The sequence below is a fragment of the Megalobrama amblycephala genome, unplaced genomic scaffold, assembly GCF_018812025.1.
Source record: "Megalobrama amblycephala isolate DHTTF-2021 unplaced genomic scaffold, ASM1881202v1 scaffold448, whole genome shotgun sequence".
NCBI classification, from domain to species: Eukaryota; Metazoa; Chordata; class Actinopteri; order Cypriniformes; family Xenocyprididae; genus Megalobrama; species Megalobrama amblycephala.
This window is the reverse complement of record NW_025953383.1, coordinates 49,604-111,993: the sequence shown is the minus strand read 5'-3', so window position 1 is coordinate 111,993 and position 62,390 is coordinate 49,604. Positions and strand designations below refer to the sequence as shown.

The 62,390-nt window shown below is 38.5% G+C and overlaps 4 protein-coding genes and 3 long non-coding RNA genes across 10 annotated transcripts; 4 read left to right on the top strand and 3 right to left on the bottom strand.

The window, feature by feature from the left end:
- Positions 1-13,749: 13,749 nt before the first annotated feature.
- Positions 13,750-16,102, top strand: LOC125261635 (FAS-associated factor 2-like). Its single transcript, XM_048180190.1, has 7 exons — positions 13,750-13,969; positions 14,047-14,193; positions 14,308-14,385; positions 14,828-14,875; positions 15,444-15,569; positions 15,730-15,897; positions 15,974-16,102. Exons 2-7 carry the CDS (start codon positions 14,167-14,169, stop codon positions 16,058-16,060), a joined length of 534 nt encoding a protein of 177 aa, XP_048036147.1. The 5' UTR covers positions 13,750-13,969; positions 14,047-14,166; the 3' UTR covers positions 16,061-16,102.
- Positions 16,103-16,205: 103 nt separating this feature from the next.
- Positions 16,206-41,766, top strand: LOC125261634 (G2/M phase-specific E3 ubiquitin-protein ligase). Its single transcript, XM_048180189.1, has 6 exons — positions 16,206-16,333; positions 16,420-16,730; positions 16,841-17,019; positions 17,114-17,286; positions 17,393-17,607; positions 40,275-41,766. The coding sequence occupies exons 2-6, from the start codon at positions 16,433-16,435 to the stop codon at positions 40,526-40,528; spliced, it is 1,119 nt and encodes a 372-aa protein (XP_048036146.1). The 5' UTR covers positions 16,206-16,333; positions 16,420-16,432; the 3' UTR covers positions 40,529-41,766.
- Positions 28,729-32,861, top strand: LOC125261633 (ERV-BabFcenv provirus ancestral Env polyprotein-like). 3 transcript variants are annotated; one of them, XM_048180187.1, is made up of 3 exons: positions 28,729-28,883; positions 29,027-29,143; positions 30,577-32,861. In XM_048180187.1, the coding sequence occupies exon 3, from the start codon at positions 30,889-30,891 to the stop codon at positions 32,368-32,370; it is 1,482 nt and encodes a 493-aa protein (XP_048036144.1). In that variant the 5' UTR covers positions 28,729-28,883; positions 29,027-29,143; positions 30,577-30,888; the 3' UTR covers positions 32,371-32,861. The 3 variants fall into 2 exon arrangements, with proteins under 3 accessions (XP_048036144.1, XP_048036142.1, XP_048036145.1); XM_048180185.1 differs by having other exon boundaries at positions 28,729-29,143.
- A 2,534-nt stretch (positions 41,767-44,300) lies between the features above and the next one.
- Positions 44,301-47,359, top strand: LOC125261630 (translation initiation factor IF-2-like). 2 transcript variants are annotated; one of them, XM_048180184.1, is made up of 4 exons: positions 44,301-45,045; positions 45,438-46,011; positions 46,120-46,402; positions 46,654-47,359. In XM_048180184.1, the coding sequence occupies exons 1-4, from the start codon at positions 44,976-44,978 to the stop codon at positions 46,753-46,755; spliced, it is 1,029 nt and encodes a 342-aa protein (XP_048036141.1). In that variant the 5' UTR covers positions 44,301-44,975; the 3' UTR covers positions 46,756-47,359. The 2 variants fall into 2 exon arrangements, with proteins under 2 accessions (XP_048036141.1, XP_048036140.1); XM_048180183.1 differs by having other exon boundaries at positions 46,120-47,359.
- Positions 47,360-47,564: 205 nt separating this feature from the next.
- LOC125261636 lies at positions 47,565-50,575 on the bottom strand. The gene is made up of 3 exons (XR_007183391.1): positions 50,403-50,575; positions 49,316-49,530; positions 47,565-49,234 (listed from the first exon to the last, which is right to left on the bottom strand). It is a non-coding gene; the product is annotated as an uncharacterized LOC125261636 (long non-coding RNA).
- A 1,893-nt stretch (positions 50,576-52,468) lies between these two features.
- Positions 52,469-56,131, bottom strand: LOC125261637. Its single transcript, XR_007183392.1, has 3 exons — positions 56,014-56,131; positions 53,059-53,133; positions 52,469-52,980 (listed from the first exon to the last, which is right to left on the bottom strand). It is a non-coding gene; the product is annotated as an uncharacterized LOC125261637 (long non-coding RNA).
- Positions 56,132-60,321: 4,190 nt separating this feature from the next.
- On the bottom strand, positions 60,322-61,845 carry LOC125261639. Its single transcript, XR_007183394.1, has 3 exons — positions 61,597-61,845; positions 60,965-61,023; positions 60,322-60,828 (listed from the first exon to the last, which is right to left on the bottom strand). It is a non-coding gene; the product is annotated as an uncharacterized LOC125261639 (long non-coding RNA).
- Between the last annotated feature and the right edge of the window lie 545 nt (positions 61,846-62,390).

Below are 62,390 nucleotides of genomic sequence, written 5' to 3'. Positions count from 1 at the left end.
TCAAGAACTGACATTTCAACTAGTGACAACTGAATTCTTGATATCAAAAATTCGCATTTTTACTAGTAACAATGTAATTATTGATATCAACAAAGACAGTTGATATCTGAAATTGCTCTTGCAACTAGTGAAAATTCAAGAAACTAGAAACACAATTTTTACAGGTAAGAATAGCTATGGTAATGAGCTAATGAATATTAATGAGATGTGGTTTTCGCATAATCCTCTGTAAGCCAAAGATGGAGGAAGAACATCCGTCCAGAGAAATGGCTCCTTAATTTTTTCGTTTAGTTAATAAAACATAAAAATTATATTATGGCTTGATTTTTTTTTTTTTTTTAATTGTTAAAAAAAAGTAGTTTCATCCTGTTTGTTTTTATTGGCCACCGGGTCCTTCGGAGAATTAAGGGAAAAAAATGAACAAGGCATTCATGTATCATTTATTTTACCATTGACATGAACATAAGAAAAATAACCTCAGGTCATTTTTCATTTTTATTTTTGTTTTCATTACACTTTCTAATGCATCAATGGACTTTTTTTTTATTGTTCCATCAATGATATTTACATATGGCTCTAATACAGAATGTGTCGTCATCGTGCCCAAATTCGTGTTTCTCTTTGATTAAAGCCCTGTGCATTGTAAAACAGTGTAATGAAACGTTATTGGCTACTGAACATTTTTACTGTACATTTTGATGTATTATGTACACCGACACCTTCTCATATGGAATAGCCTAATAATTAGCCGAAATATTTGCACTCTCTGTCCAATGGATGCGTAAATATGGCATGATAGCTACACTGTAATGTGCTAATAACTTGTATTATTTTTATTTACAGTAATATGTTGTTCATTAACTTGAAGTATATGGCCACATTGGACAAGATGAATGATAAAGTCTTTTTGAACCTCTTTCCTATTCCCGTCGGCCATATTAAATATGACACTGGATAACTTGTCTGATAGTCCAGTTGCATAATATATTTGAATGAAATATGCATCTGGAATGTCTCTCAATTGTAGTGGGTTCGGAGAGGAAGAGACAATGATTTAATAAGAATGTAATATTGCCCATCGGGTTGTCAGCCTGTTATTATTATTGTTGTTGTCGTTGTTATTGTTGTTTTACTATAATGTTTACTTAAAACCTAACAACAGTATATCATAAAATAACTAATGAATGCTTTATTCGTAAACTTTTTTTTCTGTTTTGGTAAAGTGCCTCTACTGTTCCATTACATTGTTATCATGAAGTGTTGTTTTGGTGATTGTAGTTTACTGAGCTTTTGCCTGCAAAATGATACGGAATAGAACGGAATCGTGTATGTTATGTTAAAAGAGATTAATAAAATGGTCTCTTCATTTTAAATGTAGGCCTACAGCAATCATGTCTGGAAACTTGACAAATAATATTTTATTGGGGCATGTAAAAGTGAAAAAAACAAAGAAAAAAAAAAGATTAAGGTTAAAAGATTCCTTATCGTATGGCCCCCTCTAGTGGCCAACATTAATATCACAGCCTTAATCTTCCAGGTGAAATGGCTGTTTTGAATTTGATTTTACACTCACCACCAGCATCATAAATTCATAAAACTCAGCATGTGTGGTAATTTATTGTTCTCCATGTTTACAAAGTTTTTATAAGTTTGATATACATGTGTTGGTAATGGGCTGTTCGTGCTCATACAGTAATGAAATGACCAAATATTAATTTAGCGCATTCCCAGTGTCCGTAGCTGTCCGTAGCGCCCTTCTTGACCTTACTCTAAAATCGGTGTCTTCTGAGTTAGAAAAAAAGTGCTTCAGAGAATTATTTTAAGCATGCAGTTAAGACAATTTGATGCATTCCACATAGGCCAACACAAAAAGTAATTGGCCTAAGATTCATTCTATTTGCCTTATATAAAAATATAATTATTTTCTTTGCGATAACCCGGAAGCCTGTTCTCTTCTTGGACGAGTACAGTTTAAATCCGTGGGAACAGACTGCGAAATGTGAAAATAGCTCTAAGTGAAAATAGCAACAGAATCTATTTACACTAAGTGAAAATAGCACCATTTCTTATATGCTACTTACACTAAGTGAAAAAAGCTAAATATTCTATTTGCCCTATAAAAAAGTATTCTCTTTGCAATAAGTGCACATAGTAGTTAGATGCTATATTTACAGGCTACTTATAAATGGTGTCAGATAATATTTGTACATTAGTGTTGTTGTACATTAAACGGTGCAATAATAACAGACAGGGACATGCAGAGAGTTCCTCAGGGGCAGGGGCTCAAATGTAAAAAAGAGGCAATGTAAAATATATATAGGTTATGTTTTTGCAAGAAGGCTGCATTTATTTGATCAAAAATACAGAAAAAACAGTAATATTGTGAAATATTTTTACAGTTAAAATAATGGTTTTCTGTTTTAATATACTTCAAAATATATTGATTTATGTGAAGCAAAACTGAATTTTTTAGCATCATTACTCCAGTCTTCAGTGTCACATGGTCCTTCAGAAATCATTCTAATATGATGATTTATTATCAATGTTAGAAACAGTTGTGCTGCTTAATATTTTTTATAACCTGTGATACTTTTTTTCCAAGATTCTTTGTTGAATAAAATGTTAGAAAAGAACAGCATAAATTATAGGAATAAATTATTTTTAAAAGTATATTAAAATAGAAAACCATCACTGTAAATTGTAATCATCTTTCACTATATTGCTGTTTTTGATCAAATAAATGCAGGAGGAGTTTATTAAGAGACTTTTTTCATAATGCTGCATAATTATCAAAAATGGTTTTTAATAATAATAATAACTCCGATCCTGCACACGTGATATTGCGTTGTTTCCTTGTCACATCTCGCGTGTGTTTGGTTAGTTTGCGTGCCAGACAGAGTTGTCGGCGATTCTTCCTATTGTAAAGTCATGCAGTGTGAAACCTTCTATCGCCGATCCATCGTGCAGTTTGAACACAGCAGCGACTGAATGCTGGCCAAGATAGTCATGCAGTGTGAAAAGAACAGTGACCCGACTACTTTGAAAATCATGCAGTCTGAACTCGGCTTTACCTACACTTCGACAAGCCGTTTTGACTTTTATTCATTCCAAGGATATCAATTGTTGATATCAAGAACTTAATTGTTGATATCAGGAATTACATTTCCTCTAGTAAAAACTTCATTCTTACTAGTAAGAATGAAGTTTTTACTAGTAAGAATGAAGTTGTTACTAGTAAGAATGAAGTTTTAACTAGTAAAAACTTCATTCTTACTAGTAAGAATTGTATTTCTGATATGTGAAATTGGAATTTCAACTAGTAAGAACTCAATTCTTGATATCAACAATTGAATTTGAATGGCAGCCTATGGTGACATTTCACAAGTAAAAATACAATTACAGATATCAAGAATTCTAGTTTTTACTACTGGAAATTCAAATGTTGATATCAAAAATTACCATTGTCGCCAGTATAAATCTAATTTCTGATATCAAGAATTAGCATTTTAACTATTAAAAAATGAATTGTTGCTGAGTCTAAAAGTTTTCCCATCAGTCTTTGCTCTCACTTTTGGCGCCTGCCCTGCAACGTTAGGTACCAGTCTGTACATGTAAGATGGAAGAAGAAGTTCATCAGAGCAGGTAACGCTGGATGCGGCAGTTTCTGCCTTTTGATAGAATTTTTAATGTTACAAACAGAGCAAGAATGGAACTTTTACAGAGTTCAGCGAACGAGAACTTGCTTGCTTCCACAAGGAGGTTGTTTTGACAGTCTCGAAATCGACATTCAGGTAGGCCCATATCTTTTGTGAAACATGGTTCTGAGTTATTGCATTTAGCTTACTACCATACTCATTGGGATGCTTGCATTTCAACAATTTGATGTTGGTTTTTATGTTACTGAAGAAATTTGAACTCGAAGTTATTCTATTAAATAAATGTATTAAGAATTTAGTAATTGATGTGAAAAAAAGAAGGAAAAAAATAAGAATCCAAAAACAAAATTGTCCAACAATTGTCTGAAAATGGTTTTCAAAAATCGTCATTTTGTGAATTTTGAATGATTGCCATCCTGAACTTGACCATGGGTGTGTTTCCACAGAATCAACTATGCTCGCAAGTTGTAGGGCTACACACCCCAGTGGTGAAAACATTTAACGTTGTGTCTCATTTCTTAGGCTGGTGCTACTGTAACCAGTGGTGGAATGAATCAGCACAGGATACAAAAAAATAATACTTTTTGTGGTTTATTTCTGACTGCTGTCTCTGGGATGGACAGCGATCGGAGGGAGCAAAGATTGAGAGGAAAATTAATATAAAATAAAGTCAGTCAGCTTCCTTTGTTGAGCTGATTTGGTATCAAAACAAATGGATTACAATAATCAAATATGGTACTGAAATACGGTAGAGGCTAATAGCCAAATGAAAACAAAACAGTACATTAGTGTAGCACTAAATTTCACAGTTATTTACATACACATTAAAAAAAAAAAAAATCAACACAGGATTCAAAATGTTCAACAGTTCCAACCAAAAATGATATGTTTTAAGAAACACTTGAGAACTACTGTTTCCTTTTTAACATGCACATTCAATTTTAAACATCCCCACATTTTAATTGGGAAACGCACTGGGCCTTGCATAAAGAAAACAAAATCAAATTACTATCCATTTCACATACCCCGTCTTTGCACGTGTCCCAAGCGTGATCAAACCCGATTCGGCTCACACATACAATCACAGACGTCCTTAAAAGACGATCTCACAAACTCTTTAAACAGGTATTTATGCCCAAACCACTTAGCTCTCTAGCAGAGTATTGCTGCTCCCTCTCTTCCATGAAATCAGCGCATGCCCATTACACAAAGTAATGCCGCAAAGCAGCGTCGCAACATAACCTCTTAAAGGACCCGCAACCAATTTATGCCTCGCATCATATTTTGTTATAGTCATCCCACTTGGCTACATTCTCCCCTGCTAAATGTCATTGTCCTCGATGACTAATACATATTTCTTACTTCCTTTACAGCTTCCCAGAAGAACACACTGCCCAAACTTGTTAACACCTGAGAAAAGACTTCAGGACTAAGCGACACTGCATCACATACTGATCTCGGCTCATTAAAAGGGTTTGAGTGCAGACCAGCATTGGCCCTTTTTGTTCTCCTAGGCGTTGGTACAGGCCTTCTCAGTACTGGTTCTTCCACTTCTAGAGCAGGACGAGTGTCAGGGTCAATCTGCTCAAGCACAGAATCCTTCTGTTCAGTGCTAGCTGGAATCAAGTTAGATTGATCTACCAGTGCTTCATCGTCTGCCACATGATTTACGATTTGTGTTGTCTCCTGCAAGCTAGGGTAAGTAACTTCCTCAAGAACAACAAAATCAGGATCAGGATGTACTTCAACAGGCTCAGGTTCAGAAACTTCCTCTGGCTGTAATGTCTCAGGAGAATGGGTCTTCATCAATTCTGGCTCTGAAGCATAAGTAACGCAGGGCCGCAAGTCAGCTCTATGCAGTCTCCTTATAGGGCCACCTTCAAGGGGCTCAACGGTATGTGTGGTGCCTTGCACATCTATGACCCTGTATATGGTGGGACCCCATGAATCCTGTATTTTGTTCCTTCCCAAAGGTCGGTGACGCAGATACACCTGCTGACCAACATTAATCACTGGACAGTACACTTTGTCATTCAAGGGGGCCAACCTCTCTGCGGCCTTGTGTTCAGCATACTCTCTTGCCTTTCTGTGAGCTTCTTTCAGTCTCTCCTGATGAATCACTAACCAGTCTTGTTTTCTGTCTACAGATTGCTCGTGACCTAGCAGGGCATCAATAGGAAGGTGTGGATTGACTCCAAAAAGTAAGTAGTATGGGGAGTATCCGGTGGTCGCATGTGGCGTGACATTGTACGCATAAACCAACTCAGCAAGGTGTTCTGGTCAGCGCTTTTTCTTTTCAGGGGGAAGTGTGCGTAGCAAATCATGGAGCGTTCGGTTAAAACACTCGCACTGAGCGTTACCCTGAGGCCGGTAGGGTGTCGTGCGGGTTTTCTTCACACCATACATCTTACACAGCTCAGCAATCACTTCGCTCTCAAAATTTCTTCCCTGATCCGAGTGCAACCTTTCAGGTACACCATATTTCAGGAACCATTCTCTCAACAAGAGTTTAGCGCTGGTATCAGCTTTTTGGTCTCGAGTTGGGAAGGCTTGGGTGAATTTCGTGAAGACGTCGGTCACAATTAACACATTTTCACGACCATCAGAAGAAGGTTCAAGCACAGTAAAATCAACTGCGACTACTTCAAAGGGTCTAGATGCTAGAAAAGGCTTAATTGGAGCATGTATCCTGGGCTGTGGCATCTTTGTTAAGATGCACCTCTGACACTTTTTGATCCATTGCTCCACATCATTGTACATACCCACCCAGAAGCATCGCGGTCTCAACAGGCTGAGGGAGCGCTCAATCCCCTGGTGTCCCATGTTTTCATGCACACTTTCAAGCACAGGTTCCTTTAAACACTCAGGTAAGAGCAACTGTTTACATTCACCTTGATGTTGATCATTCACAATGCAATAAAGCAATCCATCTTGTTCATGGATCCTTTTCCACTGCTTTATCAGTGATAAGGTGGACTTTGAAAGATTAAATCTTTCAGAGCGAGAGGGCTGTCTCCTGGATTCCCAGTAGGTTCTGAAAGAACTGATGGTAGGATCATTCTTCTGGAAATCTACCAACTCTACTACTTTGTAGCCCGGCAGGGTCTGTATACTCCCAAGATGGTTATTGCCTTTCTCTTCTCCGGATTCCAAGGCACGAATTTGTCTGACTCTGTAACAGCTTTCACCAGCAATGACCAAGTCAGGCTCCAGAACTGTCCCTTTGTTGACTACGTTACAGATAGCAACACAGTTGTCGTACTCGTCAGGAATGGTATGCTCCCCTGCTGAAGGGTGTCTAGACAGAGCATCAGCAGCTGTATTGTGTCGGCCTGGGCGATATTTCACCTCGAAGTCAAAAACAGCTAGTTGGGCGACCCACCTTTGCTCAACTGCACCGAGCTTCGCTGTTTTAAGGTGGCACAGAGGGTTGTTATCGGTGATGACCACAAACTTGGAGCCCAGCAGATAACCACGAAACTTTTCAGAGACAGCCCATTTAAGAGCCAGCAGCTCCAGTTTCATGCTGCTGTAGTTTCGGTCATTCCTTTCTGCTTTCCGAAGTCTCCTACTAGCAAATGCAATGACTCTCTTACACCCGTCCTGCTGCTGGTATAGTATTTCTCCCAGGCCTTCATGGCTCGCATCCGTCTCCAAGACGAACGGGAGAGTGAAATCTGCATAGCCTAGCACAGGAGCAGAGGTAAGTTTTTCTTTTAGGAGCTCGAATGCTGACTGGCACTCAGGTGACCACAATGCACTAAAATCCTTCCTAACACTGCCAAAATGTGAAATACACTGATTCACTAAATCATGAAGGGGCCCTGCAATCCTAGAAAAACCCTCTATAAACTTTCTGTAGTAGCTACAGAATCCTAAGAATGAACGCAGTTCCTTCGCTGTGTTAGGGACCTTCCATTGCTTTACTGCCTTCATTTTCCCTGGATCAGTAGCAATACCTTGAGCTGAGATTCAATGACCTAAAAAGGTTACTTCTTGCTGCAGCAAGTTGCATTTTTCAGGCTTGACTTTAAGACCTGTCTCCTTTAGCCTCTTAAATACCATTTCCAATCTCTCCAGGTGTTCTGGAAAAGTGGCAGAGTACACTAGTATATCATCCAAATACACTAGCATGATATGAAATATTAGGTCACCCATTGTAGTCTGCATCAGGCGTTGGAACGTTGGCGGCCCATTACACACCCCAAAGGGCATACGGGAGTACTCAAAGATCCCAAAGGGAGTTATAAATGCAGTTTTATGCCTGTCACGCTCATGAACAGCAACCTGATGGTATCCACTCGCAAGGTCGATCGAAGAGAAGAATTTAGCCCCTTGAAGAGCATCAAAACTCTCATCAATCCTAGGTAAAGGGAATGCATCGCGCTGGGTCTTAGCATTGAGCTGTCTGTAATCGACACATAGCCTGAGGCTGCCATCAGTCTTCCTCACTAGTACAATAGGTGAAGCATAAGCACTGGTGCTTTCTTGGATCACCCCCTTCTTGAGAAGCTTACTGATATGTTCTCGAACTTCTCTGTACTGTGTGGGTGGGATTCGCCTATAACGCTGTGTCACTGGGACATTGTCAGTCACATGGATTTCATGTTTCACCTTATCGGTAAAACCAAGGTCTTCATCTTCGAGCACGAACACATCGGAATACTGCATTAACAAATCACTTAATGCTGCCTGCTGCTCAATGGTGCCACCGATATGAAGCTTACTGAGGAACTCTTTCATGTTGTTCTCCAATACCGGATTACTTTTGGCATTAACAGTGATCTCCTCCATATCAGCTGAAACACGCTGGAATTTCACCTCATAGGTCTCATTTAAGTTCATGCTCTCAACATGAGTTAAAGTCCCGAGCCTGGTTCGAGCCCGTAACCAGATGTCTTCTGGAGAAAGGTTCACCAACTGCACAGGGAACAACGGTGTCCCTGATGACACCAAGGAAGGAACACCAATGAGTCCACCCGGTAATGGTGTGTTCATGGGCTCAAACAGAAAATCAGATGACCCATCATGTAGCACATCTTTCACACATTTGGCCATCACCGTGGCAATTGAAGAAGCAGGTATGTGGACCAGGTCCTTTCCAGCTATTCGTACTGATGTTCTCTTCTCTTGGATATGGGCACTGTGCAACTGTTGAAATGCTTCTCTCCAATCTGATTGCAATTTCCCACCAAGCGTAGTATCAAACTCTGCATGAACCAGTTGTCTGCATCTGCTGATAACATTCATGCCAATTAACGCTGGTACAAGAGAGGAGCTCTGTGTGTCCCTGACTACAAGGAAGCCACATTCTGGAAGGACAATACCCAGGCTTCTGACCTCCAACTCCAGGTAACCAAGATAAGGTATGTCCAAACCATTGGCTGCAGTCAGTTTCAACCAGCCAGATGTTGAAAGTATATCCTCATCTTCACCGAACAGGTGTTCTCTGAAGAAACTCTCAGAAATAGTGCTGACTTGGCTCCCTGTATCCAGTAGACAAGCAACACTCACTCCATTAATACTGAGGTTAGCAACAGGACATTTTCCCACAGCACGCTCAAATAGCCTGTCACGGCTAGTATTCATGTTAGATGAGCCAATGGACTGCCCTCGAACCGCCTGGCTCACAGCAACCGAGGGTGGGCGTTTCCTGGTGGTGCAGTGGTAGTTGTATTCTCTGCAACAGTCTGTCTGTATTTCCTCACGCACCTCTTAGCGATGTGTCCTACACCATTGCACCGGAAACATACTGGTTGGCCATCTTCTGTAAACCTTGGTTGTGCCTTGGGTCTGTTTTGGGTTATAGGTTCTGACTTAATGCACTGTGCGGTGAGTTTCTCAACGGCTCTTGTAAGCTCCCCTATAGCCTTTCCTTGTTCTGATACAATTTTCAAAACTTCTTCCAGATTAACCGCTTTTGTTTCAGGTGCACCAACAGCAGCACACTGAGCTTTGGCTGTCTCAGAAACGATATTCCGACTGCTGACCACTTTTGCGACACGAGGCTTAGGATCTTCTAAAGACCACATGAGGGCTTCATCACGCACTTCTATAAGTGTGGACTCTGGCTTGTCCCTAACAAGCTTACGAAGTTCCCTCCTGAGGCTGGCATCCCTAATGCCCTCACTGAATTGGTCCCGAATGGCCACACTCACATTTACCATTGCATTTGGTGACTGTTTCAGGATGGAGTTCAGAATCTGAGACAACGCATGTGAGTATGCACGAATATCCTCGCCTTCCAGTTGTTTACGACTATAGAAGGTCTGCAATAGCTGAGGTATGCTGCGCTTTTCTCGGAAAGCTGCTCTCTGATACTCAAAAAGGTCACTTAGTCGGTTTGATTCATTGTCCATTCGTAACCTGACCTCCTCTAAAGCTGCCCCTCTAAGGAGTGAAAGAACAAAGTCTAACTGATCCTCTGTGCTTTGATTTCTGACCAGTAACACCCTCCCAACTTCATCAATAAACTCGTCAACATTCCTCTCATCTTTGATAAAATTACCACTAAAGGGTTGTATATGGCGTTCTCTTGGTACATAAATATAAGATCTGGATGGCTCTCTGCTCAAATTAGCAATTGCTGCCATAGTCTCTTCATGTTTTCGGCTAAGCTCCTGAATTTGTCCCTGCATGTCATGCATACTACTTCCTGCACCCTGTGCATCACCATGCTCTGGTGTAAACGAAGCATCATCATCTGAGTGTGACATATTAGAAATGTGTACGAATTATTTCAGTACAACATAGAAAAAAAACAGTTGTCTTTGGGAAAAAGGGTCTCTTAATCAGTTTGTTACTATCTTAGTAGCCAAAGGATATATTTTCAGATGTTCATAAAATCTCCCCTTCTCGGCAGTCCTATGATAGGCGTCTCGTCACAGAGCACTTTGCGGATTTAAGTGAGAATAAGGCACTCTTCCCTTCTCTTCCAGCAGGATTGCCACCTCTCCAGGTCAACTCCAGCTGATGTCTGTTCAATGGACAACTGCACCCAGGAAGTCGGCCGCCACTCTGTGTCCCACAGGCGCCTATCTTCACCTCTACCGTATTTCAAAAAATAAAAAAATAAAATCTATAGGCTCCCAACAGTCAGAGACCCCACTCCTGGTACCAAATTATGTAACCAGTGGTGGAATGAATCAGCACAGGATACAAAAAAATAATACTTTTTGTGGTTTATTTCTGACTGCTGTCTCTGGGATGGACAGCGATCGGAGGGAGCAAAGATTGAGAGGAAAACTAACATAAAATAAAGTCAGTCAGATTCCTTTGTTGAGCTGATTTGGTATCAAAACAAATGGATTACAATAATCAAATATGGTACTGAAATACGGTAGAGGCTAATAGCCAAATGAAAACAAAACAGTACATTAGTGTAGCACTAAATTTCACAGTTATTTACATACACATTAAATAAAAATAAATCAATACAGTATTCAAAATGTTCAACAGTTCCAACCAAAAATTATATGTTTTAAGAAACACTTGAGAACTACTGTTTCCTTTTTAACATGCACATTCAATTTTAAACATCCCCACATTTTAATTGGGAAACGCACTGGGCCTTGCATAAAGAAAACAAAATCAAATTACTATCCATTTCACATACCCCGTCTTTGCACGTGTCCCAAGCGTGATCAAACCCGATTCAGCTCACACATACAATCACAGACGTCCTTAAAAGACGATCTCACAAACTCTTTAAACAGGTATTTATGCCCAAACCACTTAGCTCTCTAGCAGAGTATTGCTGCTCCCTCTCTTCCATGAAATCAGCGCATGCCCATTACACAAAGTAATGCCGCAAAGCAGCGTCGCAACATTCTTCTTAAAGGAGAATGCAACTTCTTAAAGGACCCGCAACCAATTTATGCCTCGCATCATATTTTGTTATAGTCATCCCACTTGGCTACACTACGTAGGACACAACCTTAGTAGGCTACAGTAAAAGTACAAACTTATGAGTGCCCTGATGAGTCTTCATTAGTGACAAGGGCTTTTGAAACACGCTTCGTTAATCTTCGAAACCTTTACCAATCATTTGTTTCAATGATTCAAAATGATCAGAGCACACGGAACAAACTGCCATGTGATTTCAGTAAATCTGTGAAAACTTTACAGCGTCTACTCTATATGATTTTTTAAAACCCGATCTCGGATTATAAATTTTAAGACATTTAATTACACGTATAAGAGTTGTAGTCAAAAGTCATATTCCCAGACAGCAACATAGTGGCCCAAAAGGTGTTTTTGTGCATGTTTTGGCTGAGTTTTAGCTTCATTTACACTGTTCAGACCAGTAGGGGTCACGAGCACATGATGTTTCCAGGCTGCGTTTCGAACCATGTGTATTTGTTAGTTTTTTTTGTTTTGTTTTTGTTGCTTGTTCAGCTAGCTGCGCAGACCTATTAATTGGTGTATGCCATAGAGCGATTCAAAAGCATGAGCTGTCTGCTCTCTAATAACTCTTTTGGTAGGCTACTTTGATGTCTTACACCAATTAGTCTGTGCAGCACCGCTTCAAGTCGAACAAGCCTAATGATTTTGCGAAGCAACTGGTTCAAAGCTTCGAAATGCTTAATTTCTCCCATCACTACTGTTTGTGAATTTAAGTCCACATGAACCATATGTTGCAACCGACTTCAGTGTTGTGACCATAGACTGTAAAAAAAAAAGATGGATGATGCGATGCCGCTTCTTTCCATTGTAGTGAACTGAATGTAAAACGACAACAGACGTTGACATATAACCATAGACTATAAAAAAGATAAATATAAATTAAGATAAATATAACGCTAAAAGGTCAGTTTGGAGCCTGTAAATGCGCAGAAGGAATCGTCAGTGGAGCCCGGAGTCGCGGTATCAAACTTCCGCCCAGACAACTGCGTCATCATTGATGTATTTTAAATAGGCTATATAAGTTACCGGTATACAAAATTTAAAATTCTACCTATAAAATAATAGGCTATTCTGTTTCTAGAGCAATAATATTTTTGAAACAGCAAATTCAGTAGATAAATTCAATATAATAGCCTATGCCACTAGAAACAACTCTAGAAACAAATGTCAGAAACGGTCCTGCCATTTAAAAAAAAGTTAAACTAACTTTACAGGAGATCGATTGCTGTAATTAGAGTAGGCTATCATTAGTTTTGTCCTGCTAATTATTATTTTATACCCATAAAAATAATTAGTAACTGCCAGATAATGATCACCTGCTTTTTTCCCATCATGGCTAACGTTAGGCGTGTTATCTTAACTAATAGCATTTATTAATCAGCTTATAACACCGTCATTTAATGTTACCGAAAAAAGTTCAGTGATCCATCAGATCCTGTAGGTCGGTTAGTACAGTTTACTGGTGAACAACTCATTTTGTCGGTGTGAAATAGCACAGAAATAGAAAATTAATAGTTATTATATATCTTCAATCTCCCCTCGAAGCTCCGATAGTCCTCAGAGAAGCTGTCAATCACAACTGTCAATCATGACGACACGCCCTAATTGCTAGCTAAAATCAAACATATCACAAAAACGAACAATTGAATACATATCAGTGTGATAACAACTACTTAAAATTACCAAAAACATCTTTCGGAAAATTTTATTTAAAGCATTTTTTTTTTTTTTTTTTTTTTACTTAAGTCCCATTCGTTTGCATTGGGAGGGCGTTGTCTTTCAATTTCTCGTTATTCCTTTTCAGATAGGATATGAAATTGTCAAAACTTACACATTGATCAGAGAATCCTCTGATTTTATTTAATCAGTCTTTTAATGTTCTGTTTTAAAGGTACAACTGGAAGACGAGATAACCTTTGTTGGAATGTTGGCCTGTTTTTGCTTCCTGGCCCAACCTTTACAAAACTACCAACTGTGACAGAAATGATGCAAATTGGATTTGGTAATTGCACAGTGAATTATGAGATTATCTTGTAAAATAATCAAACCATCAAATGTATAATAAATTTTGTTTAGCCAAGCTGTCTTTTTCATAATACCAATACAGTAATAATAATAATAATTATTATTATTATTTTATGTTTTTTTTTTTTTTTTTTTTTTTTCAAAACATATTTAGGTAGCCCTGTGGATGACACGGGTAAAGAAAAAGTGTCCCAAATCCAAATGAATTGGAGTTTGGCATATTTCAAACAATTTATCTGTCAAAGTTTCCCAGATGTCAGCCTGAATTTGATTGGATATGAGTTAGCCAGGGCTGACAGAGGAAAAAAAATTAAAGAAGATTCAGGTTACTTCGGAGTAGTCGGAGTAGGCTGTACATTCTGCCATTAGCAGAATTATACCAGGTTTGTAATAGTTTTCTTTGATAATACTTAAATGTAAAAGTGTGTTGTGGTGTTAATAACAACAATTACCCACACAGGAATCAGCACCTCCTTTGTGCCAGTCACAAAGTGAACCTGAACCAGGAGCCAACTCTGAGACAACTCCATCTGTGGTGATTGACCTTACTGATTTCAGAAATCAGGATCTTAGTGGCAACATGGAGGACACTGCAGACAGCACCGTGGTAACCAATAATAAACCTATAACGTTTTAAACCAATATTTACAGAGTGTTTGTTTATCATAATTTGTTTCTGAAAATATTTATTTAATTCATATATTTTTTGATGTGTTAATAGGTTTTGCAGCAGTGGCGATCTTTGCGGCAAGAACAAGACAAAGAATTTGAACAGTCTTTAATGGCAGACAGAGAAAAAGTAAGTAACATTATAAATTTCAGTAAACAGTACACTGCACAAGCAACTTAACAACCACCTAACTTTTATTCTTTCTATATTTGCAAGTTTACATAAAGGAAACATGATATAGCATACTGTTACTCATTACATGTTTTTGACCAGGTGCAAAACATGACTCTGATGTGAAAGACATTTTTAATTTAAAATTTTATGTATTGTTACATCACCCATGACATTACATTTACTCTTTAATACATTTTCTGAATTGGCATTAAGGTCTAGATGGTGTAAGCAACTTGGATGGTTGAAATACAAAAGAAACCTTTTATTTGAGAGTATGGACACAGTCTGAACTGCTTTGTAATGCTTTTTCATGAACATACAAGTTCTATGATATATTAAAAGGTGTAATATGCATTTCTATTTAAATAGAATCCACAAATCTTTTTATCATAAACAGGAGATGAGACACCAGTATTTAGAGGCACAGGAGAAGAGTCGACTACAGGTAAATATTATTTAAAAAAATATAACTAATGATGATTTGTTTGGTTGAACTAATAAAGTTGTAACGAGGCAGACTCGGGGAGATCCATTTTGCAGCTTTATTTAGAATATCAGAGTCGTACAGGTGAAGGTCAGATACCAGCAAAGACAGTGTTAGAGGCAGGGCAGATCAGAGTCAAAAACCAGGCGGATAGTCGAGACAGGCGGCAGACAAAGCAGGGTAAACAGTAAACAGGCAGAGATATCAGTAGGCAGGCGGCGGGCAGACAACAGGGGTGATAGGCAGTCCAAGGTCAAACACAGGGGCTCATACACTGGAAATAACGCTCAGAAATGTAGCCGTGGCAAACAAGACTTCGCAAAGCATGGCGGGGTATGAAGGTCTTTTATAGTCCAGGAGATGTGGATCAGGTGGGGTGTAATCAGGCCAGGTACGGGGTTATGGGAAATGTAGTACAGGAACAGTTAATACTCAGGTGAGGGCGCCCTCAGGTGGCGATCGGAGGGAGCCTCAGAGGCCGAGTTTGTGACAAAAGTATTGCATTCACGTATCCTTGGTTGAATAATAGGTAATTGAAGATAGACGGAAGAGGATTGCAAATCACGAGGAACCTATTGATGGTGTGCCCATCAAATTCAAGTTTCCTAATGGAATGGAAAAAATTCGAAAATTCATCTTGTCAGAGACAATTCAAGTAAATGACTGCTGAATTTTAATAAAAGTATAGACAATAAGGATAGAAAACGGTCATGTTTTAAAATGTTTAGTATATAAAATATAGTAAATACCCTTGATGAAGAAATTGTATAATAATGTCACCTATATTTACCTATATTTCATGTACTACTTTTCAGATCTTATTTGACTTTGTTGGTCAGGATGACCTGTCCAGTGAAGTGTTCTATGTTCAAGATGCAACATCATCTACACCTCTTGAAAATAACCTTTCAGGAACACTTAATGATTACAACATCCAGGGTCATTCGACTCTTTATGTTGTTTGGGTTTCACCAATGGATGAAGTGAGTCACCCTTCTATATGTAGTTTCCAATTCTATAATTAGTAATTATTAGTAATTATCTTCCAATTCTAAACAGAATGAAGCAAGCATTCAAGTGAATTCTGGTGAATTCAATTTCACCTCATTCCTTTTCCAACCAGTCGCTTGCATCATCACCACATGAACCGACTACTTCTTTGCCACTGAATGATTGTCGTTCCCCAACACCCCCAAACTGGTCACCTGCTCCTTCAGCTGCACATTGGTCACCTCCTCATTCTCCTGCTCCTTCAGCTGCACATTGGTCACCTCCTCATTCTCCTGCTCCTTCAGCTGCACATTGGTCACCTCGTCCTCCTCATTCTCCTTCTCACACATATCACTGGGCACCTGAACACTCTCTTCCCACTCAACCATCCTCTGTAACAACTGACAGTTGTGAAACTATTTCAGATCAGTATGTTATGTTATATTTTAAAGGAATTTCAAACCCTAAACTTTTTAAGACACATTAAAGCTAAATTTTACCCTTTTGTGTTTTAGAGTTGATCTGCAGATGATTTTGAAGAAGCTTCATAGCAGAATTGATCTCTCATGTTGTCCCACATGCAATCAAATTAATGTAAGTCGAGACAACATATTACAAGGAAGCCTACAAGCTTTCAAACGAAGGCGCTTTAATCCAGAAGCAAGGCTGGATGTGATTTTTGTCGACTCTGATGGAGTTGGAGAAGGAGCTGTAGATGAAGGGGGACCAACCAGAGAATTCCTACGCTTGCTGATGAGGGAAATCCAGATGTCAAAAATATTTGAAGGGCCAGAAGATAATAGACTACTGGCTCTTGATACTCATGGTGAGGATTATCTTTTCTTTTTGTGTAAATTAAATATATATGATAAATATATCACCACACAAACTGATTTATTTATTTGTGTGTGTGTTTTGTTTTTGTCTGTTTTTCAGCACTTGAAAATGGCTTGTATATGAACATTGCAAAAATGATTGCAGTGAGCATAATACATGGTGGAGTTGGTCCTCATTTTTTTTCCGACCGTCTATTTATGCAACTCTGTAGCAAATCTACACCTCCTGTCTCCTTTCAGGAAATCGCAGACAGCTGCTTCAGAGATAAACTCTTAAAGGTGATTGTAAACTTTAGACTTGTCCATAAACAGTTTCATCTATGCAGGGATTTGTGATTTCGTGGCATAACTTTTTCTAATGATTTACTTGTAGATTAAAGAAGCAGACTCTGTTGAGAAAGCTAATTCTGCAATCTCAAATGCTTGTGACTGCCTCAACATGTTGGGAGCACTGAGGTTCATTTCATCCCTTGAAGAAAGGGATTGTCTAGTCCAATCTGCTGCAGAGTACTTCGTAAATGGGCGGACAAATTTGGCACTCAGACAGTAAGTATCCATCATAGGAGCCATGTTAGTGCCTTACAAAGAAAAAATGGAAATGGAAAGTTTGGTTGTGACTAAAATGTCAATATGACTAAATGTCCCGTGACAGATTTGAAGAGGGTTTCAAAACCTTTGGTCTGCTTGATGAGCTGAAGAAAAATCCTGGGATCTTCGAGGACCTCTTCATCAATGGCGTGACACCACTCGAGGCAAAAGATCTTTCAACGCTTTTCGAAGTGGACTTCTCTCCAGTGGGCAGCAACAAAAGGCGGCTGGAAAACAAAACCATCTGTTTTCGGAGAGATTGGCTAATTGATGTTGAAGGTAGGTGAAAAAACTTGAGTCTTTCAACCAAATCATTGTCTTTATTAAACGAACATAGATGTGTGCTTCTGTAAATATAAATATAGATATAAACATGTAAAACACAACTCAGTATTTGGTAAAACTGATCAGTAAAAGGTAAAATAAAATAATCCCTGCAAATTAGTGTTAATTTTGACAGCAAATTTTGATTTAGTTTTTGTCATAGTCGTTTGACTAAAATGCCATTTAGTTTTAGTTATGTTTTAGTCATCTGAAATTGTTTTAGTTTTAGTCGACTAAATATCATAAGACTTTAGTTGACTAAATCTACAGTATACTTAGTCAACTAAAATCGAATTAAAGGTCCCGTTTTTCGTGTTTTTTTGAAGCTTTGATTGTGTTTATAGTGTGCAATATAACATGTGTTCATGTTTCGCGTGTAAAAAAACACAGTATTTTTCACATAATTTACTTATCTGTTTCCACTGTCATAAAAACGGGCTGATGACTTCCTTGTTCTATGAAGTCCCTCCTTCAGAAATACGTAACGAGTTCTGATTGTGCCAGCGGTTCCTGTGTTGTGATTCGACAGCAGCTTAGCGAACCTTGCCCGGAAAGGTCACGCCTCTTACCATAACGTGGAGATGCACGCGCTCAGTGTTATTGTAAACATGTCTTTAATTTTACTGTAACGAAGTTTGTAAATGTGGGAAGAAGGAGGCGGGAACCGGCGAACATTCAACGTAACTTTAATGTAAAATAAACAAAGAACAAAACGAAAGTAATGCCGGCAGACGTCATCGCGGACGTCTGCCGGCCACACAAACATAATAAAACATAACGTAAAGTCCAGGCCTGGTCCTCTCTCGTCCTTCACTGATGTTGCTCCTCCTTTTATGCCTCCGGAGCTCCTCCGTGAGAGACTCGAGGCCGGCACGCCTCGCAGGTGACGCTCATTATCACTCGCGTCACCGGCCTCGCGCCGTTCCCTCACGGCTCTCGCCCGCCCTGCTCGTCACATTTACCCTATCAATTTGAGCCGGAATCAGACCCGGTGATTGGACTGCGGGATGAAAATAACAGTGTTTTGACGACATGGCGACAAACACACTCTACAAACGCAACTCTTGTGTATTCCTGTGGGCGGAGGTTAGTCAAAAAACTGTTTTAGTGACGTCATTAAAGAAGGAAGTAGAGGGATGTAGTCCAAACTGGCCGTTCGATGTAGGCGACTTCTGTTAAATAAAATATCTTGCTTGGCATTGAACTTTGAGCTTTAAAATTTTACAGATTTTATTTATACTCTAACAACAACATTACACACTAACTAAAGTTTGAAACATGGGATCACGAAGAACGGGACCTTTAAGTTAAATTGTAATGCATTAAACATTCCTCTAACAATACACAGATCGCTAACAAAACACACTTATCATTGAGGTACTATTAAAGTTTTTGTTTTAAATTTTGATTAGATTTGATTTTTAGTTTTTCTGCTTTCATTGTAATTATAGTTAAACGTTTTAGTAATTTTTTTTGTGTTTATGTCTTTTAGTTTTTGCTTTTAAATGTCTATATAGTTTTTTTTTCCCCGTTTTAGTTATTTTAGTACATCAGGTTAAGCTACAGCTCGGAAACTAGATGAAATAAAATAAATTTACATTTTTATACATCTAGTTTTTATTTGTTAGCATTTATTTCAAGTAATGAAGTTTTTTTTAGGGTTGTAGTTTTAGTTAACTATAATAACCCTTATACTTGTAAAATATATTGAATAATGTGTAAAATAATGTTCTTAGTCTTTCCTTCCTGTGATAGAAGATACAGTAGTTTACTATGAATTAAATAGAAATAAAATTGAATACAGTTTTTTTTGTGTAAACAAAATAACAATAGTGACCAGGAAAAAATAATTGTAAACCATCCCAAAATACACCGACACTTATTCTGAAATGTCTCTAGTCTGCTTATTTTAGTTCAGATGAGGGAGATAAAATGTGCATTCTTACAACCTTCTAAAACATTTTAGATCAGCACATAATACTTCAAATGTGTGCATCTTTCACACAGGACAGCAGTCCTGATTGGATATCTTATCACATCATCCCTCTCTATAATGTTTGTTTCGGTTTTATTCGGTGACTAAAATTAGAGTAGATTTTAGTCATAGTTTTAGTCATTCAAAACGCATTTTTTAGTCATCGTCTCGTTTTCTTCCATGAAAAAATGTTGACGAAAATTATGATATAAATTATTTGTCAACGAAATTAACACTGCTGCAAACAAGCCTTCACTGGCCTTTTTATGGGCCCACTTACGGCTGTCAGCGCAGGGTCCCTGAGAATTTTCTCATTGGAAAAGCGTTGGCCCCTTAGCACTGGCCCTGCACAGACAGCCCTCACTTAGCCTCCAGAAAACCTTAGCACTGTTTTATTGAAAATAAAGTTTGAAGTCACTGTTATGGAGTTAATCGCTTGCTTTATTTGGGCTCTTGACCCTTCTTTACTTTAATTTTTCTGTCTGGTGTAACTGTGTTCAGAAGCGCATTTGTTATAGCAAAAGTTGCCATAAAATCAGGAACAAAAATGTGATAAAACTTTAAAACTGGTAAAAAAAAAAAAAAAAAATACAACATTTATATCATGTAATATACATACACATATTTTTTTTTATTTTGCTCTTGATTAGTATAACTTTTAAAGTAATAGATTTGAAGTAGACATTATCCTACATATTTAGCCTTTCGGTAACCTACTGTAAAGATTTTGGTGACATAAAACAATTCTCAAACAGCTGTAAATATACAACAAAAATATTATATTTAATTCAAAACCCATATTCTTTCTATCAGCATGTCCCTTTAGGGGCTCCGTAGAGCACTGGTAATACAGATTTGGTTATCTGGAAAAGTGTGTATCTGGATCACAGTGATCCAATCCAATTTTTCTTTGAAAAACCAGCACAAAAGTAAGATTGATTACCTGATCCTGGATGGCAAAACATGGGATTTCCAAATCCAGATCATTCTGATCTAGATTAAACTTTTTTGAACATCTCGCCCCAAAGTGTACATACAGTATGAGTCTTACCAGGTGATAACAAGTAACACTGAAACAGTGTTAAAGTTAATGAGATAACTGATTGATGATTCAGTGATGATTGTCAATTAGTGGTGACACCTGATGTTAATAAGCAGAATCATTGAAGGAAAGAGAGAAAAAAGGTGTTAATTAATGTTTTATGGAATGATTCATTTCAAGTCACCATGAAAGAGGTCAGCGTTTGCTTTAGTTGGGCTCTTGACTCTTTGCCTTTTCTTATTAATTTTTTCTCTGATTGCTCCAACTTTGTGTTTGTTAAGCACATTTTTTAATGGTGAGAGAAAATGTGATCCAGTTGCAATATAATTTGGTTATGATATTGTCATCATGTGACAGCCTGATGTCTATTAGAGTCTAAATCTCTGACTGTGTGCTTGATGTGTAGCTTTAGTATTAATGATTGTAGTCCTGTGATTTTACAGCTTGAGATCCAACAGCAGGATGACTTTTTTTTTTAAAGAATAATACATTATGAACTGAAGCTTCAGTGTTTAAACACACACAGACATCAAGAATCAGCATCTGATTCTCAAGAACGGTGACGATAAATAAATACAAAATACTGACAAACAGATCAACTCTGAACATCACAAAACAAGCTACTGTCACAACAAAACAACAGAAAAATAAAAGCAAACATGAACCATCTACGAAAATTACAGGACAATTCAGCTGCATAATTTATTAATGTAGCAATGCATGATGGGAGCCATGGATGCATTTTGATTGGTGTCTCCCATCATGCACTGCAACATGAAGCACTTTGTTTGATTGTCACCATTATTGAGGGTCATATGCTGATTCTTGATGTCTCTGTGTGTGTGTGTTTTTTTTTATCTTCAGATTATAAAAGCTCTTCTGGATTTCAAGTGGTAACGGATTTACTATAAAGAAATAATATAACATCTATATGATTCTTTTCACCATCATGGTGACTTCAAACTAAACTTTCATTAAAACATTATCATCTAAACATCTGTTAATTCTCAATAAGAACTTTTGTTGATGTATGACAGAAAACAAATCAAACTGGTTAATAATAAGTGTAATAATGTTTAATGGCTGGAAGTCAGTTGTAGTTGTTGTGTCTCTCTCTTTTTCTCTTGTTGTTTCTTCAATGATTCTGCTTATTAACATCAGGTGTCACCACTAATTGTCAATCATCACTCAATCATCAATCAATTATCTCATTAATTTTAACACTGCTTCAGGGTTACTTTTTAACACCCAGCAAGATGGACTCATATGTACACTTTGGATGTTAATTTAACACTGGGCATTTATTGTATGTTGTTTATGTTGTCTTATGTTGTCCTTGTTCACTGCAAAAAAAATTCAAAAAAGGGGTTAAAAAATACTTTAGTTTAAAACAGTTTATATGTTTTAGATAGAATGCTGTCATTTGTGTTTGACAACATGTATAACAGAAAAAAAGGCAGAAATGTGAGACTAAAAGGAGTCTTGGTACCATACTTGTTTTGTTATCATAATGCCATTTTTGTTGATGTTACCAATGAAAGTCTTGCAGTAATTTGCTGTTAATTTCAATAAATATTTTTCTTACAACAGCTTGGTTTGATTATTTTTTAAATGTTTATTTTAATGCATTTACGTCAATATAATGGTAAATAATAGAGTACAGTTTACTGTTAAAATAATTATTTACAGTATTTTTAAAGTATAACGATTACAGCAACATCTTGCCTTTTGGAGCATTTACAAGATTTTATTGGCAACTTTAGTTGTCAGGTAAATACTGTAATTCAGTGCAATTACAAAAAAAATACTGTAATGTATACTACAAGTTCAATTTTATAATCCTGTAAAAAAAATACTGTATTCCACAAACAACAATATACTGTAAATTGATTAACAGTATTATACTGTAATCCTTTTTACAGCAATGAACAACTATTTTATAGGATTTTATTGGCAACTTTAGTTGCCAGGTAAATACTGTAATTCAGTGCAATTACAAAAAAAAATACTGTACACTGAAAAAAAAAAAGTTTTTTTGATGCTGTTCACTTTATTTAAACAACTTATTTTCAACACCACTATATTAGGTTTCTGTTCAAATTCAATTGCTTCATGTTAAATTAAGTTGAAACAATTACTTTTTGACTTAATTTTTTTTTTTTTTTTTTTTCAAATTAAATCAAGCAAACCCAACCAAAAACTCAAAACTCAATCAAACAGGATTTCACTTCCCATCATGCTTTGCAAAGGGGCTGAACTAGGAGTGTAAATGTTGAAATAAAGTGTTATTTTAAGCAGTTTTTAGGAAGATGACAAAAAATGGAAAGACTTTTTAATGTTTACTGTTCTATTATGTTGGTATTTAAAAGTTTCTGTTAATTAATATTTTGGGGGTTACCATTGTGGTGAAGTGTTGTACTTGTGCTTGGGTTGAGGACCTGCTAACAAACTTTCTAATTGTTTTAATAAAAAGTAATCACTATGGTAGTGCTAAGAGGGTTGTATTTCCCAGAAGCATTGTAAGCTTACGTTGATTGTAGAACCATTGCTACCAATGGAGTCATGATCAATTTACAATGTTATTGGGTAAGGCAATTTAGGATGAATCCAGTATCACATCTAGATTGCCAACACAGAACATCATAAAAGTTATGTAACTTGTGTTAGTTGAAAGTATAATTTTACTACAAGTTCAATTTTGTAATCCTGTAAAAAAAAAAAAAAAAAAAATACTGTATTCCACAAACAACAATATACTGTAAATGGAATAACAGTATTATACTGAATCCATTTTACAGCAATGAACAACTATTTTACAGAATTTTATTGGCAACTTTTTTGCCAGTAAATTCCTGTAAATTCAACAGTACATTTTTTACAGTGAATGGTTTATAAATTAAAGTATTTTTTCAAGATATTTTAATATTTGCTGCATGGTTAAAAATACCGACGCTATTACTTAGAGGAAAAAAGTTAAGCCGCATAGACCTATAGCCTATGTAGCATTTTATTATTACATTCAGAAATAATGATAATTAAAGCTGCAAGCAACATTTACCAGGGTTCAAGCACTTTAAGGCCTTTAAGCACATAAAAAGTTATTACATCTTATTCAGTAAGCATGTAAACATTTAGATCATAGACGAAAAAGACCATTTACAGCCAATACAGGCAATTCAGTAAGGAAAAACATGGTTTTTACAGTTTTTCTCAGTCGCTTTGGTGCATTTCTCACATCACTATTTACATTTGCACAACAGTTAGTTCAACCTCCACAACATTTAGTCATTTGTGCACATCATAGTAGCAGTTTCTCATTCCTTCGAACAAATTGCAAATGCTTTTGGACATGCATCAATTGCTTTCATACAACTCTCTGCTGTTTTATAACATTATCATTTGCTTATGTCATGTCAGTCAAAATTAACTATACTTGTGAATGCTGAATAGTCATTCCATATAAAACTAATAGTCCTCATTTCATTGCTTGAGTCATTACATACAAAAATGTTGAACTAGTTGTCAAAATCTGTCAAGCAAATTTTACACATTTTTTTTAAATCTTTTTTTCCTGAAAATGTCTCCTAAATTGAACAGTTTTTCTCAAGTGAATCTCAACTTTCACTGATGAGAAGGGGTGTGTGAAGCATTAGTTGCAACCAATGATAAGCCACTTCTCTACAATCACTGTCAGAGGTGAATCCCATAAACCCCCACTTTACAAGCATATACGAACCATGCAGGACATAGTGTGTACCATTTCTACAATACTGTGACACAGAAATGGAAGGTCAGCCTCATGGAAGAGGGGTAAGGGTGCAGGGAAGAAGGGGAAGGGGACAAAACAGGGGAAGAGGAAGAAGAGGCCAATAGGCAGATCCCTGATGAAATCAGGGCTACAATTGTGGATCATGTTGTCAATCACGGCCTCACAATGGCTGAGGCTGGTCGAAGGGTGCAGCCAAATGTTGGGAGAACCACTGTAAATTCAATTATTCAAACATTTCGTTGGGAGAACAGGTGTGTATAAATGGACAGTAATTCAGCACTAAACAATCTGCACTACACTACTGTCATTGTGTCATACATGAAGCTTGCAGTGGGACAAGAACTTGTCACTGTACATTTTACATTTAGACGTACAGCTTTACTGGATCACACATTTACAGTTTTTCTCAGTCGCTTTGGTGCATTTCTCACATCACTATTTACATTTGCACAACAGTTAGTTCAACCTCCACAACATTTAGTCATTTGTGCACATCATAGTAGCAGTTTCTCATTCCTTCGAACAAATTGCAAATGCTTTTGGACATGCATCAATCGCTTTCATACAACTCTCTGCTGTTTTATAACATTATCATTTGCTTATGTCATGTCAGTCAAAATTAACTATACTTGTGAATGCTGAATAGTCATTCCATATAAAACTAATAGTCCTCATTTCATTGCTTGAGTCATTACATACAAAAATGTTGAACTAGTTGTCAAAATCTGTCAAGCTAATTTTACACATTTTTTTTTTAATCTTTTTTTTCCTGAAAATGTCTCCTAAATTGAACAGTTTCTCTCAGGTGAATCTCAACTTTCACTGATGAGAAGGGGTGTGTGAATTAGTTGCAACCAATGATAAGCCACTTCTCTACAATCACTGTCAGAGGTGAATCCCATAAACCCCCATGATAGATTTTATGTTGGTCTCAGCATTGAAAGTATGTGGACTGAGGCTCCTTTTTTTTTTCCTCTGTCAAAGTTGTATACTATGTTTTAAACATATGGTTTTCTATGTACCAGAACCATTTCCATATAAGGCTCTACTAGGAGTAAATGTGAAACAGGGAATGGTCCCTGCTTAGGAGAAGGTCCTTGGGATGCTAAGGGACCTCATGGGTACCTGACCAATAGATGACCATATTTAGACTTGTTTTTCTATATGTATCACATTCCTATAACATGATCTATATGATGTATTCTCTTTCTCATTGGCTGAAACTATACTACACCCCTTGTACTCTTTCTATATATTCTCTCTTTTCTTATCAATAAAATGAGACTATATTCTCCCTCAGCGCTGAGTGATTGCTCATTCAATTGCCAAATAAGAGGTCTGGGATGAGGCACGAATTAGGAGCAAAAACCTAACAATTTGGGGGCTCGTCCGGGATTTCTCCAGACAGGTAAGAAATAAAATGCTTAAGTGCATCTTACTGTCTGTTGAGAAATTGATCCTTGTATTTTTGTGCCGCACTTTTTTCATATTTGTTAAAAGTGGATATCCTCGTATTTAGATAAATGCGGGAAGAGTGAAAGAGGATTGATCACCCTTTCATTTTTTGGTGTTATCCTCACGGATTATATACGTGGGAAGGGAATAGATGAGTTTGAGTTGAAAATTTTTCTCTCTCTCTTAGTCCATTTCATGATGATATCCTCAGGTCCTTGTTGGCAGTTGAATGAATAATACTGAATTTAAAATTTTTCTTTTTGCTAAAAATACTAAAAAGTTAATATAAAGCTGCAGACTTTAATTTGTATTTTGTCTGAAATTGTAAGGCTTTTCTTTAAGCAAAGGAGAGATCTTTGTTGGCTGTTTTAAATGGGTGAAACGATTAGTCGACCGTTGATGGGGGAAACCCCGAGGGATTTCATGAATCGCAATAATAAAGCGTTTTTCACAGAACCCTATCTCTCTAATCTCGCGGGATGGTCAGAAGGGAAAATACAATTAGATCCGTTTCCCCGCGATGGTTCTTTTAAAGATGAAGATATGCGTGCTGCAAAAGATATGATCTTTGGTTCTTGGGGTGACCCAGGATGGCCAATTGATTATATGAAAGATGCGTATAAAGTTTGGATGAAGATGAAAACTTATTGGGATAAGGGTCCAGAGTTGAAAAAACAAGACAGCTCTCTCTCTCAGTCTCAGTTGAAACCTGATGCGTCTCTTCCCCCATATGAATGTGTTGTTTCTGCTGAAATTCCAAAGCCCTTGACCAATCGACTGTATCCGCAGTTGCCGTCCACAACTGAAGTTTTTCCGTTTGTACAGCTTCCAGATGGTTACAAAATTACTCCTCTGAGTGTTACGGAGGCAGTGGCTATTTGCAAAGATCTTCCTGATCCGGCTAGGTCACCACATCAATTTGTGGCAGTGCTGCAACGGTTAACTGCCTACAGTCAATTGACGGGATGAGATTATCGTTTTATTTTGACTAAAACACTGCCTGCGGAAATCACAGAGGAGGAAATGATTGAAGAAGTTTATTATTTAAACCCCATCTACGATACACCGCCTGTTCGTCGTGTTGTATCTCAGAAAGCTGGAGATTCGAAGCCCCTTGATTTGTCTAAACCTTCACGAGTGCTTCTAATTACTGATTCGGAGGAAGATGAGGACGAAACAGGTGATTGGATTTGGGCCAGCTCAGGTAAACTTAAAGATTTTTTCAAGCAATTGACTGCTTTTTTGTTAAAAGTGTCTTCTGCTAAACAAGACATCTCGCATGCAGCCAATACCAAACAGAGAACTGGTGAAAGCCCTGTTGCATTCTTTAACAGATTTAAACATGCATGGGTTGAGGAATCTGCGATTCCTATTGAACAAAATTGTCCATTGTTCTTAAATACGTTCCTAAATAATATGAACAAAGACACTGCGCAGTTAATTCGTATAACTACTCCAAATATTACTACCATTTCTGTTGATGAATTAGGACGACGCTTGCGTGAGCTTTCCTCTGCTGGAGCTTTTGATGTCTCCAGGGGCAAAACTCCTGCAATGCTTCAAGTGAATGCTGCTGTGAATCCTCGTCCACAACAATTTGGAAATGTGAGACGCTGTTTTTATTGTGGCAAGCCTCTTACATAAATTAGGTATTCAACTTAATTTTAATGCTGACTCTCTACAACTTATTTTTCCTGCAGCCTTTTCTCTCACTGTTGATACAGGAAATGCTCTCCTTGAGGATGATTCTGCAACTGAGCTCAAACAGGAAATTGAGGGCGTCAACCCCAAGTTGTGGGCAGCCCATAAGGATGACGCAGGATTCATTGATGTCCAGCCCTATGTTGCTAAACTAATAACAGACAAGCCTGTGTATCAGAAACAGTACCCCCTCTCAAAAGAAAAGGTGGAGGGTATTCTTCCTGTTATTGATAAATTACTGGCTCAAGGCATCCTGGTGCACACTCATTCACCTTATAATACACCAATTAATCCAATTAAGAAAGCAAATGGTTCTTGGCGTTTAACTCAAGATTTGAGAAAAGTTAATGAGTTAGTAACACCATTGTCTCCTATTGTACCTGATGTGCAAACTATAATTAATTCTATTCCTTCTGAACATTCATTTTTTACAGTTCTGGATATTTCCAGTGCTTTCTTCAGCATTCCTGTTGATCGCCAAACACAGCCATTGTTTGCTTTTACCTTGGAAAATTCACAATTAACGTGGACAAGACTCCCACAAGGGTTCAGGGATTCTCCGGCTGTTTTCTCTGCTGTAGTGCACGCAACGCTGAAAAATGCCAAACTTCCTCCAAACACCTGTCTGCTTCAATATGCAGATGACATCCTCATCACTGGTGCAACTGAGGACATGTGTGCTGCTGCCTCTAAAATTGTCTGCAATATTTTGGCAGAGGCTGGTTTCAAAGCATCAAGAGAGAAACTACAGTGGGTACAGAGGAGGGTCGAGTACCTTGGACATGAACTGTCACAGGGCAAAGTGCAATTATCTGCTGACAGAGTGAAAGCTATTGCTACTTTCAAGCACCCATCGACACGGAAGCAGATGCAAAGCTTCCTGGGACTAGTTAATTATTGCCGAATATGGGTGCCCAACTGTTCCATGTATGATAAAATCCTACGAACTGCTACTCTGGGGACACAGAGGACATTACATGGACAGCTGAGATGGATCAAGCATTCAGACATTTGAAATCCTCCCTCATGAAACCTCCTGCACTCGGCCTCCCAAATTACTCTCAAGACTTTCACTTATACGTGCATGAAAGTGGGGGTACAGCCGCCGCAATCCTGGCCCAGGAACATGGGGTACTTTTCGTCCCATAGCTTATTTGTCTAAAACTCTTGATTCAGTAGCCAGGGGACTTCCTGCTTGTTTGCGTGCAGTGGCTGCCACGGCGATCATAGTGCAAGATGCTGAAAAAATTGTGTTATCACATAAATTGATAGTGCATACCTCTCATCAGGTAGGAGTCATTATGAGTAATATTTCTACTCAACATATGACTGCTCAACGCCGCTCTGGCTATGAGGCTATATTATTAGCTACTGCTAATTTGATTTTGAAGCCAACTTCTGTTATTCATGGCCCTACTGTACATTTGCACAGGTTGCTGACGCAAGGTGAATTTGAGAGTGATGACCACGAGTGCCTGGACAGAATCCAGATTTCGACTGCCTGCAGGCCAGATGTTTCTGCATCTGTCCTGGAGGAGGGGAAGAATTGGTATATTGATGGATCCTGTTTCAAGCCAAATGATAATGTATACTTGTGTGGGTATGCTATTGTTGAATTACCTGATCGTGTAATTGAGGCATACTCTTTGCCATATAAGTCAGCGCAAGTTGCAGAATTAATTGCTTTAACGAGAGCTTGTCAATTGGCAAAAGATCAGTGTGTTAATATATACACTGACTCTAAATATGCGTATAGCATAGTACATGATTTTGCTAAATTGTGGGAAGAAAGAAATTTTAAAACCTCAGATGGAAAGCCAATTGCTCACCATAGCATTGTAGCGGAGCTCATTAATGCAGCACAACAACCATCAAAACTCGCTGTTATTAAAGTAGCAGGACATACGTCAGGAGAAACAGATGAAGCCAAAGGAAACAGATTTGTAGATGAAGTAGCGAAATGGGCTGCTAAAGAAGTAATGTTAAGTCCACATGTAAGCGAAAGGGGCACAGATGTGCCTATGATGAATTCATTATTGACTAATGATTTGGACATTAAAATATTACAAGCTAACCCTACGCAAGCTGATTTGACTTACTGGTCAGACAATGAAGTAAAACCAGATCAAGTTGGACTCTTGAGAGACAAACAGGGTAGACTTGCATTACCTGCATCTGCGATTGTTATGCTATGTAGACATTATCATGGTGTATCACATGTGTCAAAAAAGAAAGTGATACAAATGTTGAATCGATCTTATTGCATAGCAAATATTCAAAGAAATACTCTGTTGATATTGGATGCTTGTCTGGTGTGTGCTCAAACTAACAAGCACAAGGCAACTAAACATGACGCTTTACCACATCCTGAGCTACCATTCCAACACTTGCAAATTGATTTTACGCATATGCCTCCTTGCGGAAATAATAAATATTTGCTTGTGATTGTTGACAGATTTTCTAAATGGCCTGAAGCTTTTCCGTGTGGAAAAGAAAATGCACAGACGGTAGTTAAAGTTCTGGCTAAGGACATTATACCGCGTTTTGGTATACCAATGGTTATCGATAGTGATAATGGAACACCGTTCACTTCCAAAGTCACGCAGTTGTTAGCCAAGGAGCTTAATATTACCTGGAGATTACATATCCCATTTCATGCTCCATCTAGTGGACAAGTTGAGAACATGAATAGGGTTATCAAAGATCGTCTTAATAAAGCGTGTCTTGATACAGGCAGAAATTGGGTTGATCTGCTGCCTGCCGTATTGACAGAAATTAGAATGTCACCATCAGCAACAACAAAGATGTCTCCGTTTGAAATCCTTATGGGTAGACCTTTCCCGACCCCATGGGTCAGAGGTCGCGCTGGCAATTTTTCCACAGGTGACACGGAGGTGATCATCACGGATTATGTGGATTCCCTAATTAAAACTTTGAATAGCATCAATGGTGATGTGTCTCTCTCTCTCCCTCTTCCTGCAGAAAAACCCACTCATCCTTTCGTTCCAGGACAACAGGTGCTGATAAAGTGTCTGAAGCCCACAAAACTGGGTGAGCCAAAATATCTGGGGCCCGCCACGGTGATTGCTGTGACGAGAACAGGAGTGCTGACTGACTTCCAGCCGCAGTGGATCCATGCCAGTCGACTGAAAGCAGCTCCATCCCAGGGGAACGTTCTGGTCAATGAGGAGAAGGAAGCCAGTGAGCCAAGGAAAGATCCGAAGGAAGGTGAACCAAGACGTTCAACGAGGAGAAGAAGAAACCAGCAATAATTATCATTGAAGCTCTCTAGCCATGATTGCTAAATTGACATTTTACCTGGTTGTGCTGACAAATGTGTTTATTCACATACAAGCTGCTGTTAGCACTGGTAATGAAACTTGGGTACATTATGAAGAAGAACCACATGCCTTCGCAGCTAACATGTGGTGGAGATTAGCCAACTACACTGCCAAATCTGAAGGAAAAACAGGTGACTGTTATGTTTGCACCAAAATGCCACATAGTGCTTCTGGACCACATGTAGAGGTTAAATCACTAAGGACAGAAGAAGAATTAGAATGCCCTATTTTTGTTAGCATTACTGGAATGATGGCTCCAAATAGAAGTGCAATATGGAGTTGTGGAAAAAGTAGAATAATGATGCTTGCAACGCAAGTACATGCTAAAGTGACAACCATTGGCTCTATTCCAGACTCACTGTTATGTATGGAAAGAGAAACTGGAACAGTGAGACTGGGGGTAATTCCTAAAAGTAAATGTAATCGAACATACCATCATTGTGAGATAGAAAATATGTCTTGTTGTATGAGGTGTATTTTGCATTATCCAAAAGCTAATATGACTGAGTGTTCTAAAGGAACACCACATCCTATATCTACTATGATTGCTTATGGATGGGCTAATCCTTTTATTCAAGATGTGTGTTCTAAATATTGTGCACTTGTGCCAGGTCAAAATTGCTACAGATATGCTCCTGCTTCACGGGGAACTAGAGCTGTAAAAGATTGGTTTTGGCTGTGTGGACATAGAGTCTACACTACTCTTCCAGAAGATTGGAGTGGAAGATGTGCTCTAGTAACTTTGGAAGAATATTCCATGGTTATTAGACCACACAAACCTCACGTTATGACAAAACAAAAACAGAAAAAGAAACGCTCCCTCTCTAGTCGCGGTTCAACTAGTAGTTTGAGTAGAGATAATCCAGTACCAAAGCAACATCGACTCTGGACTGGTACTGAAAGATTCTTTGAAGCAGTGTTTCCAGGAATAGGTGTCTCTAGTCTTCAAATTGAAGTTGAGGTTACAAGATATGAGCTAATTTCATTTATCAATACTACAAGAGACACATTGGCTGGTGTTCAACAGGAACTCCGAGGGCTCTGTTTAACTGCCCTGCAAAACAGGCTAGTTTTAGATCAATTAACCGTGGCAGGAGGAGGAGTTTGTGTTATTGTTGGTACTTCTTGTTGTACTTATATCCCTGAAAATGATGCAGATGGTCATTTAATTTCAGAGGGTTTAAAAAATATGACTAGAATTGCTCAAGAATTACAAGAACGAGAAGTTACTGATAATCAAAGTGGGTTCTTAGCATGGCTCACAGGATGGCAACAAATGCTTGTATCTGCTTTAATTCCTATAGGTGTGATCCTATTAATTATGGCATTTATTATCTGTTGTATCATTCCATTTATTAGAGCTTTGATTAATCGTGCCATGAACAACTTTGTATCCTCTCAATATGCTTTGATGAATAGACCTGTTAAATGTTAATAATTTTGAAGGAAAATGAAGGAAATGTTTGCTGAGGAATGTTATGATTTTGAAAGTAATGCTGAGACTTGGGTGTGGCAATTTTATTGCCAAAAGGGGCAATTGATAGATTTTATGTTGGTCTCAGCATTGAAAGTATGTGGACTGAGGCTCCTTTTTTTTTTCCTCTGTCAAAGTTGTATACTATGTTTTAAACATATGGTTTTCTATGTACCAGAACCATTTCCATATAAGGCTCTACTAGGAGTAAATGTGAAACAGGGAATGGTCCCTGCTTAGGAGAAGGTCCTTGGGATGCTAAGGGACCTCATGGGTACCTGACCAATAGATGACCATATTTAGACTTGTTTTTCTATATGTATCACATTCCTATAACATGATCTATATGATGTATTCTCTTTCTCATTGGCTGAAACTATACTACACCCCTTGTACTCTTTCTATATATTCTCTCTTTTCTTATCAATAAAATGAGACTATATTCTCCCTCAGCGCTGAGTGATTGCTCATTCAATTGCCAAATAAGAGGTCTGGGATGAGGCACGAATTAGGAGCAAAAACCTAACACCCCACTTTACAAGCATATACGAACCAAGCAGGACATAGTGTGTACCATTTCTACAATACTGCGACACAGAAATGGAAGGTCAGCCTCATGGAAGAGGGGTGAGGGTGCGGGGAGGAAGGGGAAGGGGACAAAAGAGGAAGAAGAGGCCAATAGGCAGATCCCTGATGAAATCAGGGCTACAATTGTGGATCATGTTGTCAATCACGGCCTCACAATGGCTGAGGCTGGTCGAAGGGTGCAGCCAAATGTTGGGAGAACCACTGTAAATTCAATTATTCAAACATTTCGTCAGGAGAACAGGTGTGTATAAATGGACAGTAATTCAGCACTAAACAATCTGCACTACACTACTGTCATTGTGTCATACATGAAGCTTGCAGTGGGACAAGAACTTACATTTTACATTTAGACGTACAGCTTTACTGCATCACACATTTAGTGTATTGTAGTGTACAGTAGTGCTACAGTAAAGATTTGCCATATGTACTGCAATATTGTTTACAGTTGTGCACAGCTCTACCCAAAGGGAGTTTGTTTGTTGCAAATAAGGGTGTATTTTTTCTTTTGCACAATGAACAAATTAGAATTGCAAAGAGCATATGCAAAAATGTGAAACATACATATTCAGTGTCTTGTACTCAGTTACCTCACTAAATACAGTAATGTGTAACTTTACTGTATTTTTCAAATGGCTGTGCAAATAGTATATAGTGCTGTCTTGAGCATTTTCAGGTAGTGTCACCAAGATCTGACTTTTTTGCATTGGAAAACATTGACAGAGTAAACTGTCATAATGAAAACATGACAAAGCCATTTGACTATCTTGTTCATAAACAATGGTGTCAGGACTTTTCATCTTGATGACACTGACACTTTCATTGACACGAATACTTGCTTTTGAGGAATGACCTATCCATTTTGAGCAAGTGACACGCTTTTGCAGGTTATCAACTAGGTTTTGCAGTTTGTACTAATTGTTTTGAGAACTGCATTAACTGTTGTGCAAATGTAAATAGTGATGTGAGAAATGCACCAAAGCGACTGAGAAAAACTGTAAAGGTTTTTTGACAGTTATAGCGCCATCTGTCGCCCGATATCTCCACCACTTTTTTTGAGTGTCCTCAGAGTGTGCCCATACATATGTGTGCCAAATTTGGTGAAAATATCTCATTTCGTTTTGAAGTTATAGACACATATATAAGAGAGCATAAAAAATGACCCATGAAAGACTTAGATTGGATTTTTTTGCCACTTCCTATCAAAATTTTGACAGTTGGGCATCTTCATTTAGTAAACCAACTTAGGTTCCGTGTTTCCTACGCTGGTTTCGTCTCAATCGGACTAACGGTTTCAAAGATATTCGCAAAAGTTTTTTAAGCGCTAAATCACAACGTAGCACAAACCATAAGGTGAAACCTACCATATTTGTATTGTTGGATTCGGCAAGGATTCAGGAGTCTAATGACATTACTCCTGTGAAAATAAGTCAGACACATCCAAAGTTATATATATTTTCATCTAAAACCATTAAAAACATGTTTTTAAAAGTTTTTTCACAATTATAGCGCCACCTATTGTCCGATTTACACGAAAATTAGCATGCTTCTTTAGAGTCATATTCTGCATGTGCTCACCTATTTTCGTGAAGTTCTGAGTTTTCGTTTAGGTTTTATAGGCTTTTGGGTATATTTAGCCACACCCATTTTCTAAATGACCCAGTTATAGCAACCCAAAGGACAAAGTTCAACTTTATTTTGATAATTATTGATCTAGAGACTCCATAGAATTGTCCTACACTGGTTTCGTTCCGATCGGACAAAAAACCTAGGACTAGTTTGCAAAAGTAGGTTTTTCACATATTTGCAAATAATTAATGACCGATTTGATTGACAGCATTGGTTGTTGAGGCAAAGTTGTTCATCATGAGGAGATCTATCAAATGATATGCATATTATGTGGTTTTATGAAATACCACGATTACCGAGGCGTAAAACTCGTTAGCGCCAACTTGTGGCCGATTTCTTTCAAAATTCTTACAGAACTCTAGGTCCATGAGTCGAACATGCCCATCGAGTTTCGTTCCGATCGGCCTCCGTTAACCTTGTCTAATAGGTGCTCAAACTTCATTGGCCGATGGCGGTCATGTTTTTTGAGATACGCCATAGACAATCATGTCCCCTTGGACCAAGACACTGCATGCCAAATTTCAAGTCAATCGGACTTATGGTTGCATAGTTACAGCCGTTTTTAGGTTTTGTTCAAGTTATAGCACCACCTAGTGTCCAATCAACACGATTTTTTATATTGTGACCAAAAATTGAGCCCGTACATATGTTTACCAAGTTTGGTGCAAATATGTCATTTCATTCTGGAGTTATAGCCATTTTAGTAAAAGTGGCTCCGCCCTTAACATACGTTTTGAAGGCCCTTTCACACAGGACGCGGTATGCTCTGCGCTATGAAAACCATTCATTTAAATGGCTTGCGGCATGTGTGGACGGTTTGTTGATGCGTTGACCAGAGTTCAAAGTAGTTCAACTTTTGCCGCTGCGCTCTGTGACGATTACTTGCGCGGCCAATATAAACAGGGCATCGACACAATCGGAAAGCAAAATGGATAAACAGCTATTTACTGTGTTGGAATTTCCAGAGCTATACAATACAAGTTTGCTGGTTGTAGAGACATTGGGAGAAAAGCTGTGCATTGAAGACATGACAAACACTGTCAAGAGCTGCTCTTTCTTCTTCTTACAAGCAGGGCTATTGCTATCGCTCACTTCTTAGCACGGGACATATACTTTGCTGCTGACCGAATGCATGGAACAACAATCAGATAACTATGTTAAGAACTCCCGATACAAGTTTGGAAAACTCCGCCTACTTTGCTCTGGCGTAGCGTAGCGCAAATCGATTTGTATCTGAAGCGCATACCGCATCCTGTGTGAAAGGGCCTGGCACCGGCGCGACAACTGGATTTATTTCTATAAGACCGTCTCCGTAATTTATAGTCATACAGGTAAAATCAAGCAGAATGTCTGTTTCCTTTTCTAGATCTTTGGACTGCGCCTCAAATAACCGCTTTCGTTTTGTTAATCTGTAGACATAATTTTTTATCCTATATAGGCCTAAATATTCCCTTTTATATTATGTAGGTAGGCCTATAGTTTTCTCCGTTCACTGAAGCGCTGCAGATTCTTGATGTGACGTTGAAAATTGTACTATCCTGCAATTTTCGCTGGTTTCACTTAAATGTAGGCCTAATACTTGACAGTTGGTTGGTGACATTATCATCGGAAAAACTAATTCCAGGGCATTGCCATTGTGACTTACCTATGATGATTTGACAGCTGGGCTGAGCGCGTGAGCGTGGGTATTTCACTCACTGTAGGGCCTGAGCACGGGCATTTCACTCGTTGGATGCGTCAGCATCACATTTGCATTTGGGCGGAGCCAGACGTTGTGAACATTCGGGGCTTAGCCCAAATATTTTTCCCAATGACATTTTAATTTTCTGTTAACAGCTTTACTGACTTGAAAGGAGCTTTGTTGTAATATTGTTGAGTAAAGGTGATAAAATGTACATTATTTCCCACTGGAATTTGTAAAACTATGTTTGGTGTACCTCCTCTAGGGGGGTCTGGGGGCATGCCCCCCAAGAAGAAAATTTTATACATTTTAAGGTTAAATGCATCAATCTGGTGCACTTTAAGAGCTCAAAATTAAGAGCTTCAACCCATGTCTGTTAACGATTTTCTTTCTTTCTATTTTTACAGTGCAGTACTGGCAGCAGGGTTGCCAGCAAGTTACTGTATTTTGATTTACAGTAATTGTACTAATTGTACTTTAATTCAATTTACAGTACACAAGAACAGTACTGTAATTCTACAAAACAGTACTGTACTGTATTTTTACTGCATTTTCTACTTTTAGTTTGCTTCTGCTGTAATTAATAATAGAGTATTGTACTGTAATATCAATATTGATATATCACTGCTAAATATTACTGCAATTTTCAAATTAACTAGTAATATTAATATTATAATTATATAATATGTAGTTATTATGGTATATAAACTTATAGGAAGTAATATTAATGATGACAGAATACCTGCAAATCAAAAGACAATCCAAACAATGTTCTTGTCAAAAATATGTTTTATTCAATCGAACTATTAAAACCATTTTATTAAAAACCATTGCATGTTCAGTGAATCAGCAATTTACAGGTATTAACGGCTGTTAAAGGGACAGTTTACCCAAAAATGAAAATTCTGTCATCATTTACTCTCCCTCAAGTTGTTCCAAACCTATATGAATTTCTTCCTTCTGCTAAACACAAAAGAAGATTGTGAAGAATGTTGGTAACCAGACAGTTGATGGAAACCATTGACTTCCATAGTGGGGGAAAAAAATACTATGAGAGTCAATGGGTGCTGTCAGTTGTCTGGTTACCAATATTCTTAAAAATATCTTATTTTGTGTTTAGCAGAAGAAAGAAACTTATACAGGTTTGGAATAACTTAAAGGTGAGTAAATGATGACAGAATTTTAAAGGGATAGTTCACCCAAAAATGAAAATTCTGTCATGAATTACTCTCCCTCATGCCGTTCCACACCCGTAAGTCCTTCGTTCATCTTCAGAACACAATTTGAGATATTTTTGTTGAAATCTGATGGCTCAGTGAGGCCTCCATAGGGAGTAATGACATTTCCTCTCTCAAGATCCATTAATGTACTAAAAACATATTTAAATCAGTTAATGTGAGTACAGTGGTTCAATATTAATATTATAAAGCCATGAGAATATTTTTGGTGCGCCAATAAAAACAAAATAACAACATATATAGTGATGGCCGATTTCAAAACACTGCTTCAGGAAGCTTCAGAGCGTTATGAATCTTTTGTGTCGAATTATGATTCGGATCACGTGTCAAACCACCAAACTGTTGAAATCACGTGACTTTGGCGCTCCGAACCACTGATTCAATACACTCCGAATCTTCCTGAAGCAGTGTTTTTAAAATTGGCTATCATTATATAAGTTGTTATTTTGGTTTTTTGGCGCACCAAAAATATTCTGGTTGCTTTATAATATTAATATTGAACCACTGTACTCACATTAACTGATTTAAATATGTTTTTAGCACATTAATGGACCCTGAGAGAGGAAGTGTCATTGCTCCCTATGGAGGCCTCACTGAGCCATCGGATTTCAACAAAAATATCTTTTTTTTGATTTGTGTTCTGAAGATTAACGAAGGTCTTATGGGTGTGGAACGAAATGAGGGTGAGTAATAAATGACAGAATTTTCATTTTTGGGTGAACTAACCTTTTAAGTGTGCACAAATGTAAATGAAACAAAAATATACAAGAAAAGAGAACTTGAGGATTGGGTTGGGTAAAAGAATGACAAGTGAGTGACAAAAAAAAAAAAGTGTGTGTGGGTGCAGGCATCATCAAGTTTTGTGGGTTGATGGCCATCACCTTCCTCTGCACCACCCTTTTGGTCCCCTTGCTGACTCCCTGTCTGGCACTTCGTCTGTCTGGCATTTCCATCTTCAGGGTTGATTCTGACCAGGAACCTGTTAGCAATATCATACCAGTCAATAAATATGCTTTTCATTTTTGGATGAACTAACCCTCTAAAACATTGTATTAAAATGGCTAATACTTACAGAAAACTTATTCCCAGGCTGCAGAGACACACTGTAGAGCTGTAAGAAATCAAAATACATTTATTCAGTTATGCGTTACTTGTTGAGGACGTATAAGCTAACACATCACTGTATTTCATACACTCCAACAATACATCTTTAGTAATAATAAACTAAAAAAAAAGCTTCTGCTTCTTAAAATTCTAAGTTGCTTTTTTTGGCATACATGGCATGTTGACTAATATATCAACTCTGATATATATATAATTTTTACCTTTATTCATAAATAATTAATCATTATTTGTCATTACAATTACAACGCTATAGAACTTGTGTTTGCAATCTTAAAGTCTCGTGTAATCTCGCGATATCTCTTCAGACCACAAAAAAATGAAAATGAGCATAATTTCTATTTTCTGAAATATTGACATACCAACAAACTGACACAGAAGTGGCAAAATAGGCCTAATAGGGCAAATTTTTTATTTCATATACATTATTACTATTATTATTATTATTATTATTATTATTATATATGGTTAAACACTTGTTTTTTAAGGTATAGTCTACGAGCTTATTTCAGCATTGATTAAGACAGGATTAAGTAGACACACACAGACATCAAGATTCAGCGTATCAACCTAAACAATGGTGACATGATGACTGAATCTGATGAGTTTTTCTTCTCTTTTTTCTATAACAAACGTGCTTCAGAAACACAGTTACAGCAGCCAGAGAAAAGGATTAGTCCACTTTTGAAATACAATTTTCCTGATAATTTACTTGCCCCCATGTCATCCAAGATGTTCATGTCTTTCTTTCTTCAGTCGAAAAGAAATTAAGGTTTTTGATGAAAACATTCCAGGATTATTCTCCTTATAGTGGACTTCAATGGTCTCCAGACAGTTGAAGGTCAAAATTACAGTTTCAGTGCAGCTTCAAAGGGCTTTAAACGATACCAGACGAGGAATAAGGGTCTTATCTAGAGAAACAATTGGTCATTTTCGGAAAAAAAAAAATACAACTGTATATGCTTTATAAACAAATGATCACCTTGCACGTGCTTCCGCTTTCCGTATTCCTCAAAAAGCCTACGTGGTATGTCCTACGCCTTCACTATTCTACTAACAGAAAAAAATTAAACTGGAGCCGCGTTCGTTCCGTAAGTTGAATAGGGAAGGCGTAGGACATACAGCATAAGGAGGGAGATAGAGCGGATGGGATTTTGTGTTGCTGTCAATTTGGAGTCCTATCAATAAATGATAGGCCTTAAGAATTTGTCAGTCATCCCCTCTTGCTATTTGGGGAAATGAACTCAGCACTATAATTGGTCAAACTCTTTTTCTTTTGCTTAATTTGAGTACTACGCATGCACAGAGCCAGGTTTTTGCATAGTTTAGAGTGACAAATTGTACCAGCGTGTACATTGAGGTCAAAATGCGTACATGTTGGCAGGTCTGTATCTGATATTGCATTTTAACCTACTTCTTTCTGTCTGTTTGAAGACTACATGGCCTTAAAACCTTAAAGCATCAAGATTTCTGGACAGGCTTTATGAAGCCAACATTAAAATTAGTCTTATCTTTATTATTAGGTATTATTTGACATTTTCCATTTTAGTTTGCTGTTGAATGTCTTTACTAATGGCATCCCTAACATTCTCTAATCTGTGTGATTATAGAAGGTGACTGCAATCCATTGACACTGGAAATGGTGCTGGAGTTTGCTTCTGGAGCCTCATCTGTGCCTCCACTAGGATTCCCACATCAGCCAAAAATTGAATTTCTTCATACATTTGGTCAAGAAACCAGAATATTTCCAGAGGCCAACACATGCCTTATTGTTCTCAGACTTCCAATTCACAGTACTTACGAACATTTTAGAACCTACATGACCGAAGGTATTTTGCAGTCGCCAACTTTCGGCACCATGTAATACCTAATGTACCGTGTTCATGTAAGGGTGAGGAAATACTTCATGTTTCTTGTTAGTTTCAGTTTTGCAAGTTAATGAAATAATTCTCTTATTCACCCTTATGACATCTAAAACACAAGTTTTACTGTAACTTTGTTTACTGTTGTTGTAGTTTTTTACCTTTAATGTTTGATTTAAATTTAGTTATAGATGCACATTTTGCCTCATTTACTCAGTTTATCAACATCAGTTATAATGCCTCTAAACTGAAAGAACACACAGCAAGTAAAACAGTTATCCATCTAAATGTTTCAATGCATCAACGAAACAATAAAACCTGACTCAGTATTTGATTGCATTTGTCTGAAATCTTTGTTCACATTAGAGCAGCATTTCTCAAAGTGTGGGGCGCGCCCCACTGGTGGGGAGTAGAGAATAGAAATTTGGTCATTTTTAACCTTTTGAGGGTACATCCCCACATATAGGATTTTTTTTTTTCCCCCTCTTCCCCATAACACTTTCCGCCAAAATAAACATACATAAATTACAACAGTAATAATAATAAAAAAATAAATAAATTTAATATATTTAAATATAATTCCTTTAACAAAGGAACAATATTATTCTAAGAAAAGATCATTATAAATAATAAATAAAAGTACATAATACTCATGATGCAATGACAGCGGAACTACTTTGGACATTAGGATTTTTGGCATAAATGTGTGAATTACATACAAATGATTAAAAACATGGCACAGAATAGTGACTAACATATGTGCTGCGTCCCAATTCGCCTACTTATACTACGCCCTAAAAGTATGTACTCTGAACAAAAAAGTGCTTACTTTTGAGTGTGTAGCAAAAGAGTTTTTTTTTTTTTTTTTTTTTGAGTGTGTAGCAAAAGAGTAGACAAGCTTTGGGACATACTATCACGTCATTCAATCGCGTCTTTGTCGTATCCTGTCACCGTAAACTGGCCTGTCAATCATCTTACATCCTCCACATTTCATTTAGTTAATTTCCTACCGTATCAAAGTGAAATGCAGCACGTTGATCTGCAGTCGCGGGTCTTTCATGTGGAGTACTCCTTATATCAATGCATAATGATGCATTTAAAAGTTAATGGCCAACGTCCACATTGGTATTTGCAGATGAAAATGGCCAACCTTTATAAACGTCCACATTGGTATTTGCAGATGAAAAATAACACATATAACATTAAATAAAAATATTTTCTATCAAACCTCTCAGCGTCGATCGCGCATATCCGCCATGTTTTGTAGTTTGTTTGAACACTTTTTACTCGTGTTTGTAGTTCTGAACTGAATCCTCGTCCAACGCGCAATGGGTTGTGGGCAATACGGATGACGTGTTTTTGTAGGCCAAAACGGAAGTTAGCGGCGCATGGGTTCCCTCGATCGAAATCCTATTAATTTTCCCCATAGACTTTTGGAAATTGGCAGAAAATAAGCTTTGTGTTTAACAAAGGGTTATGACACTTACACGTTTTGTCTATCATGATAATCTTTACAAGTTAAAACAACATTTATACATTTTGAAGCCTAAATAAAGTTGTCAGATATAAAAAGCTAACAGGCTATAAACGGACTACAGCACACCATGGTCGCGGATCAACGTCACGACCAAGCTTGCTCAAACTATTTAAAAAACAACTTTATTTAAAAACATGCTCGCTGATTATGATCTGCACTGTGTATGAATACTTATCCACATTTTCATGAGAAATGCTGTCCAAATGTCCTGTTTGTCATGATGACGTCTAAAGTAGTCCCTTTTAGCACTTTGTTAGCAACCGACGTTTTGAAGACACAGTAAAGGTTTAAAAAATCACAAGCGGGTAAAAACTGGTGTGTTTTATGTCATAGATCAAAACGTGAAAATATTTAGAGGCTTTGTTAACCACACACCTTATTTCAGGCGATTTAGTAAAAACCCATTCAAAAAACCCATAGACTTTAGGGCGATGGAACCCTAAGTCCTAAAATGCTAACTCGCTTCCGGGTTTTGCCTACAAAACCACTTCCACACTTCGAAAATCTACCGGAATAGACCATCCAGGGACTTTTGGCATACTCTTTTCAACATAGGCTACTATGCTTTGGGACACACTTATTTTAATCTCACATACTATTTAGGATGGATAGTATGGACATTGGGGTGCAGGGATGATGTTCATTCTGATCTTATTCATCGCATCTCACAGTGCAGCGTAGTGATAAACTTAGTTCCATTGAGTTTGGGAAGGTCTGTACACTGTAATCATAAGAATATCTCTTCTCCTGTCTCTGAATTTGTCTGTAATTTAAAATCATCCTGAGGACTCTCATTTTAAGAGTTTAGTTAGCTATGTGATAACTGTGCATTGAAAATATATATAACCGGAAACAACTGAGCCGTATCATTTCAAACCGGATGTTCGTCACAAGGCCGCAAGACTATTGCGGCCTCGTATTGAACAGTCTTTTCATACAAAGTCATAATATAATTGCACTTTTATTTTCTCTATTCGAAAGTTTTAATGCTTTTATTTGAAGTAATATTTTAAAAATGTGATGTGAATAAAATACATTTTAGCCTAGTTTATTACCATTTTATTGGGGCGATTGGGGATAGGTGGGGCTCAGAACCCTTCCCTACCTCTAAAGTGGGGAATGGCAGAAAAAAAGTTTGAGAAACACTGCATTAGAGCCTACTAATCCTGCTGAAATTTCAGAGCATGAATCAAACAGTGTGGTATTTACCTTAAGGCATTTAATAGAATTTGGAGGGGGAATATTCCTTAAGCATCCAGAATACATGAACATTCTTCTGAAGCAATGTAGAAGGTGATATTTAAACTACAAACAAATGCATGTATGGTTGCCTGCCAGCTTATATTCTACAAAAAGTTCAAAGTATGACATTTATGAGGAGTATGGGCTTATTAGTCTAAGGCAAGAAAAATCACTATCAAAATTATGTCTCAGCCATCTTGTAATGCATTTGCAATTTCTCTCAGGATTTCTCCCCCATGGTCAGATCGCACTCGAGAAGGAAGGCCATAAAGACATGTTGCCTTCACAAACTGGGTCAGCACAGTGGAGGCACGGTTATTTGTGTTGCAGATCAGGTAGGTTATAAGGCGAGATTTCCCATCAATGGCTCCATGTACAACAAAACCCCACCTTGTACAAAATAAAGCATACAAACAACACAAGGTTAATTAATAAAAAAAAGTGCATCCATAATATCTTAAATAGCATTAGTAGCTAGTTGAAACCTTTAAAGGATTAGTTCACTTTTAAATAAACTTTTCCTGATAATTTACTCACCCCCATGTCATCCAAGATGTTCATGTCTTTCATCAGTCGAAAAGAAATGAAGGTTTTTGAGGAAAACATTCCAGGATTATTCTCCTTATAGTGGACTTCACTGGCCTCCAAACGGTTGAAGGTCAAAAGGTCAGTTTCAGTGCTGCTTCAAAGGGCTTTAAATGATACCAGACGAGGAATAAGAGTCTTATCTAGAGAAACGATCAGCCATTTTTGGAAAAAATGTAAATGTATATGCTTTGTAAACAAATGATCGCCTTTGTAAGGGCTTCAGAAAATAAAAGCATTTCCGTATTCTTCAAAAGCTTGTGCTGTATGTCTTATGCCTTCAACCACTGAACTTCAACTATTTGGAGGCCATTGAAGTCCACTATAAGGAGAAAAATCCTGGAATGTTTTCATGAAAAACCTTCATTTCTTTTCGACTGAAGAAAGAAAGACATGAACATCTTGGATAACATGGGGGTGAGTAAATTATCAGGAAAAGTTGGACTTAAATTAATACTTTAATAATCCTTAATAATCATTTAATAATATCAGCTAAAAGACTCCATGTATGTGTACAGGATTAGTTGAGAATTTATTTTCCTTGAGAAAAATTAACATGTAGCTACTGTACCTGATATTTATCCAACTGAATCAATATTGAATTAGGATCGGAATCAAATCGCAAGCTTATGAATTGAAATCATGACGTGTCAAGCAGTAAAAAATTTTTTTTTTTTTAAAAAGTAGCCTACCCATAATGTAAACCTTGTAACATGTTGTAACTAAACTTAATGAAATTCTGTTTAGTTACCAAATGTTTTGGCAATCACAACAATACACTTATTGTGATTCCAGATTTAACCCCCCTCCAACCAATTCCCCTATTATTGCAGTACAGATGTTGTCTGATTTACAACATGACAATTTGTAGCTGCCACGCTGGACTAGCCTACTTCTTCTGAGGCAGTGGCAGAAACATCGCAGGCTGGTATGAGTGGCTTTATACTGTGTTGTCATCTCTGCCGGTTTCAAAGCACTTTTCTGCTCAACCTGAACTTAGCAACAACACAACCTTGTTTTTGCAGGAAGCTGACAGAGAGACTGACTAAGGACTCGTGCTGTGACTGCTGTCATGGACTGTGATAATGCTGAAAGAGAGATTGTCGTCAATTTACAGTTTTTCTCAATCGATTTGGTACATTTCTCCAAACTCAGGTAACAGCTCTCAAAACAGTTAACACAGAGATCAGTACACTTTGTAATTGTCCTAAACAGATAGTAAATTCTCCTTCTTTTCATACAAATCACAAATCAAAAGCATAATTTTCTCAAAACACTGTGCAAAAAAATCTTAAATTTTATCACAGCAGTTCATACAGCCAACCAAATCCTTAATATATCAGGAAAAACATTTGTAACTTTTTCATTGTTCTTCACAAAGATCACAAGCATTTTTGTACCATTTTCAAAACACAACAAACAGAACTCTGTGAATTGTAAAATAGTCAGTTGCACACCTTGTGTCTTCAATTAACGCCAAATTGTTATCTGATGAGTTAGTAATCCACTCAACACAGAAAAAGCCAATTTCCTAATTGTTCACACAGCTGTCTTACGTAATTACAACAACTACAAAAGGGGAAGAGAAGAAGAACAAAGAAGACAAATGAGGAGATACAGTAAGACAAAAAAAAGAAGTATGAGCAGTGGAAACAGAAGAGGTTTAAGAGTGAGAGGTGGTGGCCAGGGTAGAGGGAGAAGAGGAAGAGGAAGAGGAGATAGAGAAAGAGGAGATAGAGAAAGAAGAGATGAAGATGTAGGAGGAAGAGCTGAAGATGTAGGAGGAAGAGCGAGAAGAGCTGAGGATGTAGGAAGAGGAGAAGAGATTGAAGAGATGGATAGATTGGAGGGCAATGGTATAGTGGAAAGAGAAAATATAAGAAGAGGTGGACAGGGAGGAAGAGGAGGGCAAAAAGGAAGAGGAGGCCAAGGTGTAAGAGGAGGGAGGAGAGGTAGAATGAGGGTAGGGTACACGCGTGTTTCAAATGAAATCAGAGCCACACTTATTGACCATGTCATAAATCATGGTCTCTCGCTGAGAGAAGCTGGCCAGAGAGTTCAGCCCAATATAAACAGATCCACAGTGGCTTCAATTATCCGTACATTTCAGAGGGAAAACCGGTAAGTAACTATATCATTCTACTTTTACAATGAGAGTCCATGTAGTCTTGTTTGACATAGGTCTAGATCTCTACAGTAAATGTTCCTGCTTGTCCAAACCTTTTTCAGAATTGAAGTTAGAGAACATTCAGGTGGACGAACAAGACTTTTTTCAGTTGAACAAGAGCATGCCATTGTTGACATGGTGGTCCAGAACAACACCCTCCGCCTCAAAGAAATTCAGCAAAGAGTAACACAGGACAATCAACTGTTCCACAATATCCACCAATGTAGTCTCTCCACAACTGACCGTGTTCTAAGAAGAAATGCTATCCGAATGAAGCAAGTATACAAAGTGCCCTTTGAGAGGAACTCCGTTAGAGTGAAGGAGTTGCGATTCCAGTTTGTTCAAGTATGTGCAACCCAATTACTGCAATTTTACTGTCAACTCAAAGATATATTTTTCCTGAATTTTAAGTATGTGTCCATAAACTATTCCATGCTACTACATGTGAAAAGATTTAGGCATATCTATGTGTACTGCTGCTTCAAAGTGTGAACTCAAACTTCAGCAACAATTTCACAGTAGTATTGACTGCAATCAATGCCATTACTGTAAAACACAAATTTACTATATTTTACCTTGTGTTCTTTTTACTCTAGAGAATCTTGGAGTTGGATAGCAGTGCAACTCATTATGAGTACCTGTATATTGATGAAGCAGGCTTCAATCTTCAAAAAAAAGGAGAAGAGGGAGAAATGTGATTGGCCATTGTGCTACAGTCAATGTCCCTGGACAACGAGGAAGCAACATCACTCTCTGTGCAGCAATTTCTACAACTGGTGTTGTGGCACACAATGCTGTCTTGGGACCATACAACACAGCAAGGCTCCTACATTTTTTAAACCTCCTCAATGAAATCCTCTTTCCGCAGGGTGATCAGGAGCAAATGGTGCGGAATTTTGTAGTTGTTTGGGACAATGTCCAATTCCACCATTCAGCACTAGTGCGAGAGTGGTTTGAGAATCACCTACAATTCAGGATGGTGTTTCTTCCACCATATTCTACTTTCCTGAATCCAATTGAGGAATTCTTCTCCTCTTGGAGATGGAAAGTACATGATCGCAACCCTTACAACCAAGTAAGTCTTCTTCAAGCGATGGAAGAGGCCTGTGGAGATATTGGGGCACAAGCATGTCAAGGATGGATACAGCATTCAAGGCGTTTTTTCCCACGATGCATGACTCGTGAAAATATTTTCTGTGATGTTGATGAAATTCTCTGGCCAGATTTAACTGAGAGGCATGATCAATAAAATAATTGATTCAATGAATGCAGTACATTTATCACTTTATTTTTTATATACCTATGCACTTATTTGCATAATATATATATATATATATATATATATATATATATATATATATATATATATATATATATATATATATATATATATATTTGTGTGTGTGGGGTGACAACTTATTGTTATACACCTGAACTCCTCATTAAAGAACTTAATGAAAAACATGTATTTTCATTTATTTCTTTGTGTATCTTCAGCTGAATTTGTTATAAAATCAACAGAGAACACACTTTTAGTTTTGATGTTAATATTGAATTTTAATAAATGCATTACTAGAATAAAATGCTGTGTTTCATTGTGCAGTGAATACTTAACGGTTTCGCCAGCATAAGAGTGTGTTTAGTTTGCTGTGTTAACTGTTTTGAGAGCTGTTACCTGAGTTTGGAGAAATGTACCAAATCGATGGAGAAAAACTGTAATCATAAGTTTAGTTAGATTTGAATATTATTATTTGTATATAATTTGTAGACATAATAAAATGCACAAGCCTCGGTAAGCTGACCCTTTCTCTTCCTTCTTCACTCTGAACTTCATCACATTCACATTTTATGTAGCATGAGAAATAATCTAAACCACGCAAAATCTAATTAGAGAGGTCAGACTGAAACTGATTTCCAGAAATGCAATTTGAATAGGATTTCAAACCACATATTAGCATAGCTCTAACGTGGTTTCAAAAAAATGACATTTCATGGCATTTTTTTGCCGTTCACACTTGCTAAACATTGAAGGATTCAAATTAGATATGCAGAAAAATTGGGCTTGGACTGACAGTCTGAATAAGGCTTATTTGAGGTTTAATGGCAGAAGTATTTCCTGATGCAACCCCAGCACTAGTGCCCTGTTTACACCTGGTGTTAAGATGTGTTTTGGTTGATTGGATCACAAGTATTAGATATGTGAGACATATACCCATTTACACCTGGTGTTTTGTCTGCCTCTTTTGTCCACTTCTGACCATTTCTGTCCTGATTTCTTCGAGGGAAGGGTCTAAGGGCAGGTAAATGTATGTTTTTTTCAGATCTTTCATAAAGGAGACAATGGAAAAACATACAGAGAGCATCAGCTTTCATTTCTGCTCTGACATTCGCAAGATCACACCGAACGCTGTGAGTGTGTGTTAGAAATCAGGAATGGTGAGAGAACATTGTGCTTTTTTCCTCTTCCTCTTGGGTCTTCAGATGACAAAGTTTAAATCTCTTTTGGCTAGGATTAGCGCACATATTCCCATGTTTATGCATTAGGTCAGTAGGAGGAGAGTAGGCACTCTTTTGTGGCTGTTCGAACACATTTGATCACATGAGAATTTACTATGGAAGCAATTCAGCCGAATACATTTTTCACTAGCTCTGTAAGTGGTCGAAAGTGGACAAGCTCAAAACTTTTTAGACCCCATTTACACCTTTATTTTTTATCATCCACCTGTAACAAAATTGACAAAAACACATTTTAATACCTGCCGCAAACAAGACACTCTCACACGCTCTCACTATTATGGGCAATTTCGTATGTCCAGTACCCCTAACCTGTGTGTCTTTGTGTAGTGTGTGTTTGTGTGTGCGTGTGGGGGTGCTTGTTTTTGTGACATATCAGGACACAAATGTGTATAATGACATGGGTATGACATAGGTATTACAAGGAGTGGAATGACCCCACAATTCAGGGTGTAGGGTTGGGTGAATAACATATTACCTTATCAGCCGCATATTTCCATCTATGTGCCATAAACTGTTTGGATGAGGAACATGGTAGACTCTTCGCGCAATAGAACTACTCCACCTGTGTGCAGTCGCAGTTGGATCAATTTGGGTGAGGGCTTCTCGGACCCTGCACCGCTGGACAAACAGCCCTTCTCCACGTAGCAGTCCCCTCATGATCTAAGAATAATAAAAACACATTAAATTTTTTTGACACTAAGGTTGCAGAATAATGATTTAAATTTCCCTTGCCGAACACACCTCACTTCCTGTGTTGGGATAGAGACTGTGAAGTCTTCTGACATGCTGAATGAGCTCTTCCTCAGTCACTTGTGTTTGCAGTTTTCGTATAGGAATTCCAAGCAGTTTAGTTTTCCTATAAAGAAATGAAGATGAGCAGCCCAGAATCTTGGCCATCTGCTTAATGGTGTGTCCCTGTTTCATTGAAACATTAATGGAAGGTCTTCCACGTACTCCTAAGACAAAAGGAAAACAACAATAAAACAACAATTAACAGACACTGCTACGGTCGCATGGGCATAACAGTGCGTGTCCAATATCAAATGTACAAATCACAATTGAAATTATTAAATATAATTAAATATAAAATATCTGTATTTCTTTATTAATTTTAGGGCTTGTTTTGCAATCAGGTTCAGTAATTATGTTTTAATTATGTAGGGCGGCAAAATTCAGGGGATTTTCAAAGAATATTTTCATTGGAAATAATGATACATTAACTGGAAATAATGGAAATAAACTGGAAATTTGCAATGTAGCGGAAAAAAAATCTGGCAGCATAATCTTGTTTAAAACAACCATTTTTTTTTTTTTACAAATTAAGCTGAATTTCTACCCTGCGCATTCGTCAGTCACATAAACACAGCACACCACTAAAAAACTGAAAACCACATTAACACAATAGAAATCACGTGACCTTGGCCAATTTGAATAAAAGGTCACTTTTAAAAACAGTGTTTCGAACACTAGTTAGTAATAGATCTAACATAGAATGCGCTGCGAAAACAACTCAGCGAACACAAAACGTTTGACAACATATTGTTTACTTGGAATAGACAATAAAATATCCCATAATGTGTAAACGCATATAAACACTATGGAGTATACGGAGCCCCGGACATGACAGAAAAACAAATGGTAGGCTAAATCGTGTGCAGGGCTCCGTACAGAAAGGCATACTACAAATAGTGATACTTAAGAGTGACATTCTTAATGGCATCCAAGAAGGCCAGTCCGGGGTATTTTTGGATTGTCTAAATCATGCAAATGTTCTCAATTAACACATCTCATATTTTAATAACTTAGAGAAAACAACACTTTTACTCACCTAAATATATACGTTCGGCAGAGTAGGCCCGGTCTTGCTCTACATTTTGCACCAGCAAAATCCTTTTAAAGGTCCCATTCTTCGTGATCCCATGTTTCAAAGTTTAGTTAGTGTGTAATGTTGTTGTTAGAGTATAAATAAAATCTGTAAAATTTTAATGCTCAAAGTTCAATGCCAAGCGAGATATTTTAACAGAAGTCGCCTACATCGAACGGCCAGTTTGGACTACATCCCTCTACTTCCTTCTTTAATGACGTCACTAAAACAGTTTTTTGACTAACCTCCGCCCACAGGAATACACAAGAGTTGCGTTTGTAGAGTGTGTTTGTCGCTATGTCGTCGAAACGGTGTTATTTTCATCCCGTAGTCCAATCACCTTTGTTTGGCCTTCCCAAGGGACGCTGTACTTACAATTTATGTTTAACTCGGTTCCCGAAAATTATAATTGTGGTATCCTTACTGCAATAGTTAATGTTGGACTGCAGTGCACATAATGGCCACAAGAGGGGACTATGTTTATGTATATGGCTGTTTTCCGTATGAGGTACTCTTCCGAGTGAGTGCTAACGTTGTACATTTTCTGTCGCTGCTTGTGGAGATTAAAGAGTTCAGTCTCTCGGGAATTATTGTCTTTTGTGTTCATTCGGCACAACACCACAATAACCCACATGTAAAACTATGTGCAGCACACGTTATGGTAAGAGGCGTGACCTTTCCGGGCAAGGAGCGCTAAGCTGCTGTCGAATCACAACACAGGAACCGCTGGCACAATCAGAACGCATTACGTATTTCTGAAGGAGGGACTTCATAGAACAAGGAAGTCATCAGCCCGTTTTTATGACAGTGGAAACAGCGGTATACAGATAAGTAAATTATGTGAAAAATACTGTGTTTTTTTACACGCGAAACATGAACACATGTTATATTGCACACTATAAACACAATCAAAGCTTCAAAAAAACACGAAAAACGGGACCTTTAAGGTCGATGAGCGATTCTTTAAGTTCATCCGCTGTCTCTGTTCTTAACAGACTGCCCAGCTAACACAGTTACGTTGTGACGACGTAACTGGACCGGACCATATTCGTTGTAGCGACGTACCAAATAACGTTCTAGGGAACTAACTTTGTGATTCCCATATTCGTCGTGGCGACGTTATAGTGGTATGTCTCTGTAACGTGAGGAGTACGTCTCAACGACCAAACTGGCACGTTGTAAAAACGTAACTGGATCGGCTCATATTAGTCGCAGCGACGTTCCAAATAACGTTCTAGGGACGTAACTTTGTGATTCCCATATTCGTCGTGGCGACGTTATGGCGGTACGTCGCTGGAACGTGACAGTAACGTCTTAACGACCAAACTGGCACGTTGTGAAAACGTAACCGGATCGGCTCATATTAGTTGCAACGACGTCCCGAATAACGTTCCAGCGACGTAACTTTGTGATTCCCATATTCGTTGTGGCGACGTTTTAGTGGTACGTTGCTGGAACGTGACAGGTACGTCCTAAAGACCAAAATACCACCTCGACCTTTACTCCGGGGAATGGAAATGTGCACCGTCCATAACCTTGAAATCAATGCAGAACTGATAAACACTTCATTCTCTGCTATAAAACCTTATAATAAATTCTAATTGTTATAGGGAATTGTATTGCTTTGGTTAATACATTTGCAGATCAAAATATGTAGTGGAAACCAATAGAAACCCTCATTAAATTCTGACAGAAAATGGCTAGAAACAAACTGCATCCATGAAATCATCAGCATTGTTACTTTGTACAATTACTAAGCCAATACATTTGAATATTACCATGTAACCATGTTTTAACCATGTAAAGTGTTAACACATGAATTCATAAATTGAACACATTCATAGATCAAACAATACAATCAATAAATAAATGTAACCAGTGATTAATATGTTTTATTCTTTTAATTGACAAAGTGTTTTATCATTAGATGGGTATAGTTAAATAATGATTTTATCAATTATATTTATAGATACTCTTATGATTACTACTATCCATAATTTGGCACAAAAATGACAAAGATATGAAAAAGATTCAGCAGATATTTTATTACTTTATTTGCAAAAAATATATATTAAACCATTTCCTAAGTGTCCTGTATGAGGCAGCTGCTACAAATATACTGAGGTAATGTGCTTTAATACTGCTTTACTGCCAGACAATATCACAATTACCAAAGATATACAGTCCTTGAGCTTCTCAAAAGCTAAAAAAAAATCCAGAAGATGACATTCATAAAGAGTAAAAGATATGTACAAAGAACAAAATAGAGATTTTTAGCATTTCTTCAAATAATAGTTTGGCCCACCCAAAAATACATGTACAGTTTTTGTTCAAGAAAATGAACATGCGGACTTTGAGGAAGAATTTGAGATCTCTCATTACCGTGTCCTCAGCTGTGTATAACACTCTTGCCAACAGTGTTGTAGAGGTAGATGATGGAGAGCTGTGAGAGAAGAGGAAGAGGGTCTTTCTCAGGTTCTTCTGAGGCAAGGATAGGAGGATGGTCTCTATATATTCACTTTGGATTTTTGCAAACTGGAAGCTAAAAAAAAATATAGTAGTTATTGTAGTCAGGTTTATTGTTTGTTAGAAAGGTATGAGGAAAGCATGTTTAACTTACATGTTCCTCCTCTTCTTCATCCTGAGCTGCACAGTCACCTCGGTCACCACTGCCATCATCATCCTCCTCTGGCAGCTGAAAGGTTGAATTAAATTGTTAGAAGTTGCATTTTTACTTTTAAAAGCAGTCTCTTCTACTTACCAAGGCAGCATTTGATGAAAAAATACAGTAAAATAATAATATTGTGAAGTAGTTTTACTTTAATATTCTAAAATAGTTTTACTATTAACTGTTTTCTATTTTAATCTATTTTTAAAAGTAAGTTATTCCTGTGATCAAAGTTGAATTTTCAGCATCATTACTCCAGTCTTCAGTGTCACATGATCCTTCAGAAATCATTCTAATATGATGATTTGATGCTCAAGAACACAAAAATATGAAGCAGCACATTTCAAAAGAAATGTCGAGCATCAATTCAGCATATTAGAATGATCAAAGATCAAGTGGCACTGAAGACTAGAAAAATTATGCCGAAAATTTTTCATCAAAGGAATAAATTAAATTTTGCTACATCTTCCAAATCTCAATATCTTTGATTGGCAGTGTACATTATTACATTTAGATAATAAACAGTGCACAAATTCTCAAAGAACTTACATTAACGATTACTTCAAGCTGGGGACACACTGAACTGAACGACTAGAAGAAACATTCTAAGACTGAAATCAACACACTTAAAAACTGTTTCCTTCGACTGAAGTGGTTTTAAATACTTACAGATTATAAAAGACTGAATGCAACTGGCTCTGACTCAACGTGTTTGGGCAAGATCAGTTAATTAGTTTATTTATAATCGGCCTTACAGTCGTTAAGTGTGTCCCTGGCTTTAGTCGTTGTTGCAGCCTCCTCAAAAATACATCTTTCTGTACACGAAAGCAAGAAAAAAATATTTTAAGAAAAAATACAGTAAGGGCATATTTCATGTAGCCTAAATGAATTGCGATTATGAAGTTTTTTTTAAATTTTTGATAGTATTTTGAAATCATTAAAATATGTATATATTGTGAGTTACAACATTATTTGTTTTTATCATGACATGAATTCATGTCGTTCCAAACCTTTTAAGACTTTCGTTCATCTTCAAAACACAAATAAAGATAATTTAATGAAATCTGAGAGCTTTCTGTCCCTCCACTGACAGTCTACACAACTGCCACTTTGATGTTTAAAACAAAAGTTCATACAGATCGTAAATCTAATCTAATGAATATTGAGAGGTTTAGTCCAAATTTTCTGAATAAACTCGATCACTTTATATAATGAACAAATTTAATACACTAGTGAATATACAAAAAGTACAGTTGAGCTTCCATTTATGTTCGCTAATTAATGTTTATATGTAAATAAAAGTCTAAACTCAAACTGTATATTGCATTAAGCGAACAAGTCTCTTTGAAGTTCATGTTCAAATTTGGACTAAACTGCTCCATTCATATGGATAACTTTTACAATCTCTTTATGAACTTTTTGAAGTATCAAAGTGTTAGTTGCATGGTCTGTAAATTGAGGGAGATAACTCTCAGATTTCATTAAAATATCTTCACTTATGTTTCGAAGATGAACAACACATTCTTGCATGTTCGGAATGACATAAGGGTGAGTCATTTTTTTTTTTTTTCATTTTTGTGTGAACTAACACTTTAGGCAGGCGTACACTTTGTAAGTTCGAAAACTCAGTAGTTTGTGAGCCCTTGCATACAATTTAGTTAACCCGATAATCATGTCAAAGCAGTTGGTACATTGCACGACTGCACTACACAGCTTTTCTTTGTTTTAAAAACAGACTTAACATTTATCTATTATGGGTCCTAATTAGGAGACGATGAGCACATTAAGCTTTGTGCCATGCTGTTTATATTTATCAAGGAGTAAAAATGCCCCTTTCAACGCCCAAAACAAGAAGCTTGCGGATGAGATGATGAGAGGAAGGAGATTTTGGATTGTATTTGATAGTCAAATTGATTCGAACAGTTTTAATCGAACAGATTTTAAAAAAGCTTTAATCATGCCCTTTCAATCCGAATTAAGTGTCAATTGGACCCGGCCAATTCATTTCAACTAATGTGGTTACATGTGACTTTTTATTCCATCTGTGCTACTAGTCTGATTAAAGTCTGATTATTAGAGCCCATGTAAACACAGCTAATGTTGCTGCTATAGCTTCAGATTTAAAAAAGTTATAGGGTTGCCAAGCAGCCTATGTGATGTGATTGTGTATCATTTGAGACTATACAATAGCTGCATTTACATGGACCCTAATAATTAATTTGTAATCGGTGAGGGTGAGTAAATGATGACAGAATTTTCATTTTTGGGTGAACTATCCCTTTAAGTCACATGCAACCATGTCATTCAGAATAAATTTGCCAAATCAGATTTTAAAATTTCATTCTGATTGTAAGGGGTGGTTTAAACCTTTTCTAATCTGTTCGATAGGACATGTAAACACTTGATCAGATTAAAAACTGAAATTTGAAAGTGTAAAGCATGTGTAACCATTGTTGTTGAATGAATGCAGTGTAATAAATGACGGTTGTCATAAAATTTCAAAATGCTTCTGTTTAGTTTTGAGCATTTTTACTGCTTGATAAATATAAACAGCATGGCACATAGCTTCATGTTCTCTGCATCTCCTAATCAGGACCTGGAATGATAAATATAAAGTCTGCTTTTTGAAACAGAAAAGAAACAATGACAGGATGATGGTTAATATGCACCAACAGCGGGAAAGTCTGTAATTTTGGACAGACAGTGCATTTTAAAATATCAAATCCGATTTCTAAATAAATGTACACATCACCTATATTCAGATTCATCAATCACAATGATTTCTGAATTAAATAAAAAGTGTAAATGTATCAAATAGTAAAATTGCTGACCCCTCAAATTCAGAATTATTAACATCTCCTTGTCTCTGTGAGTAATTGAATTGTGAAATTCAACCCTGTGAATTACCTGTTTGTCCTCCTGAGCCTTTTAAAGGGTTAGTTCACCCAAAAATGAAAATTCTGTCATTTATTACTCACCCTCATGCCGTTTCAGACCCGTAAGACATTAATCTTCAAAACACAAATTAAGATATTTTAGTTGAAATCCGATGGCTCAGTGAGGCCTCCATAGGGAGCAATGGACACTTCCTCCCTCAAGATCCATAAAGGTACTAAAAACATATTTAAATCAGTTCATGTGAGTACAGTGGTTCAATATTAATATTATAAAGCGACAAGAATATTTTTGGAGCGCCAAAAAAACAAAACAAAATAACGACTTATTTAGTGATGGCCAATTTCAAAACACTGCTTCATGAAGCATCGGAGCACAAATGAATCAGTGTGTCGAATCATGATTCAGATCGCGTGTCAAACTGCCAACGGCTGAAATCACGTGACTTTGGCGCTCCGTACAGCAGATTCGACACACTGATTCATCTGTGCTCCGATGCTTCCTGAAGCATTGTTTTGAAATCGGCCATTGTCAAGTTATCTAGGGATTCTTCTCTGCCACAATGTTTACCCTAACTTGACAAAGGCTTCAACCAACTCTTGAGTGCGCATGGAATAACTCAAAACATCCTTTATCATCGAAGCAATTCATTTTCAGTAACAACTTGATCCTCATTTGCTTTTCTTCACAGGTTAATTCAGATGTTTAACTCAGATGCTTAGTCAGATGTTTAGCTTAATAACCAGTAGCGTCTCAAAGTTGATGAACACATTGTGGCTTTTCCCAACTGTCTTTGACCAAACTCAGCATGTGGTTTCTTCCAAACTCAGTGGCTATATCCATGCATGCTTTAACAACACTTATCCTTTGGTTTTATAACCAGTATTAGCACCAACTTGGGTAAAAGAAGCGCATTCACTGCCAGCAGAGATCCTCTGCACACTGATAATCAAACAGGCACACCTGGTTCTATGTGACATGTGGAGATCCAATGGCCAATCAGCTTCCTTGTTCCTTCCAGGTTGCACTACGTGTCCACAACCAATAGTATTCATTCATTTTGATCTCACATCAAACCTCATCTCATCCGATAGATTTCCAGTCTTTATTTAACAATAATGAATAAAATTTTTTCCCTTAGAATTTCAAGTTTAACTTAACAGCCATCACTAAATAATTCGTTATTTAGTTTTTTTGGTGCTCCAAAAATATTCTTGTCACTTTATAATATTAATATTGAACCACTGTACTCACATGAACCGATTTAAATATGTTTTTAGTACATTAATGGATCTTGAGAGAGGAAATGTCCATTGCTCCCTATGGAGGCCTCACTGAGCCATCGGATTTCAACTAAAATATCTTAAATTGTGTTCTGAAGATTAACAAAGGTCTTACGGGTGTGGAACGACATGAGGGTAAGTAATAAATGACAGAATTTTCATTTTTGGGAGAACTAACCCTTTAACGAGAAGGCTGCTTTTATGGCTGGATGCTGATTGACACATCTTTTGACCATTTTCTCACATCCAGGACAACAAAATGATCAAGCAGACCTGAAACAAATTACCATGATTGAAATCACTTTAAATCCATTTAGTCTTACCTAAGTGATATTGGAAAAGTGAGGCATAGTTGTTCACCCAGTATACGCTGTGTCACGATCACCTGTGAGAGTGCCCTTCAGCCACTAGAGGGCACTCCTTCCCGGACTCTCTGTTTCACCCATTTCATGGACTACATTTCCCATACACACTCCCCGGACTAATCACTATTCATCATTGCACCCAGCTGTTGTTTATTTTGTCATTAGTGTCTGTGTATTTAGTCTGAGTTGTTTCTGTCTGTTCTTGTGGTTCATTGTTGAATGTCACCCTCGAGTCTGATCCCTGGTTTTCATGTTTCCCCGTTTTGGTTTGTAGTTTCTTGTTTCTTGTTTTATGTTTGGACTGTTGTTTTGGATTCTGACCCCTGCCTGTACTCTGGATTACGCCTTATGGATTTGCCCTCAATAAACACCATTGCTGCATTTGGATCTATCTCGTCTTCATGAGTTACGTGACAGAATGAACCACACCTTAAGATCCAGCAGCATGAGGACTATTTTGTCAGGCACATGCAGGGAGCGTGTGGCTCTGCTTGGGGCAGTGATGGCGTTACGCCAGGAGGGAGAAGAGGTAGGATGCTTTGCCAAGGTCTTTTGGACGATGGCGGTGGGGCTGAGGTACAACGATGCGGCGCTGAAGGATATCTTTAATGGCTGCATTGACGATCCTCTACCTCGGTGTGAGATGGAGGGGCTACTGGACTTGGATTTCTGGAGATTCGCCGCCTATCTTCGCCACCGGGTAGATTGGGCCTCACCAAGTCAACCAGGCAGTGTGCATGCTCCTGACCATGAATCCGTCTCTGAAGTCACCGGGGAGGTGGGCACTGAGCCTCAGCTTCACCCCGGTAAAGCGAGGAGGAGGAGAAGGAAGAAGGTTTCCTTCGGACGTCAGGGCCCGGAGGCCGCTCCGGTCAGTGAGTCCACTCCAGAGCCCGCTCCAGCCAGTGAGTCCACTCCAGAGCCCGCTCCAGCCAGTGAGTCCACTCCAGAGCCCGCTCCAGCCAGTGAGTCCACTCCAGAGCCCGCTCCAGCCAGTGAGTCCACTCCGGAGCCCGCTCCAGCCAGTGAGTCCACTCCGGAGCCCGCTCCAGCCAGTGAGTCCACTCCAGAGCCCGCTCCAGCCAGTGAGTCCACTCCAGAGCCCGCTCCAGCCAGTGAGTCCGTTCCAGAGCCCGCTCCAGCCAGTGAGTCCGTTCCAGAGCCCGCTCCAGCCAGTGAGTCCGTTCCAGAGCCCGCTCCAGCCAGTGAGTCCACTCCAGAGCCCGCTCCAGCCAGTGAGTCCACTCCAGAGCCCGCTCCAGCCAGTGAGTCCACTCCAGAGCCCGCTCCAGCCAGTGAGTCCACTCCAGAGCCCGCTCCAGCCAGTGAGTCCACTCCAGAGCCCGCTCCAGCCAGTGAGTCCACTCCAGAGCCCGCTCCAGCCAGTGAGTCCACTCCAGAGCCCGCTCCAGCCAGTGAGTCCACTCCAGAGCCCGCTCCAGCCAGTGAGTCCACTCCAGAGCCCGCTCCAGCCAGTGAGTCCACTCCAGAGCTTGCTCCAGCCAGTGAGTCCGCTCCAGAGCCCGCTCCAGCCAGTGAGTCCGCTCCAGCCAGTGAGTCCGCTCCAGCCAGTGAGTCCCTTTTGGGTGAGCCACCGCCTCACCCTCATAAGCGGAGGAGGAGGAGGAAAAGGGCTTCCTCCGTCCTACAAGGCCTGGCGACCACTCTAGTGGTTGTTCGTGGGTTCTCCAAGCGCCTTGCCCTGCCGGCGCCACCGAAGCGCCTTGCCCTGCCGGCGCCACCGAAGCGCCTTGCCCTGCCGGCGCCACCGAAGCGCCTTGCCCTGCCGGCGCCACCGAAGCGCCTTGCCCTGCCGGCGCCACCGAAGCGCCTTGCCCTGCCGGCGCCACCGAAGCAGCCCGAGCCCGCTGCCGTCCCAGAGCAGCCCGAGCCCGCTGCCGTCCCAGAGCAGCCCGAGCCCGCTGCCGTCCCAGAGCAGCCCGAGCCCGCTGCCGTCCCAGAGCAGCCCGAGCCCGCTGCCGTCCCAGAGCAGCCCGAGCCCGCTGCCGTCCCAGAGCAGGCCATTCTTCCTGAGATGGTCACGGAGCACCCTTGGTCTGCCCTGTCGCCGCCGCCACCCAGACCTTCTGTCTTGCCGCCACCGCCCAGACCTTCTGTCTTGCCGCCACCGCCCAGACCTTCTGTCCTGCCGCCGTCATCAAAGTCTTCTGCCCTGCCGCCACTGCCCAGGCCGTCTGAACCGTTGGAACCGGCCTGGTCAGTTCCTCCGGCACCACCCTGGCAATCAGCCAGGACTCCAGACCCGCTGGAACCGGCCTGGTCAGTTCCTCCGGCACCACCCTGGCAATCAGCCAGGACTCCAGACCCGCTGGAACCGGCCTGGTCAGTTCCTCCGGCACCACCCTGGCAATCAGCCAGGACTCCAGACCCGCTGGAACCAGCCTGGTCAGTTCCTCCGGCGCCACCCTGGCAATCAGCCAGGATTCCAGACCCACTGGTACCAGCCTGGTCGGTTCCTCCAGCGCCGCCCTGGCAATCAGCCAGGACTCCAGTCCTGCCAGTATCCGCCTGGTCAGTTCCTCCAGCACCGCCCTGGCGTTCAGTGGAGCACCCGGGATCTGGCCCACCATCCCTCCCCCTGATCCTCCTCCAGTCGACCTCCCTCCTGAGTTGTTTGTGTTTTTGTTTTTTCGGATGGAGCGTCTGGTAGCCGCTCCTTTAAGGGGGGGTAATGTCACGATCACCTGTGAGAGTGCCCTTCAGCCACTAGAGGGCACTCCTTCCCGGACTCTCTGTTTCACCCATTTCATGGACTACATTTCCCATACACACTCCCCGGACTAATCACTATTCATCATTGCACCCAGCTGTTGTTTATTTTGTCATTAGTGTCTGTGTATTTAGTCTGAGTTGTTTCTGTCTGTTCTTGTGGTTCATTGTTGAATGTCACCCTCGAGTCTGATCCCTGGTTTTCATGTTTCCCCGTTTTGGTTTGTAGTTTCTTGTTTCTTGTTTTATGTTTGGACTGTTGTTTTGGATTCTGACCCCTGCCTGTACTCTGGATTACGCCTTATGGATTTGCCCTCAATAAACACCATTGCTGCATTTGGATCTATCTCGTCTTCATGAGTTACGTGACACGCTGCTTCTCCTGGAACATGGTCTGCATGATGAATGATCTCTTGATCCTGGACCCGTGCAGTCCACCTGGAGATTATCTGAATGATATGTGGTTGTATATAAAGGGCAATTAATGACTGAATGTTACATACATACCGATAGCAGCACCATTAGTCCAGGACCTTATAAATATCTACTGGTACTGAACAAGTCAGAAACTAATTTAATACCCACCCCTGCTTATAATCATTGTTGTCTTGTTGTTGCTGCACAGGCTGTCTCTCCTCCAGCTGCTGAAAATAAAAAGTATGTTAGATTTCTTAGAATGAATAGACTCACACATAACGTTCACATTAAACCAGTAAGTGGCGCCAAACGAGAATATTTTGTTATAAACAACTCTAAATCATTGATTTGGCTGCTTCACTGGCTGTCATTACAAAGAATTTAAGTAAACAAATCGTGAAGTAATTAACCGTGTCTGATTTTATTGAATTTTCAATATGGTTCATATGAGCTTCAAGGAGGCCAGGCAGGGTCTAAAATTAAAAAACACTTTACTACAGTTGCCGTTTAACAAATATAAGTGATTATTTTGCCGTTTAGAGCATTAAACAGTGAACGTTACACTTAAAATAACTAAAATAAGAATATAAAACTGCGTCTCAGATAATTTTAACATTAACGCTAAGTTACCTCAGACCGCCTCACGGGGACAGCGCTCGTGCGCACATTAACCAAACGTAATTTATTTATGAAATACATTTAGAAAACCAAAAACACTGCACTAACATTACTCATCACAAGTGATATTTAGTGTCACATGGGCAAAAACGATGAATAAAAGCAGTACCTTAAGGGCTTACCTTTTACTCCGTGTCCGTCTGCTGGAAGTCGACCGTTACAGAACAAAATGATGCGCATGCGCAGTACTCAAGATTCTCCGAAAGTCCGTTAGACTTGCTCATTTAAAATTTCGAATTTGTCTCGCGCGTGCCCCATCCAATAAATCTCCTTCATTCACAAACACAACATATAATATATAAACATGTCCATAACTTTTGGCGCTCTAACGGTTAAACAGAACGGCATGCATCTTGCGGAAGAACATTGTAGCCGGAGCTACTTCTCTGTTTATGTCTATGACGAATCACGCAGGTATTTGTGCTACTCCGCAGCGGTTCCTACCAGACTGGTCTAAAATAGTCCGAATATAAACACTTATCTAGGTGTACCATAATGATTCAGGGTACAACAAAAACACGGTTTGGAAAATGTATTCATGTTGTACATTCCCATTGTATAATTTTTGTACATTTTGAACACAAAAAGTTACATATCTGGAAAGTTATCAGGAGACCAATGGACCACGTCGCTACAACGTTCTCCGTGGGATTAACCAGCGACGTCTTTTGAGGACGTGCCCGCGACGTTTCTGGAACGTTAGCCAAGATTCTTAAAAAAAAAAAAAAAAAAAAAAAAAAATGGAACTTTACCACGACGTCCTCACAACGTTATCATTCAGTAAACCTCTTGTTCACAAACATATGAATAATCACAATTTATTAAGTAAATGTTAGGTAGTTTTGCTGGCAAATATTTTATGAATATGTTTAGTAGGCTATTAGGTATATCTCAAATATAAATAAAACTATGTCGA

What these genes read in the sequence shown, in the direction of transcription:
- LOC125261635 (XM_048180190.1), top strand. Translation starts at nt 14,167, where the DNA reads ATGGAGGACACTGCAGACAGCACCGTG. An exon ending in TAATGGCAGACAGAGAAAAA is followed by an intron (nt 14,386 to 14,827) that starts GTAAGTAACATT and finishes TATCATAAACAG; the next exon opens with GAGATGAGACACCAGTATTT. An exon ending in AGGAGAAGAGTCGACTACAG is followed by an intron (nt 14,876 to 15,443) that starts GTAAATATTATT and finishes GTTGAATAATAG; the next exon opens with GTAATTGAAGATAGACGGAA.
- LOC125261634 (XM_048180189.1), top strand. Translation starts at nt 16,433, where the DNA reads ATGATTTTGAAGAAGCTTCATAGCAGAATTGATCTCTCATGTTGTCCC. An exon ending in ACTGGCTCTTGATACTCATG is followed by an intron (nt 16,731 to 16,840) that starts GTGAGGATTATC and finishes TCTGTTTTTCAG; the next exon opens with CACTTGAAAATGGCTTGTAT. An exon ending in ACAAATTTGGCACTCAGACA is followed by an intron (nt 17,287 to 17,392) that starts GTAAGTATCCAT and finishes GTCCCGTGACAG; the next exon opens with ATTTGAAGAGGGTTTCAAAA.
- LOC125261633 (XM_048180187.1), top strand. Translation starts at nt 30,889, where the DNA reads ATGATTGCTAAATTGACATTTTACCTGGTTGTGCTGACAAATGTGTTT.
- LOC125261630 (XM_048180183.1), top strand. Translation starts at nt 44,976, where the DNA reads ATGCTGAAAGAGAGATTGTCGTCAATTTACAGTTTTTCTCAATCGATT. An exon ending in GTACATTTCTCCAAACTCAG is followed by an intron (nt 45,046 to 45,437) that starts GTAACAGCTCTC and finishes TTGTTCACACAG; the next exon opens with CTGTCTTACGTAATTACAAC. An exon ending in ACATTTCAGAGGGAAAACCG is followed by an intron (nt 46,012 to 46,119) that starts GTAAGTAACTAT and finishes AACCTTTTTCAG; the next exon opens with AATTGAAGTTAGAGAACATT.